Source organism: Populus alba, chromosome 5, assembly GCF_005239225.2.
Source record: "Populus alba chromosome 5, ASM523922v2, whole genome shotgun sequence".
NCBI lineage: Eukaryota > Viridiplantae > Streptophyta > Magnoliopsida > Malpighiales > Salicaceae > Populus > Populus alba.
This window is the reverse complement of record NC_133288.1, coordinates 21,698,532-21,768,976: the sequence shown is the minus strand read 5'-3', so window position 1 is coordinate 21,768,976 and position 70,445 is coordinate 21,698,532. Positions and strand designations below refer to the sequence as shown.

Sequence of the window (70,445 nt, the reverse complement as noted above, 5' to 3'; positions counted from 1 at the left end):
AGCTCGAGAATGTTTTTTTATATAATAATCGAGATATTATCGATAGAATCAGTTTAGTAAACTAAAATTTAAAATACTGAATATATATAAAAAAATCATTGAATTATTCTATGTATATAATTAAAAGCTTGATAACGTTGAATTTAAACAGGATGTACCAAATAAATCCCATGTTAGGATTATGATTAGGAGATTCTTCAATACTTGAAAAAATAAAAGCTTGGAAGTTGTGTTACGTATACTTTTAGAGTTTAAAAAAAGATGATCGTTTAGGTTAAGATGGATATATAGTCAAGATGACTTATTTGCTTTGAATTCATGCGAGCGTGTTCATACAAATAGCGTAATAATTAGTTTGTTTGTCATTTACAGTTCTGAACTACTCGATGAAACAAGTTCAGGGAGGCCATGTATTTTATGAGCGCTGTAATGTTGGTGACGATAACAAGACTGATTTTCAGAGAGAAAGCGATCAAGTAGCGTGTATTTATTGATTTAATACATGCATATTCTGTTTTTATAGACCCCACGAGACGTAATTATCAATTTTAAATTATGTTAATTGTGTGTTTAGAAATGTGATTGCTGTTATATTTTAAAATATATTTTATTTAAAAAAATATGTTAATATTTATTTTTAATTTTTAAAAATTATTTTTAAAATCAATACATTAAAATAATTTAAACAAATTAAATTTTTTTTTTTAAAAAAATATTTAATAATATTTTTAAAACATAATGCAATCACATTTCGGTGGCAAAAGTCGTTGGAATTATGAATCTTGTAAGACGTAAAAGTGTGAACGACTATAACATTTTTCGAGGAAAATTGATGTCCTCAGCTATTTAATGCATTTAATGCGTGCGTATTTTGTCCTTGGAGTCCCCACTTACGTTAATGGACGTTTCTATTATCAGTATCACGTGCAGATCTAATGGACATGTGTTTAATGGACATGTCTACGATCAGTATCAGGTCCAGATCTAACTAATTTTACAGCTCAAGTCCGCACTGGCCCAGAGAGAGGTTCTGTCCACTTAAATTGTATTTCTAATGGGAAGAAGGGTTTCTTGACAGTCTGGTGGCCTTAGATCTCCGACAACAGGCAACTTTGTCAATGCCTTATTCTCATTATTTTTAATAGAATATTTATTTTTGTTTTTTAAAAGTATTTTTAAAAAAATATTTATTTATTTTTTATTTTAAATTAATAATTTTTTTATATTTTTAGATCATTTTGATATGTTGATATCAAAAACACTTTTTCTTAAAAAAATTTAAAAATATTATTTTAATATATTTCAAAATAAAAAGCATTTTGAAAAAAAGTAATCATACTTCTAAACACAATATTTGCTTTTAAAAATGATTTTTACTTGAAAATATATGAAAATAATATATTTTTTTATCTTTAAAAAATTATTTTTGATAATTAAAACGTTAGAAAACATAATTAAATTAAAGATATGATGTTAATTGCTTGTTAAAGTGCTTTCCATTTAGGTATATATTAGTATAATATTTTTTTTATTTTTTAAAAATTATTTTTAATATCAATATATTAATAATATATAAATATATTAAAAATATATATTTAAAAAAAAAATTCAAAATTTTCATAAGTGTCTAGCGCTGTTACCAAAGTAAGGGGAAAAACTCCATCCATCCTCGAGAACTTGGACCAGATCACCGCTTAATTAACGATTCAGGCGTGCGACCTGACAATTCAATGATGGGGTTATCATGCTCAATGTTAATGCCGACAAAACCCCCCCCGGCCCCACGTCCTCTACCACACAGAGTTAGGCCCATGCGTGAAGCTTCGAAAATAGAACTGCCTGGCTAGAACAAACTCAACTGGTCAAGTCCAGTGGGCTACACATCTCCATGTTTATGGGCTGGGCTTTCAAGATTCTCTGAAATAGAAGAAAGGAAAAATGACAAGCCCCAAATCAGTAATTAGATGCATCCCTGGTTTTATAATGACTGCTCAACATGCCAAGTAGGCGTTAAATTTTCTATTTATTTTCTTAGCCAGGACCTTGGATGCTTTAATTAGGCTTATTTGAAGCCTGTCTCATTGTACAATCGCGAGTACCAGGAACAAAGGCCCAGCTGGTGTTTATATTGGGCTCAATCGAGTATTGTTTTCGGCCCAAGGGACAGGCCTCGTTAATCATTATCGGGAAAGAAATTCTCTAGTCGCTGCTCACTGGTTTTCAGTTGCCGTTTAACTCAGTGATTAGTGTTTGAAAACCAATACGTTAACCATTGACTTGTGTTCGATACTGTTCTCTTAAAACAGCAGCTGGGTTTTTCCAAATCCCAATTATACCATGTCGTGTTCTAAATTATTAAAAGAATTCGTAGTTTAGAGAAAAACCATTGATTTTTTCAGATTTCTCGGATTAACTAGTTTATTTAAGAATTTTATTGTTTTTTTTTTTTTTCCAGATTTCCTAGTTGACTTATGTTAATTTTAAATTTATTGAAAGTTTTTAACTTTTTATAGAGGCAATTACTTCAAAAAAAAAAAAAGAGTAATAAAATTTTAAATTAGAGATTTTATATGATGATTCTATTTAACAAAATTCTATGTTTCTCGTACTTTTTATTTTTTATGCTATTTTTACGTGCTAGTCCCTTTTTTGTAGTAAAAAAGCTATTATCATTTTTTTTTTTAAAAAAATCATCGTTTTAAAAAAAAAAAATAAAAGTAATCATATTCAAGACACAAGAACTAATCATAATTAACTCCTCATTATTCAAATCCACAAGATTACTAGGAGTTTCAATATGTACATGAAAGAAAAAAAAAAAGTAAAAAACAGTATTAATATAAAAACCCGTGTTTAATATTATAATAGTGATTATTTTTTAAATGTTTTTTTATTTTAAAATGTATTAATTATTTTTTAATATTAACATATTAAAATAATATAAAAATATCTAAAAAAATAATTTAAAATAAAAAAATAATTTTTTTTAAAAAAAACGTAAAAACAGACTAACTGTAAATGGTATTGAGAAATTTGTCTTCAGTTCATATTTCTGTCTCTTAATTATTTTAGGGTGCACAGAGACACAAGGAAACCTCTTCTTTTTCATGCACAATTAATATATCATTGATCAAATATCTACCTTACACGTTGTAATCATCACTTGAACCAACCATGTGAAACCATCCTCCTTTTAGAGCTGAAATGAAAGAAAATCTACCATAATCAGATTCTATTATCACTGGACAGTACCATAGCAGGGAACTCGACTCCATTTCGGCCACCACAAAGCAATAAAACCAAGCCCATTTATACTACAAATTGACCTCCATTTTCTCTCTTGAAAACACTCCAGGAAAGTGACGGCTCCCCACTACTCCAGGTTCTACTTCTTCGAGTACAAATCATCAAGCATCCCTTAAAGATCGCTGATAGTTAGACTTAAATGAGCTTAAGGTGAATGATCACCGATGAAGACAGCCACCACTTTGTAGGGGTCGGACACTACAAGCAGCTAGCTAGGGGATTTGTCTTGTTAATTGGTATTATTTCAATTGTCATTTTCAACGAAGTTAATTTGCCCTTTATCTGTGGTGCATCAGTTTAGTGTAGATGACTCGAATTCGTGATGCTCTTTCACATGCAAATGCAGCATGTAACAGGGAAAACAATGCTAAATGGATATTGACCAGATTAATTACTGGCTTGATCGCCCCACCTTAAGGTGGTGGATTTACTTGATTGAAAACTGACATCCCTCTAGTTTCTTAACCAGAGCCATATGGGTTGTGTTGGAAGAGGAGCCGAAGCCTCTTGGTACTGTGCATTCGCCCTTTGAAAGGAAGAAGACAGTCAAAGATCAACAAAGAAGAGTCATTTATAATTGTCTGGCAGCACAGTGGTTTGGCATTTTCCTTGACTGTCTTCTACGACTGTGAGTTTGGATGATAAATAAATACACCTTGTAATAAAATACAGCAACCAACTAATAATCAAGCAATGAATATAACAAGAAATGTCTTCTCTGCGTTCTCGTTTCTACTATTTCCAAACAGTAACCAGAGGAGCTTTCTAAAAGGAACTGTGGAAGAAAGACGAGCTGTTCCTGCCTGTGAGATAGGGATTCCTTCACAGCATGGGTTAATGGCCCTAACTTTTGACTCCAAAACAAATCAACAGAGAGATCCTTTCAAGTGCAGGCAGTGTTTTGGCCCATGGCAGTATCTTCCCACAGTGTCCTTCAAGGGACGTAGCGTGATGGTAAAAAACTTGAAATCTACATAGAGGTTTCGAGTTCTAGTTAGAATGTATATCTCTTATAAGAACTTGGAATAGCCAGAGTTTTACTCGCTTACCTGAATCCACAAAATACACTTTTCATGATAAAATTTACTCAAAAAAAAAAAAAAAGTATCTTCCCACAGAGAAGTCAAGCACAATAATTTGAAGGGTTAAGAAGACAAAATTGAATCAGGTGAAACAAAGCCAATGATGCGTTTTCTTTCACGTGGGTTGATGCCAATTATAACTCCCACGACAGTGCCTGCCATGATTGAAAAACCCTTTACAGAACAAATAAATATCCAAACATTCAACCCTTTTAAATTTTAATTAATATTTTCACCCATACAGTAAAAGTCTGCATTCGATTTTTTAAAAAAATATATATAGAAAATACTAAAGTAGCTAAGACTCATTAATAAATTTAAATTAGCTAACTATAGCCATTAGCAACTCAATTCTTTAATAAAGTAAATAGAAAAGGCATAAATAATAAAAGAAATGAAATTTATTCTTTAATAAAGTAAATAGAAAAGCAATTAGCAATTCAATTCTTCAACTAAAGCTTTTTTTCTTTTTCTTTTTTCTGCGCACTAGTTAAAAAGAAATGAAATTAATAATTCCATTATTGTGAAGATTAATACATAATAATCAAAGCATGTTGAAATTAATAAATTTTATCTCTACAATATTATTTCATTAATCAATCAATAAATAACAGAATTTACAAAAGTGGCGCAGTCAATAATCACTTCTTTTCTGTCTCCCTGTCTAATATTTCAAGAGTCTTCAGTACTTTCCTTAGTCTCCGATTCAGAACCCGGGACGACTCGGTGGCTGACTCACCCACCCCATCTTGCCATCTCCTTGCGTTCTCCGGAGTTTGACTCGGTAACTCTCCAACCAGTCCCAGTAATTTCTCAAGGAAAAAGAAAGAAAGAAAGAAAGAAAGAAAGAAAGAAATCCCAGCAAACTCACCTTTTTGTACACAGGTAAGCAAAGCCCAGCAGATCATGAAAACCTAACGAGTCAAAATGAATTTTTAACTCGGCAACTATATTCTATTTCCAAATTTACGGTGGAGAGCTTCCCAGGCTCGGACTGAGTCAACCCCGGGTCAGAATCAGAGGTTCTTTTCTCTCTTTATTTTTTTCTTGGCTTGCCCTTCTTTTCACCTTACCAGAATGTCTTGTCAGCATGAAGCAAAGGTCTTGAATCGGTCCAAAAATCAAGCTTGGCATTTTTAACACCAACGTGGCAGTATCTCTGCAAATCCTCAAGATTCACAAACCGGCCGGATTTTCCATTCTCCGACCGTGAAATGTATCGAATCACTTCCTCAAAAACGGCCTCATCGCATGGGATCACTAATGGGCCTTGGTTAGAGAAGCCAAACTCTTCCTCGGCTTGTACCAGGAGCTTTTTAAAGATGGGGTGGTTCAGGTACGTCGCCCGCACCACAAATCTCCGGCAACTAGTCCCTACACAGACTGCCACATGTCCTGCTGGAACGTCTGATGGTATGCGATTGGCTGAAATGCGTGCCTTGTTGCGCCAACGTCTTAGCATTTGGCGAAGCCTCACTATGTGGCGGATTTTGGTGCATTTTGCTTGCCCAGCTGCCATTTTCCTGGAAGATTTAGATTTTGACGGAAACCAAGAGGAAAATACAGTAGTTTCGGGCTTGGTGTGCTTTGAGTTGTTTCTTTAAGGGTTTAATTTTTGAAGGCGAGAGAGTATTTAGGGGTCTAAGACAGTTGGAGGGAGAAGGTTTTTTATAGATAGTTGAGTTTGAAAGTGCCCTTTGGTTTTGAGATAATTACTCGGTTGTGTCTGCTGTTGTTGCAGCAATTTTAACTGTACGTTTTGCAGTGCTGTGCGTATTTTGCCTCTATCGTTGTGTAGGTCGTGTTTGCTTACCTTCAATTATTTTTTAGGATATTGTTTATTTTTTGTATTTTAAAAATATTTTTATTTTATTTTTTAATTTTAAATTAATAAATTTTTTAAAAATTTTAGATTATTTTGATTTACTGAAAATAAAAAATAATTTTTAAAAAATTAAAAATATTAGTTTAATATATTTTTAAGTAAAAAATACTTTAAAAAATAATCTCAATTACACTTCTAAACAGGCTCTTAATAACACATTGTTTGTTTGTATGAGTTACATTAAAAATTTTAATTTAAAATATTGGTTATAAAATTATAATTTATAATTTTTTTAATTAATTTATTTAAATCATAGTACAAAAACTACCGTAAAATCAAATATACAATACTGTTTTTGGCATATTAAGGATTTAACAAGGAGATACAATGTATCGTGGCAAGGTAGTGAAACAACCAAAAAAAAAATATGTGTGGTGGTGTTTATCAAAATAACGACAAAAGACAGTATTTATTATTAGTGTAATTAGATTTTCTGAAATTTGATACATTGCATTCTGCCTAGTGGTTTGGAAAACTTTGTCACGTGAGATTGTAAACTTAAAAAAGAAAATATTTTTAGTGCTTCGTTTCTGTATATTTTCTTCATGAATCATTTATAATATGGTTGAGTGCTGTGTTGGAGATAATGTAGTTATTGTAATTATGCTTATTTGTATTATTTTTATTGTATCTAAACAGTAATATTAATAGATTCAATATTCATTAGAAATGCTCAACCCAAATTTTATAAATTTTTTATAGTATTTTATATTTTTCCAGGTTTGTATTGGTGTTTAAATTTATTTTTTCTTGTAGAAATTTTTTTATCCTAAAAATAAAATAGAAAGCAATACAATTTTTTTTTTAAAATGTAATATATTTATCTTTTTATCCATATCAAATTTGAGTTCTTAACTAGAATCGATTCTTGAAAGAAATATATCATGTCACTTAATCTTGTAATTTTATCAGGAAAAGGAATTAATTAAAATGTATACTATTATATCCGTGTATTTGGCAAAAAGAACCATTTATGTGTGTATTTTTTATATATCTAGCAAAATATTATTGGTTCAAATTGACACACGAGGAAATCATCTGTCACCTAAAATTATATACGTACCAATTATCATCGAATGGCCAAACTTCGCGCCTGATTTAATTTCCCTTATGTACACGGTATCATCAATATTGCCGCTGACAGAAGGAGGGAAAGTTAAACGAATCTACTAATTTTGTGTCAGTTCATGTGCAGCCTATAGCTGCTGGCCACAGCAAACGCGTTCCGTCCTCTGGGTGCCATGAGTCGTTGGTAATTTCGTCAAGACTTTCTTAATACCTCGACGCCAACCATAAACCAAACGCAGACTATACAGATTGATAAATTGATCATGATTAAGTTGTTTTTTAATTTATTTTTTATATTAATATATTAAAATGATTCAAGAATATAAAAAATAATTTTAAAAATATATATATTTTAAAATTTTTAAAAAACATGATTAGACCACACTCCTATGTACCATATATCTCTTATATATATTTGGTATTGTATAATTTTTGTAATTGAGGATTAAAAAAAATAAGTTTTATAAAAATCAATGTTTCAAAAGGGAATTTTCAATAAGATTTATATAAAAATAATAATTATATTGTGTAATAATTGTCTAAATATTTTTAAAATTATTATTGAGACATGTCGGCCACGTTCGCACCACAGTTTCGAACGAGACTCGCACCATATTGCTGCAAGAGGGTAGAACATTGGAGTCTGAAACAGTCTTTTTTCCTTAAATGACCATCTTTAAACATCAACACTTGTGCTTTTAAATTATTATTATTGTAATTATCAACATGGATATATAGATCAGTTTCTGTATCTTTACTAATTTTATAAATTTTAAAATTAATAATTATATAAATTTTTAATTATTATTATATATTAATAACACACATGATTCAAATATAAATATAAGATCACATAAGCCATTTAATAGATGGTTACTTGTGCTTTCAACTTGATCTTACACATGCAATTTATACGCATTTATTACCCTCCCAGGTTCACTTACTCATTGAAAAGAGATAAAAAAAACACTGCAGACCAGAAGATAAATGAACCAATGTAATACTCGATCAACAACAGTTGTATCTGGTAAGAGAAGCCGCTGAATTTAAGGTAAAAAGAGGGCTGAGAGGAAAAAAATAAGAGAGTTGATGCTTTGTCCGTGCGGGATGCTTTTGGCGCACGAAGTAGAAACTGAAACTGGAAACCCACCACATGCAAAGCTGGAGCGAAAAGGGTTGTCTCTCCCTAGCTGGTAGTTGAGCTTTGTAGCCATTGAAGATGCTTTTGTTTTGCACCCTAAAAAATACTTCTTTAAAATAATACGTAGCTCTCCTTCAAGTTATTTTGTATTCTTCATGACCTTACCCTTCTCCATGTGCAAGGATACCCCATCTTCCCCCCCCCCTTTTTTTAGTAATCCCATGACAAAATGCCAAAACTCCTCTTCCTGATCGCTATATTGCCCATATTTTAGCAACCTACCATTTACACAATCACAAATTAAATTCACTTTTTTGTAATCCATAATCATAACCCATATACAATATCAAAAAAAATATCAAATAACAACAAAATTATAGGTCAGCGGATAATACTTGATTGATAATGTATAATAATAAAAATAATAGTGATTGAAAAATATTTGTTGGACATTACCAACATTATTAGGGATGAAATATGTTTTATCAGTAATTATAGATAAAATTATTGATATGATAAAAATAATTAAATATTTTGTTGATAAGTAGTTTATTAGTGTAATAGGGATGTTATTATTGTTTCATAAGATTTTCGAGAAAAATATTTTATTATTAATTTCCATCAAATATTTATATGCCAACAAAACTATAGCTTAAACATAAATAAAATATTACATCAATGATGATCAATTTTCTAGTTGTGGCACCAGTTTTATGCATAGTTATTAAACCCGGCCCGGCGGGTCACCCGGGACACCAAATAAAAGACAAACCCGGGCGACCGGTGGGTCGACCTGGGACCCGGGTAAATATGGGATTTGGTTTAAATATTTCGATAACATAGTATCTTTTCAAAGTCCCTTTCATATATATACTCTATGTTTACATGAAAAAATCATGTTTTTCATGTGGGATAAAAAACCTTTTGGTTTAAATACTTTAACTTAAAGGGATAACATAGTATCTTTTCAAAGTGGGGTTTAAAGCCCTTTCATATATATACTCTTTGTTTACATGAAAAAAATCATGTTTTTTCAATGTGGGATTTGAAACCCATTGGTATATATAGAAGGAAAAAATCATGTTTTTTCAATGTGGGATAAAATTTTGGTTTAAATACTTCAACTTCAAGGGATAACATAGTATCTTTTCAAAGTGGGGTTTAAAGCCCTTTCATATATATACTCTATGTTTACATGAAAAAAATCATGTTTTTTCAATGTGGGATTTGAAACCCATTGGTATATATACTCTATGTTCCCATGAAAAAAGTTATGTTTTTTCAATGTGGGATAAAAAACATAGAGTACGAAAAGATAATATGTTATCCTTTTAAGTTGAAGTATTTAAACCAAAAGGTTTTTTATCCCACATTGAAAAAACATGATTTTTTCCTTGGGAACATAGAGTATATATACCAATGGGTTTCAAATCCCACATTGAAAAACATGATTTTTTTCATGTAAACATAGAGTATATATATGAAAGGCTTTAAACCCCACTTTGAAAAGATACTATGTTATCCCTTTAAGTTGAAGTATTTAAACCAAAAGGTTTTTTATCCCACATTGAAAAAACATGATTTTTTCCTTGGGAACATAGAGTATATATACTAATGGGTTTCAAATCCCACATTGAAAAACATGATTTTTCATGTAAACATAGAGTATATATATGAAAGGCTTTAAACCCCACTTTGAAAAGATACTATGTTATCATTTTAAGTTGAAATCAACCCGGATAACCCGGGTTGACCCGGGTTAACCCGGGTTGACCCATGAAACCCGAGACCCGGCCCCTTGGCCGGGTCAACCTCCGGGCCGGGTTTAATAACTATGGTTTTATGTCACCACACCAATATCAATAATTTTCGTTATTGTCACCTGTAGAGGAAATAAGAAAAAACAATTCAGTTCTATGAGTGGTCAAGAAGGGCCAATCAAGACTCTATGGGTCCACGAGCCATGTTACGTGAGGTTTGATGCATCCCCCCAAACGTTACATTAGCAGCTTAAATACCCCACTTGTTAGAATTTAAGGATCACACAATTTATAATTCCGTTGTTCAGTGTTTTAGCTCTATTAAAACATCTACAAACAAAATCAGAAGACAAGAAAATAAAATAAAACCACTTTGATTTCCCAACCCAATTAGATTTTGCATGACTCTATTATTTTTCTTGGCTTGTTTTCTTCTTATTTAAAATTTTCCCATTTTGTTTCTTATTTCAGACACAATTGTGGGAAGATTTGGGGAACATGTGCATGATTTAGGGAAGTGTATTCGAGACATTGAACAACTAGATAGCTACGAGGTCCAATTTTCATGTGAGAAATAAATTATTTTTCTGGCATTTTATCACATGTGCTTTGAGCCTGAAATATGTTGAACAAAGAAATAAAAACATAATATATATATATATATATATATAAAACAAATTTAAAATAAATTTTTATATTTTAAAATAATTAAGAATTATAGAGAAACATATCTTTTTTTTATTTTTTAAAATAACACTGTTTGGTAAATTTGAAGAATAACATTGATTGAAAATTTATTTAAAAATTAACATAGCTTGAACATAATTATTTTTTAAAATTTTTGTACACAAATAGCATTTTAATAGCCATCGTTTAGTCATGTTTCAAGATGTATATCTTTTACAAATTAGTTAACTTAATAAAAAGTCAATCTAAGATACCCTGGGGATTAAATGACCAAAAGATGATCAATGGCTAATAAAGATAAAGGAGTAAGGTGACAGGGTATAAGAAAACAATAAGAAATAAAAATAAAAATAAATAATAGGTTATCAAGAACACATGAAGACTTAATTTTTTATATTTTAGATATTATTAAATTTTTTTGATGAGATGATTCTAATTATATATTAAAATATCATCAAATTATATTATTTTTTAAAATATTTTTATAACATGACTTATTTTTCTGAAATTTTTTATAAAAAAAATATGTTTTAAAAGAAAAATATCTCGCTTTTTTTCACTCAATCCAACTCTTCTCTCCATAACTAAATATTATCTAAAATTCAAGCTCGACTTTCAAGGGAAAGGAAAATTATGGGTCCCGTTGAACAGTCCTTAATGGAGGTTCGTTTGTGAACAGCATTAAAGGAATACCGTTACCCCACGTCATTGTCAGAGGCTGATGTGGCACCGTCTTTCCAGCCTTAGAAGCAACCAATGGGAGAGGGTTAATTATAGGACCCACAAGATAATCCAATGGGCCAATAAAACCATAATTTAGATTCCACTGGACTTAAAAAAAACCACGAAGAAATCGGAAGTGAGAGAGATAATTGCGGAGAGCGGACGGTACTTTTTAAGGAGGGCGTCCAGGTTTGTAGCCGCTTAGTTGTACTCGACTGTGTCACGGGCTTCACGGACCCTATACTAGCTGTCTCCTCCTTGTACGGGCTGTTTTTTTTGTCTTCGAAAATCAAGAGCGAATAGTAGTCATTTTATTTTTTGTGCTATACCCTTTCACATCAACTTTGGGATTTTCTTTCTCATATTTTTATATTATTTTCCACACGGCAAAGTTATACTAAGATTTTATGTTACGGTAATTAAAACTTGCAGTATTTAAGATTTCAATTATGAATTTAATATGTTGACTTGAATTAATTAAAATAATATTAATTTAATTTTAATCAAATTAACATATCATTCAAGTTAGGCTTGGTAACTTTGTTTATACTTGAATGAGAATATCTATAAAAATGCATTTATATAACAAGTGTCAAACATTGTGGACAACTTGTTTTCCTCAGCGTGAAATTTATGTTATCTTAAGCTTTTGAGATATTTCTAGCATGAATTTGGATAATTTTTTTAAAAATAAATATCTCTTCATAAAATAAGATGTGCACGCTTTTTTGATGTAATACTAGGGAATAGTATAACACACATCAATTAAAGTTATGTTTGATTAATGTTTTGAAATAAAATGATATTAATAAAAGAAAAAAAATGTATTTAATTAAAAAAACTAAAAAAACAAAAACATAAAATAAATATATCTTTATAATAATTTTAGATTTATTTTTTACAATTTCAAAATTAAAAAATAAAAAATTCTTTGTTTTCACTGTCTTTTTCTACCCTACCCGTAACATTAATTAAATGCAAACAAGTAAAAGGATCGATTACAAATACAAACACGATACGTTTTTAATTATTTTTGGAAGGTGGAAAGAGGACGTGTGTTTGTCTTGCATTATCGTTACTAGCTAGGTTGTACAAGTGTTTGTCGTTTTTTTGGGAATCTAGATCTTTTAATCACCCTTTTTATCCCTTAATATAGTCTTAAACTTCTGCTAATAAGATGTGTTTAGGCCGACCTAGCTAGGCTGTTAGTTAATTTCATGGCATTTATCTAGCTGGGACATGCTAAGCCAGTTTAGAAGCACTTTAAGGGCCTGCGTATTACTTTAATTAAGAGCAGCAAGTTCATCGTATTGAATGCTTTGGAGTTTGGATTATAGAATTCACCACCTTTTGGCATATATAAGATGTCGCTGGGAGGGTGACACGTATGATCTTGTTGTGGTTAAGTGCAGACCATTGAGATAATGCAAACGTGAGGTTGTCTTTCAGTTCAAACTCGAGACAAATCACAGGCTAATGTGACAAGCTAAGAGTAGATATATACGACCGACAGTAGATAAACTGAAAGTGCTCCGCCCCCAGGTTTATTAATTCTCACAATCGAATTATCATGTCAGAAAGAAGATTGTATCCATGCGCATAAATTTTACTGCTAGTCTATGGTTAAAATTATTGTTCAAAATTAGCATATGATCTGGTTTTGAAATATTTACCAGACCTCATGTTCGTTAAGTAATTTACTGATCAAGCATCATGGGAGCCCTTGGTTCTGCGAGTTGAAATAATAATAAGGAATAAACGACAGGAATTTGTCTTAAAACAGTTTTAAAAACAAATCTATATATTTTATGCTTTTCTTTATCTATTTAATCAAATTAATATATATATATATAAGTGTTATAATTAATATACGAAACATATTGGTATTTATCCACGATGAATCCTTAAAAAATCTATGTTTATTTAGGTAATATTAGATATTATATAGTAATAATTAATTTCCAAAATAATTTTTATTTGTAAATATATTAAAATAATGTTTTTATTTTTTTAAAAAAATAATTTTTAATATCAACCCATCAAAACAATTTAAAAATATTAAAAAAAACAATGCACTGCATGACATCATAAACGAACACGCCCTAAGAAACAAACAGTCAAAACCCATATATAATCATTTATACAGAAATTTATTTTCATATTAGTTTAGCTAATAATTGTATGGTAAATACTCTCCTCCTGCAGCTGCTTTAAGAGAGCTAGCTGTATCTTGTTGGCATAAAAAAAAAGAAGACAACAGGCATGCAGTTGACCCTCAAGATAAGCTTCTTTTTAAAGGATGATATACACTGGCAATCAATCACAATACGAATGAAAACGACGTCCCTTCATTGTCTAATCCTAGTTTAGGATTGTTTGAGTAGTCGTTCTCAGTTAGAATGAAAAAAATATAGATAAATGAGAAACGTTAATTTTTCTAGTAGTCGTACGGCGAATTACTCCTTCCAAAATATTACCCATATCTTCAATTGACCAGTTCTTAAAAAAAACAAAAAACAATTATTTCTATGATTGCCCTTTTTTTTTATTTAGACAATTACTCTTAATAATTTTTCATGTGGACACGTTAACAGATGGTATATTATGTTTGATTTATATATAACATTTATTATTTTCTGCGTCTCTTGAATAATGAAAAAACACCATGCATTTATTGTATACCGACATTCTGTAGCTATCTATAAAGCAGCAAAGAAAACTATAATAAATATATCATTGTTTTTCCTTTTCTTTTTAGTTTATTCTATAATATTTCACAATAAAATATATGTTGATTAAGCATGTATTAGTAAATTTATTATCCATATTTTATATATATAAAATAAATCGCAAATCAATTAATAAACTAACTCATCATCATATTAGCTATTGACGCTATTTTTGTTCGAAGATAAACATATTTTTTGGGTTGGTTTGCACATTAATTGAGATCAAGTTTTTCTTTCAATGGGCTCATATCAATTTAATATATTTTGAAAAATAATAATATTTTTTTCTAGATTTTGGTTTCAATATTTATTTATTTTAAAAGGCAATCTTTCTTCACCAACAAAGCAACCTTTTGAAGATTGTGATTAATTGACGATATTGATGATGCATGGATTGCAAAAGGAGTAAGTCAGCAATATTTAAAAAAGTACGGAAGCCATGAATTATGCACCAAAATGAAATCTAAGATTGGCCTTGTATGTGTCCAGCAAGTGGAGGAGGTGTTTATGATGTGGATCATCGATATATCGAAGGACTGCTCGAATCACATTAAAGTATAGGTCAAAATTAACACTATAGTTGCAGAATCAGCTTGCACTTGTATGCTTAATTCCATCCGGTTTCACCTCATCAGCACTAAGTATATTGATATGGATCGTCATGATTAAGACATATTTATTAATAAATTCCTTCATCTATTATTATTTTTTCTTATCTTTCATGATAAATGAAATGGCACAATAATTTTAATTTCCCTTGTTCTTTTTCAATGAAGATTCATGAACTTTTCTACTATTAGAAACCTTTTGCTGATGCCTATTATCAATAGAAGTGTTTCTTTAAGTGTTTGTTTTTCTATTATAAAATACTTTTGAGAATTTTTGAAAAAAAAGTTTATTTTTTTTTAAATTTTTTTCATCGTTGATATGCTGATATAAAAAATAAATATTAAAAAATAAAAAAATAAAAATTATTTTAAAATAATTTTAAACAACAACCATTATAATAATTTTAAACACTAAAAAAAAAAAAAAAAAACATTTGGCATGCTGGGAGTAGACTTAGAGGGTTCATTATTTTGGTTCATTTATTGCATCTTTTGTGGCTCCATGATAAAATCATGATTTACAGGCAAGGTAAGCCCCCAACTCAAAACACGATTTACTCGCTGGTGTTAGTTTCACGCTACTTTCCCTTTCAAGACTACGAGATTCTTTTATTTTTTTTACTTATTACAAGGATGTTGACAAAACATGTTATCCCTTTTAACCTGCATATTAAAACTAAGTGTTGGGTTGTTCAATATTCATACATGTAGTAAAAATAATAAATTTAAAATAATATTTGAAAGTTTTTAAAATTTTAATAGATAAATTTAGAGTTGTTTAAAAATTTATTACTTAAAGATCTAATCTTCTTTGATTTTGAATAATTCTTTAAAGAATAGATTATTGAAACAAATAATTCATACAAATCACCAGTGAAAAATCTCATAATCCCTATTTAGAAAAGATGAATTGTTATGCCTAGAGTGTTAGTTCTTTATTTTATGACTTGAGTAGTTTTTTTTTGTCTAATAGATAATCTCTTAAAAAATAAAATGGCATAACTTTATATTTATAAGTAATCCTGAAAACTCTATAAAAAGACAAAATATCTATTTGCCCTTTAAATAATATATATATATATATATATATATATAATTCAAGGATAATTTTAGAAATTTAATCAATCAAGTCCCTACTTGATTATTTTAGGACTAAATTTATAATCCTGAATTAAATACATTCTAATGCTTAATTTTTAAAATTATTTTTTCAATCAAAATCACACTTATTTAATTATCTCAATTTAATTTTTGTCTAATGTTTCTTAATGTGACCAATTAGGTTCCTAATATGTTGGCCCAAATATAAATTATAATTATAAATAAATATAATTAAATAAATCAAATAATTTAATTTATTATCAATTTAATAATTGATTAATTTATATTTGAAGTTCATGTACACCGTTTAACAACATGTAATATCCCACATCAACGGGTGAGAGTTTAGTAACTGGCCTTATTAGTAGTGCTGGTTGCTAACATGTTGTACGCGTTTTGGGGCGTCAGACTCAAAAGTGAGCTCGCGTTCCTAAGAACAAAATCGTGAGAACAATAAGGCCCAAAGCAAATAATATACGACATGTTGGGCCCCGCTATTACAAAAATACTCATGCAAATATGTTGAATGATCTTAGGATATCTAACTAGTAATTCCTTGTGAACTTTTGATGTATTGTTAAGAAAAAAATACAAATACTCTGCCAAACATTGCTGAATTTAACGATGCTATTTTGATACCAATTATTAGATATGTGCCCATGCTTTTGCAACTTTTAAAAAATTTGATCAAGAACAAAGAAAAATTACTCATGCAAGCTTCTCTTGTTAACAACACAAGAATATACTTATCGTCCTCTAATAAAATATCAATTCAACATACTAAAATTTTTGTTGTTCTGTCCATTAATTTTTTGTTCAAACTTTTTGTTACCCATCTCTTATTCTCCTAACATTATTAAAAAAATAAACGACAAAAACATGTTATATTTTTAAAAAAGATCCCACCTTTGATTTTAGAACCTATAAAATCCACGACTTTTCCATAAAAATTTATGGGTTTAATGGTGAAATCAAGAATGTTCTCATTAGATACATCTATTTTGTTAAGAAAAGAACAATTAATCACATTAAACTCTTAAGAACAGACAAAAGCAAACCAAATAATTTTCTCACCATTAATATATCATACCATAAAATACCACACTCTCTTTGTTGTTTTCTTCTCGTCGTTAGGACTTTGTTCTTTTCTTTGTCAATTTGGTGTCCTTTTCTCTTTTTTTTTTTTCTACCGATTTGGCTGAGAAAATGATAAGGACTAAAAACAAGAAGCACCATCTTAATATGCCCTTTATAGTTTTTTCTCGTATGATTCATTTTCTTTCTTTTCGTGATCTGAGTTGTAAAAAATTAAAAGAAAAGGAGCAAGAAAAAGCAATGAATGAAAAGAGAAAGAAAACCAAATAAATGTTTTTTCTCTCATGAAAAGATAAGAAATTAAAATAAAATTACTATTATAATTTACAATAAAAAAAAATCTCTTGGCCCGCCGTGATTTTCCACACCATTTAATTCTTGGTGTAATATTTATCATAGCCTCGCTATATTACGAGATGTGTATATACACAAAGTTTCCGTTCCTATCCACGGATGCGTGATTGAAGAGTTGACTTCATGCGCACCATGCATACACAAGTAGTAGTCTCGAGAATTGCTTGGTGCAATTCCAACTTAATTTGCTAGCTAGCTGTCATATATATGGTAAGCATCCCAAGAAGCATCAATGGTTACCAATACCTCTTTATGACTTCAGCTGCACCACCAGCTCCGCCGAGCAACATCGTACGCACAACCTGTAACCCACCACAATATTAACGCGATAATGCCACTCCTATGCTACCAAAGGAGAAGACAGTACAGATAGAAGTGCACTAGCACGTGCATTTAATATTACTGTAGAACCAATGCTGCATCCCTTACAGAATTTCAACAAAAGAAACCTAATCTTACGTAACCAAACTCAACACTTGTATGGGTTTAGATTAATATTCCTTCCTTAGATTTTTGCCTTTATTATTATGTCCACGCACACGATAAAAGCAAAAGTGTTTCTTGTTCCAGCTCTTTCGTGCCATATATTGGACGGTGAATAGAGAATCTTAAGCTTCTAAAATGATTGACACAAAACCTATTGATTCTTGGGTATACGTGAAGCGAACTTTAAATTTATTAATGTTTCATCAAGATTTTTTTAAAAAAACAAAACAACATTAATATTTTGCATATTTTTAAATTAAATCAGATTTTAACTGGGCTGATCAACCTCATCAATTGGATCACAATAAATAACTTCATTCCAGTTTAATTTTAAAAACTATAGGGGGGGGGGGGGATTCACTTTCGAACATAAAGATCCCGACATGGGGGTGTTAATCTATGCAAATAACCAGCTAGCTCCAACATAGTTTATGAACGATAATCTTTACTTTTGTTTTTGCCCATTTCTGGATTGATCATTCCCAAGAAATCCGTACCGACATTCAGAGTGCCCTCCAAAATCCCGCAAACAGCCGTACCTTTATGTTCTATCATCATCACATCCATGCATCTTTTCTTCTTTTACTTGAAATAAAGCAGTCATGAAGAGAAGTGATTCATAAATTTGTAGTTGAAAACTTGAAAGGAAACCAAACTTTCTATCTCAGAATTTGTTTTAAGAAAAAGAAATCAGCATGAAAAAGCTGCCAGTAACTCGGAGTGTGTTGCTAGCTTGGATAATATTTTTTTATTTTTAATATTCATGTATTAAAAATATATAAAAAATATCAATTTATAGCTATCTCAAAACCCTAATAGACCCTCAAAACCATCATCCTTTTATATTTCTGCCACCATATATTTTATTTTTCATCTCTATTTTCAGCCTTAATTGCTATACATTTACGTGCAACCGCTCCACCATTATATTTGAATTTCCATCCATATATTTCACAGTGTATTAACACCCACTCCCCTAAACATAATTTTGTAGATCCTCCCTGCATTAATTAATACCCCATCTCAATTATGATGAATGTATAATGAATTTGAGGAGCAACCACTACTAATAGCAAATTTAGTCATCGATCTAAAAGGAATTGATTAGGGAACACAATGATAGACGTGAAAGACCATGGGTTATAATGGGTGGAGGATAGTGGGGTTGGATGTTGAAGTCAAAGTAATCTTAAGTGCTAATTAATAATTTCTTAACAATTTTAGTTTTTAATTACTACAAATGATTGATATTCTATCTTGATATTGTCAAGAATTAAGGTCGCAATAAGATGTTGATAGTAATTGGCCTAACAGGTGTGTATATATATATATATATATATATATATATTTTATAGTATGATCTAAATATAATAAGACTATAGCATATAATAAGCACAATCATACAGTGGAAAGGCATGGTATCTATTTCAATTCTCAAGCTAATATGGCAATGCGGTTCCAAATTAAGCAATCGAATGTTAGACAAGAGCCAGCCATCCACATCTGCTTATTCTAGTTTAAACTTCTGATGCCAGGTGATGTCGCAAATCTCCTTTGAAAGAACAAACAAATAAGTATGTATGGGTAATTTCTTATAATTATTTGCACTTGTATTTTACTTAAGTATTGTTTATTGGAATAGTTTTTTTTTTAATAAAAAATTAATTTAGTTTTTATTTTTTAATTTTATTATTTAACATTTAGTTTATTGGGGATTGAGCTTTATAATTTGATTTGATTTGCTTTTAATAGACTTATTCAAATATCATAACTCGAGTCATGAATTTTCGCATATTAACCTAGTTGGCTTGAGTTTTTTTTTTGTCTTCGAGTTGAATCAAGTCTTTTTATGTCAATTCACCTCCTTCCAGGGTGTTGTTCTTTAGAACAATTCTTTTTTAAAAAAACTAATTTAGTTTTTTTTTTCTAATTTTATATTTTAACATTTAGTTTATTGAGAATTGAAGTTTAATGGTTTATTTCAATTTGTTTTCAATAGGTGTTACCGCAGTCTTATTGAGTTACGGATTTTACAGGTTAACCGATGGACTCAGGTTTTTTTATCCTTTTTAAATTGACTTTCTTCAACATTTGATTGATTGGTAACTAAGATTTATAATTTGTTTCAGTTTACTTTCTATAAAATTATTCTAGTCTCATGACTCAGGTCACAAGTTTGGCAAGTCGATTCATGTTATTTTTTTGTTTAGATTTACTTTCTATAGGGTTTATTTGAGTGACTTGGGTTTATCAAGTTAACATGAATTATCTTTGATAATTTTTTTTAATTAATTTGTTTTTAATTTTATTTTTTAATATTAGATTGTTTGATAATTAGGCTAATATCTAATTGCATATCAAGGAAAAAAGTTTTAAAATTAGACGGCTATTCCCTTGTAGTTAATGACCAATATCATCTTCTTATCCATAAAAAATCTTTAGAACCATACTAACTACACAAAATTTCAAAGAGAGGAAATGCATGTCGAAGGTGAGTGAAATAATTAAGGTGATGTGAACCAAACAAAGATTCGAAGTTAACGACTACGTTTTTTTCTAAGACACATGCACTAGGCTGCTAAAGGTCACACAAGAAGAGATGGTAACATTCTCATCAAGAAGAAAGACGTAGACTTTATACTTTTGGTAAGCTAAGAGAGCACGTTACAAGAACGGGTTATAACGGAAAAGTTTGTCATGGTCTTCTCTGTATTCTTCTTCTGATTTAAATAAGCAGACTCTCACATGGGAGTTAGATGACAGTGAGAATCATTCACCAACCTGAAAAAACCCATCTCCTCTCACTCATCTTTCTAACCTTATACCCTCATATATATATATATATATATATATATATCAATGTTCAGATCTAATATATGCTTGAAATATGAGATATTTGGTTCTTTTATTCAAATGGGCCCATAATCGAATATGGGGTGTTGCATGAAAGAAACCCCATATCTTATGATGATTCTAAAATTGATCATGCTTCCACCAAGACGGATCTGTTTCTAATTTCTGTAGTTGTTTTATGGGAGCCGAAATGCAGATGCAGCTGCCATGCCAATCATAAATGCATGGTGCTAATGGAATGTGCTATTGCACACCCAAATCCTCGTAAAAATGATTGACAAACTAACACTAGATGTCCTCCAACTTTTATGTGATTAATTAAGAAAATAGATTGACGAAATCTCAAGTGCTGAGGCCTAGGTTTTCGACTCATGGCCATCTAGCTGTAGTGTACAGAGTGTTTGTAATCAAACATACTGGAGAATCACCAAAGGCGCACTTTTTGAGCGGCCTCCAGACTGGTTGATGAAGACCATCCAGCAGCAAGGTCGGTCACCACAATCCAAACCTACATTAATTCCATTCTTGGACACTGCGTGATCACACGACTCAATGAGCCTAGACTATATTTTTCACGCATGACACATCCATCCAATTCATTTACCTTTTGGTTTCTGCAATGTAACCTTAGCAGCCAATGTGACATGATGAATCTTGAATAAATCGAGTGCAACCTCGACAGAAATTTAAATTACTTCAAACATAATACATGTATTTACATCAAAAATGCATCCCAAGTGATGTCCTCGTGACAGATTAATGTCAATTAATGCTTGGGATTAAGAATGGATAAGGTATGCATGTAACAATTCAATCCCCCGGATACAAATAGATAGAAAAAATGCGGTGTTATACAACAGAGTTGGGACTAAAAATAGCAAAGAAACAAAGAGTATGGCAAACAACCAAGAAGCAACAACAGCCTTCATTGATCTGCTGCTCTTCTACGTTTCTTCGACTTCTTAATTTCGTGGTCATTAACAAAAGACAACGTCTCTCCGCCTACAGTAATCTGCTCTTGCATTTCCATTTCTTCCTCAGTCTTTGTTTCCTTATTACTGACAGGAAGTCAACTAAAAGTTAAAATTCACAAATTTGAAAACAAATTCATCCAAGGTTTGGAGAAGTAAGTTTGGTTGAAAACCTGTCAGTTGCAGCATCGACAAAATATTTATCTAACCAATGGACACTTCCAGTATTAGCTGGAATCAAGGATCCTGAAATGTGCAGTATTTCCTCATCCAAACTGCAAAAATTAACCAAATCCAAACACTTACAAGATCTTTATTGAGTCATGTACACTGGATGGTATACGAATAAACTAAAATCTACTTTATGCTGTGTAGGTCTCAGTAAAATTACTCAATCAACCCAATTTCATGACAGGGGAGCATAACCAATGGACACTTCCAGCATTAGCTGGAATCAAGGATCCTGAAATGTGCAGTATTTCCTCATCCAAACTGCAAAAATTAACCAAATCCAAACACTTACAGGATCTTTATCGAGTCATGTACAATGGATAGTATACGAATAAACTAAAATCTACTTTATGCTGTGTAGATCTCGGTAAAACTACTCAATTAATCCAATTTCATGACAGGGGAGCATGCAGCAGTGAGTTTGGCATGCCCCCCCTGCAGGAAAGAGAAGCATGATTCAATTGGATATGTTGAGACCCCAAACAATTTATCAAAGTCAGAGGAAGAATTACTCGTATCATAAATCCAGTATAACTAAAGGCATGGAAGAGAGAAACCAAATTTTCAAAATTATAAAACAAAAAAAATCCAAGCTTGATGAGATTTAAAATATCCACCAGCACCAAAGTATCAAATGTTGCCTCCACAATTTTCAGTCTGTCTATTAGACTGAGGACAGAAGTAAACTATGCATGTCTTGTCATAAAGCTTTTAAAATTAAAACCAAAAAGAAAAGTTACATGGTAATCCTGATCACCATTGTGATCCTCTTGCAATTCTTGCAAAGATAAAATATGATCAAGTAACTAGATTTAGCAAAAAGCACATATGTAATATGTTAATGCCTGAAACAGAAGTATTTGATTGTTGATACAGAATGCTTTGCACATTATAGTCGTTCTCTTCTTCTCTCTTTTTTTTTTTAAAAAAAATTGCTAGCACTAAACTAGGGCCTGACTGAACAACCAGTAGTCCTATCTATCTTTCTATCCACACACAATCTTCCAAGTAAATAAAATCTAAAGAATTGGGTGTCAAACTCTCCGCAATAAACATTCCAATGATTAAGCAGATGCACTACAAATGCCCATGGACAATTATGTTACTGAAAGTTGATTGGTTGATCTCTGTTCCATATTGATATCTTTTCTATTTAGATATTAATGTTAAAATGAAAGTTAGTTAAAGGGTCATGTATCTTTTTAGGAGCAAGACCATCCAAATTGAATTTAGAAACCTTTATGAAATCAGTTTAAAGTCCATGTTTATGTGTGTCATACTTGTGCATGCAAGTGATTGGGATGAGCAGATTATACCAGGAAGGAAAAGGACCACGTGTTTCACAGAGATCAAGCTATTCTAAAATATAACAATAAAAACAATAATATGTCACCTCTTGACTTCAAAACGTATCACAGCTCCAATCTTTATTACATGCCGCTTGTGATATCTGCTAACATATGCCCCCTCCCCATGTTTCTACAGCAAATATTAAGTGATAAGCAACAATATCAACTCTCTAGCTGCAGAAAGGAAAACAATATGAACTTCAAAGCACAAGAGTATGGATGTACATACAGCTTTATACTTTAACTCGTTGCGGATATTTTCATCTGTTATAATTGCAGATGAAAAACCAAGAACAATGCAATGAATAGATTCCCGAGTAATTTTCACCAGCTTTCCCTCTGAAAGTTGAATAAAACAATTATTAAAGCAAAACAATAACCTCACACTTCAACATCAATTCTAAATAAACTTCACAAACACCTTATGTTACTGAACCACAATAAATACACGCATTAAAATACTAATCCAATTATTATTATTGTATAGAAAAAACAACTTACAGTTACTGAAAAAAAAACATGAAGAAACAGAAGAAAAAACAACCTAAAAGCATTTTCGGCTTCGGAGAGAAGATTAGCAGGTTTGCTCGAAGTCTGACACCGAAATAAGGGTGAACCCCAGAGAGAATTCTCGCACATTTATCTTGAGGGTCAACACTATAAGCCAAGACAACTCCATCAAATGCTTGAGAATACCTGCAATAAAAAACCCAATATGAGAAAAATAACACAACAGTCTAGAATTCAAGAGAAAGTGAAACGGCAAAGGAACGAACTTGAAGAGCAAAGAGCTGAGTTCACGGAGGATTGCTTTATCAACATTCTTGCTCTGCGATGGATGCACGTAAACTATCAAATTAGCATCTGATTTACTCAATCCCTCCATCGGTGAAGGCTAGATATTTGGATTTGGAATTCAGCTGCAAAGGATTTGGGGATTTTACTGGAAGCGGCAAAACCCTAGATAAACCCTGCGAAAGCAAAGCATGGATTCTTGAATTGTTTTTTCACTGCTTGTTGAAGCTATTAATGAGGAGAGCTTGGGCCACAGTAATTGGGCCTTGAGGTTTTTGATCTGTTAAGAATAGGCATGGCTCAGAGTAAATGTCTTTTGACATTAATGGGCTAAATTTCAGCCCAGTAAATGCCTCGTGTCCGTGTTTTTCTTACACAAAAAGGGGATTTTTAAAAAAAAAATAACATGGTGCCCAGAATGATTTATAAAACATCAAACTTATTTAAAATAAAAATACTACATTTGAGTTTATTAATTGAGCCACAAGAAAAAAAATTAACTGGCATCGCCAGCGCTATTGCCACGACAACAATTGCAACATTAATATTATGCAATAAAAGTGCTTCTTTCTTCCTTGAAAAAAAAAAAAAAAAAAAAAAAACTCTTCACGATAAGGCCAGAAAAAAAAAAAAACATTTTATTCTACCCGTATTTTATGAAACATCCATCAAGCTTTCTTTTTAAAATTCCTCACAATAAAGTAAAGAATTAATGTATTATAAATTACTAAAGACTACACACACACACACACTCATGAGTAAATAGTTATTTTCAAGAGTCAGACCATAAAAAAAATCAGTCAACTCAAGATCTCTAACCAATCATACATTTATATATAAATTGGAAAATACATGTTGTTGAATTTAAACCATGAATATTTCTTTTTTTTAATTGGTTACTTGACACTTGACTATTGTCAAGAGGCTTACTTGCCACTAAAGGCTAGTTTTCATAATTATCATTGACCAGATTTGTTCAGGTTATTTAAATATTTTAAAACAAATTCGTAAAAATCCCAATAGTGGAGGTTAGAGAAAGGCAAGCAAGTTTTCCCTCAACATCACCCCTCGACCTTCATTGCATTTCACAGTTGATGGAAGATGACCATAATTGACTGTGTAATACTTGATTATCTTTACTGATCTAGATGTTAAATTTAAATTGCGTTGTGTAACAAGTTGATTGTCAATTTTTTTTTTTTTTAGCGAGGTAGAGATTAATGTTTTATTGCTTGAATTTCATACTAAACCTATATGCAATAAGTTTACCAAAACAACATTGATGTTAGTGTCTTAATTATGCCTGTTTGATATTGTAGTTTAATGATATTTTTAAAAATTTTAATTTTTTTTAACTTTAAATTATTTATCTTGGTGTTTTTTAATTATTTTACATATCAATATCAAAAATAAATTTCAAATAAAAAAATATTTTGAAAAATAATTTTTACCACACTACTGTTTACTAAACAGGTATTTACAAAAAAATCACGAGTTGCTTATTTAAGTTTCAATGAGTGGTTCTAAATCTAGGCACTTTAACCCTAAGTCCCGGCCTACCGGAGCAATGCCTCGCAGGCTTGGAGAAACAAATGATTTCCATCAGGCAACGAGGCTAAGGGGATTGATTTACCAACAAGCATCTTTTATCATCAGAACACACCATGCAAGTGTCCATCTGGATTAAAGTTGGAGGTGAATCACTAGAGAAGAGGAAACGTGGGGAAGAGAGGGCTCCTTTTCTCCTCCTTTATTGATGAAAATAGCCCGTAAAGTAACCTTGAATAATGAATATCGGCCCACATTCACAGAGACCAAAGAGAATATATCTAGAGGAGTAAAGTGACAATAAAATAGAGATGGTGGGAGAGGCTATAAAGACAAAATGGAGCTCCCTCTCATCAGAAGATTCAGAAGCAAATGTCCCCTTACATCCCAACAGCCCATCCTGCTTCCATGTTCCCCTTGCACCACGCTCGTTTATAGCTTCTTTCATTTTCAATTATCACCCGTGGAGCCCTCGATTCCCGTTGCTCATTCCCTTCATGTATCGTCTAGCTAAATCCAAGGAGAATTGCACTTGCTGTGATTTTGTTCTTTAATCTCCATTTAATGCTTTTGTTTTTACCCCAATGAAAAGCTCAGATCCTCCATCATAATCTTAATCATTTGCTTGCTCTGTAAAGCCTATCCAGTGATCGACATGCCCGTCTATTGTATGGCTGTGATCTTGCCATCAACTTGATGGATGGACCCACCTTGTAAAACACCAGAGAGGAAATTCCAGGCACAGGAACTACTTTCCCTGTAATCGAAGGGCTGGTCATTGCTGTGTCTGATCAGTGTTCCGAGATAAATAGAAAGAAAAGGACAGAGCTTGTTCTTGTAGAAAAAATAAAGATGGGATGCGAAATAAATTCATCTATAATAACTAAATACCATTTTTCTTGTCTTTGTTATCTTCATTTCTCATATCCCAATGTAATAACTAAATACTGTCTGAATTCTACTTATATCTTTAAGAAAATTTAAATTTAAACGTAAATGTACTAGATTAACTAAAGAGGGTCTATCTGCTATCTTTTTTCTTTTGAAAAAAAACACAAATTACTTTCCCTCGGACAGAATAATAAGCCTAACACAAACAACATTAGGGGATTTTATAGGATAAACATTGCATGCCGTGTCTTCCTTTTTCTTTATTTGAGGGAGATTACATCATGAGCCATTGACCCAGATACAATCATGAGTAGAAAATGAGGAAACCACTCTAGTGCCTCGAGGCATAATGTGCAAGGGTCCCAGCCCACAGGCACACTATCTTCTCCTTTTTACTGTGCTCTACCTATTATTGTACCGGGTCGGTTCGAGCCACCTGCACACACCTAAAGTCCATGTACTTACGCCATGAAAAATGGATGTCAAATTATGGAATTTCTTCCATGACTTGAACTCTTGAGACGTGGATCCGAAAATATATTTTGTGGGGCCACGAAATTACTTTGTGGAACACTGGAACTTGCTTGTTTCTATTGAACACCACTCCGTGGTCCCCACCCTTTGACAATGATAAGGCTCTATCCCTTGCAGGTGATGTCCCTTGCTTAAACAAGTGGGTAGGACCCACTGTTATAACAATCTAGGAGATTGGATTGGGTGGATGTTCATGGTAATACATGAGATTTAGGGTAGGTTTGTTTTTTAGGCCGTGTTTCACTTCAATCATATATTTTATTTTCTTTCATCAATCAATGTATATCTGGATTTATATTGATTTCATTGAAAATAGTTGCCTGATGCACATTAAAAAATTTATAATTTATGATTTTTTAAGCTGTAAATGTCAGCAAGGACTTGCATCTTCTTTCAATGCACATTAGAATATATTTGCTATAAAAAATTAAATTAATTTTTTTTTTTTTTTTAATGATTTTAATATGTTAATGTAAAAAATAAATATAAAAATATTATTTTTATATATTTATAAACAAATAACACTCTTGAAAAACACTGTGCGTTGCACTATATCATAAAAACAATTGATGATTAATTAAACTCAATAGAAAGTCAAGAATCAACACAGTAGCATTAAACACATGATCAGCTTGGTGGGCCCACATTCCTCAAATCATACGAAACCATTTCTATGATGGACACGTGGAACAAGATCGATGGTGCTTGGACATATCTAGCTGAGAATACGGCGAGTTTAAGTTCCAAAGCCATAGAATATTGTGCTGCTAGAGAAAGACTAGAGAGAGGAGAGAGTCCACAAATTGTCTAGTCCGCGTGCCACTCGATTTTAGCGTCACGTCTGGACCGTCCGATCATATTCCTCATCCACATAATGCGTGCTCGCATCACGTGGCGATACTTGGACTGTCAAATCCATACTAGAGGTGCCCCGAAATTCTACTGGGGAGCATGGCCCTGTGGTAGGACCTCAAAAGCAATATGCTGGGGACATTATTTTTTTTTACAAATAAAATCAAATTCAGAATACTCGCAGGATCTTCTTCTTCTTTTCTTTTTTTCGAAACAAGATTTTGGTTTACACACGGTAGCTAAGTGCGTGTTTGGGCATTTGGATTATGACTTAAAAAATTAATAATTAAAAGAGTTATAGATTGTATTTTTTTGTATTAAAAATTTTAATATAAAGTTTTTAATAGGACAGTTGTAAAATTATGCTGTATATTAATTAATTAAATATTTTTAAAATTATTATCTGAGCAAAATATATTTTCAACCATTCTCAAACAAATCCTAAACTTAATAATAATAATAATATTGAAGGTTGGAGTTACCTTTACTTCATTAAGTATTTTATATCATAGTGGTTTTAAAAAACGTTTTTTAATTTAAAAAAAACTGGTAATTTTCATTATTATAGGTTGTTTTAGCCCCCACAAAAGTAAAATTTGAAAGCAAATACGTATGAAGTCTAATAAAGAAAATTTATTTAACTAAACAAATATATTTTTCTTTATAATTAAGAAAAAATATATTTTTCAGTGCTGCAAACAAGGTGTAATTAGACCAGCGGTGATAAGGTCAGAGAGAAATAGGTGTAATTATTAGCTGTAAATTGAACTATTATGGTTGCCACTGTTTTAAAAGTAGTTACTTAGCATTTATATACTCCGCATTTGTTGGGATCAACGAAGATGTAATAAAACGTTATTCGGAGGATGAGGTTTTGTCTTTGCTCGGATTTGGCCTCGGTGCCACGCCAAGGAACTGTCCCCTCCCTCAATTTGGATCGAAGGCTGCAAGATCCTCTTGGCATGGTGTCTTCTGTCTAGCTAGATGACAAATTCAACAAAGTCGTCCTCAAGTTTTTTTTATGTTTTTTTGCTCAGGGCGACTCCTAGTGTCCCCACCATCGGAAAGGTTGTGCTCTTTATTCTCTCGGGATAGGGCCACCAATTGTGGTGGTAGGTTGGTCACGGTAAATAAAAAAATAATAATAAATGGAGATCCGTGCGTGACCCTCTTGCCCATGCAACAGTAGCGGCATGGACATCCCATTCCCTTTCCATACTTGTGGAAATTCACGAACATGGCATGAGCCATTTATTTTGGAAAGGTCTCCCCTCTCTCTTTTTTCTTTTTTTTTTTTTTTTTTCCTTCCTCCTTCGTGGATGCACTTTGGTGCTTTCAAATCTCAACCACCCAAATCTCACTCTTTCTGGCCAAAAATATATTATAATGCCAACTACGTATGCAATCGAGTGTTCCCTTTTGTTCTTTCATACAAGGAGTTTATAAAAGGAGCTCCTTCTACTTCCTTTTAGCCATTGGAGATTATGGGGTTGTTTTATCTACCATTTGAATTTGAACCCTCTTTGCATTTTAAGGCTATAAAAAACAATGCTAAAAACTTTATAAATAAACATAATTCTCACGATTTAGTCTGGAAAACAACTCTGATTTACAGAAGTGAACATGATCTATAATCAATCTGGTTTATCTTGTACTGTATATGTAAATAAAAAAAGATAATTTTTTTTCATTCCCAAAAAAATTCATCCTATCCATTATTGGATATTCCAGACATTGATATTTGATAGCTAAATATATACACAATCCTGAGGAATTCCATGATCACGTACAAGAAAGGACTGGCATGCAAAATACAAGGAGGGTATACACACCGGAACAAACATAGAAGACAAAATGGAGGCTAAATATAAACTTTGAAGTCTCCAACCATGCTGAGAAACGGCGCCGTGCACAGACAAGCACGGGGGCATGACACGTAATCGCTTCATGTTATCCTGTGCCTCCCCCAGTTGTTTTGTCGTGAACCGCACGCTTGAGGAACGGTCAAATAAATCAGGCCACAAAAGCGCATGGAGCTATATAAAACCCTTCCCTCTCTCCTTCTTTTTAATTTCCAAACAATCAAGATACCAAAAACACATAAACAAACCAGAATTTGCTGTGAGAGAGCAGGTGAAATGTACAGCACACCAAGATCCATGTCACAAAAGCCAAAAGCTAAAGCTTAGAAAAATGAGGAGAGACTTTGGAAATTAGCCACCAATTATTGATTATTTAAGTCTACAAACCAAAATGTTTATCAATTAAGTCACCCATCTCGTAGAATTGCTAAATTAGGGCTCGGTTGGGTTAGAAAAAGAAGTATATATATAGTGCAATTCAGTTTTTTTTATTGAAAAAAACCAAAGCAAAGCTTTTTATATGTATATTCATAACCGAATCTACCTAAAATTAGTTCAAGCCGACCATGTTCAATTTGAATTTTTTTTAAAAAAAAATTGTTTTTCATGGGTTTTTTAGGGGTTTTACGGGGTGGTTTTTTTTTCATGGCTAAATCCAATTGTTTTTTTTTATAGAATACTGGCATAGCTAAAAAAAAAAATCATAAAATAGATTAAAAAAAAATCATAAAAATAGAACGAAATAAAAAAGTTGAAGAAGATACAAAGTTGCCAAAAAAAAAAAAACATATACACGTGTAATTACAAATTTTTGTTGGAAGTAAAACCTTATCTAAATATCGAGCATGTTCTCTTTTATACATTAAAAGCAATACTAACTTCATGTTTTATTAGAATTATGCAAATCTTAAGGGTTTGGGACAAGAAAAAGTGTATTATCATCATGAATAAAAAACTTTTAAAATTTTGGGATATCTTTTATATCTATTCTCATCATTCCTGTGAAAACATATTATAAATAACATTTTTTAAATCGATTTTTTAAAAATTTTAAACCCGACTAGTTTTTTCTTGGTTTTTTAATTTTTTTTTTTCTTGATTGTGTTTTTCAATTTTTTATTTTTATGCTTGGCCGTAATTACATATATACATCAAGAATATTTAATAAGAAATCCAAAGAAAATAACAAATATAAAACACTTAAAAAACTAAGCTTTTCACTAAACATTATCAATTTTGATATCTCGGATAGAAACTTGTATGGAAATCATACGATCTCACATACAAACTTCTCCCAAACAAAGTAAGTTCGTCTTGATCGTTTCATAAATAAATAAAAAAACTGATGAATTGCTAGGCATGATCTTATCATTTCATATAATCGAGCTGCAAAATTATAAAATTTGTTTATATATTCTATTTTAAACACATTTAAAACTAACCCCTTTCGAAAAAAAGTTAGGGCTCCACGTTAAGAATAGGCGACGATCAATTAGTGGAGGATTCAATTGAGAGAAGGTTTAGTTCGAGGACTGTATCAAGAATCGATAAATAGTTGAGAGATTGAGTTCAAGGTTTCCCTAAAAAAGAGCACCCCCTCATAAATCCTCGTAATCCACGTGCTAAAATGCGCCACTCTCGCATTCTTTCATTTTCTCTCCCTCCCTTTTTAAAAACACACACACACACACACACACACACACACACAATTTCTATTATTACTTGTTGGAATCACTATCCTCTGTGCCTGATTTCGTGTTCTCCTTGTTTTACTTTGCTTTATTAATTTTATCTTATTTATTGCATCCATTACTTTTGTTTTAATTGGGATTTTGGACTGCCTTAAAACAGTTTAAAGCTGTAAAGAAATAGCCATTTCCGGAAAGTGTGAGTGCAGGTTAGCAGTGTGCCTACCCTTTCTAGTTTCAAGCAAGAACCAGCGTGTGACTGCTTCACATTTACAGAGACATATATCGATGAGATAGATAGAGGAAGATTTCTCTTTGTTTTTTGGATTTATTGATGATGATGATAGAGGGAGATCAGTGGTTTCATTGATTGAAAAGTCGGACGAATAGTAGCTACAAGAACACCACACTCATGCTTCGGTCCGCGTGCTTTGATGAAAAAAACTTTTGGTTTTTGTTGTGTCAATAAAAAAGCTCTCTCTTTCCTGCCCCACACCATAAAAGGATCTGTGTCTAGTCTAGTGAATACCTTTTTGCAGGTTTTGTTCCTTGATTTTGGATCATCAAGGACTCCTCAAAGGGGAGGGGGTGGTTTCTCTGTTGTGACCAATTGGATTGGTCTTTTGGGTGAACTTAAGATTCCTTGACATGGGTCTGTCCTAAAAAATTATCTTCTTTTGGAGGAATATAGGGTTGTGATTTTAATGCTCTAGTTTCTATTCTGTTTGACGGGGGGGTTTTGTAATCGAGGGGTTTGGTGTTGAAGAAGTAAAGATGACATTTTTCTATTGAGTTGCTTTTGTTGCGTGGTAGAGAGGATATACCAACACAAGTAGAAGCAGAATATGGGGTCTGTGGAAGAGAAAATCAGGACAGGAGGGCTTGTTAATGGAGCTCAAACAAATCTTCTCGAGGAAATGAAGTTGTTGAAAGAATTTCAAGATCAGTCTGGTTTGTTTCATGTCACTAAAATCTTCATTTCTTATAAAAGTTTGACCTTTTCTAATCGTTTTCGCCTATGGGCTGAAATGATCCGGTAAAAGGTTGAATCTCTTACATGAAGGCTTAACTTTCTAAAAAATTTAAAGTCCAAACGGTGTACTCTTTTGTCCAAGAGTATGTGTCTTATGTTTTTGAGCTTGCTGTGCATTATCTCAGGATTACGGAAGGCAATCAACTCGGAGCTGTGGTACGCTTGTGCAGGCCCACTAGTTTCCTTGCCTCAGGTTGGAAGTCTGGTGTATTATTTTCCTCAAGGACACAGTGAGCAGGTTTGAAGTTATATCTTTTAATCTTGACCCTTTCTCCCCTTCTGATTTTTATATCCACTCAGAGCAGATTCTTAGGAGATCTCTACTGTACCAAATTGCATTTTGGAGCTTGATCTCTCATCACTTGCATTTTCTTGTTAAGTGGGATGGTTTTTCATCAGTAGTGTAGTAAACTTACAATTCTAAAACATTAAATCTGATAGTAAGAATTAGGAATTCATTCTGGAAAGAGTAGATGCATCGCATGGTGTGTACTGTAATTGAACTTAGTTCGCGTTGGTTTTAACAGAAACTGCAGTTAAAAAATGTACTTATATCTATCTGTGCTTTTGAAGGTTCATTTCCAAATTAGGCACACATGATTCTAAGATTTTGGAAGCCCTGCCAAGATAAAATTTTGACAGCTTCTCTTTCAATATGCTGCTGATTGTTCCGGCTTGATTTATTGAACTGACGACCAGTTGATTTGCATGTGTAGGTGGCAGTTTCCACGAGAAGATCAGCTACTTCACAGATCCCCAACTACCCAAATCTGCCTTCTCAGCTATTGTGCCAAGTTCACAATGTCACCCTACATGTATGCCATTTTTTCCGATTCCACTTTGCGTTTCTTCATAGAGTGCACCACTGCTGTATACATCTCTTGTCAGAAGGGCAGTTTTTTTTTTTTTTTTTTTTACCTCTGATTTACCTTGATTTCATAGGCAGACAAAGATACAGATGAAATTTATGCTCAAATGAGTCTTCAACCAGTGAACACTGTAAGCTTAAATAATGTCAGATTATCTTAACTTCATCTCATTTGCTTATCCCTTCATCCAGACTAAAAGAATGAATCTACGGTTCATGTAGGAAAAAGATGTCTTCCCTATACCAGATTTTGGGCTAAGGCCCAGCAAGCATCCAAGTGAATTTTTCTGCAAAACTTTGACTGCTAGCGATACAAGTACACACGGTGGCTTCTCGGTGCCACGCAGGGCAGCAGAAAAGCTCTTCCCTCCACTGGTGAGCTAATCTTGCTAACTTGAAAATCCTTGAGGAAACAACGAGCCGTTGTATTAAATTTGCTTTTCTGTCCCAGGATTACACAATGCAACCGCCAACTCAGGAGCTTGTTGTAAGGGACTTGCATGATAATACCTGGACTTTTCGCCATATATACCGCGGTGAGCAACTATCTCAGTTGTAATTTATATGGCGAGGAACCATCTCGACTGTGGATTTCATCCCGCTTCTTTCCTCTTATGCAGGGCAGCCAAAACGACACCTTCTTACAACTGGGTGGAGTTTATTTGTGGGTTCAAAAAGGCTTAAAGCTGGTGATTCTGTTTTGTTCATCAGGTAAGCTATATACTTTGCATGCATTTTTTTTTCTCTGGATGCTACATAAACCTGCCCTCTCAATACCAAAAATTAATGATACATAAACCTCTATCTAAGAAATTCTCAATTGAAAAGGTAAATTCAGTTTTTCTGCAAAATTGCGAGATGCTTTGTTGTGCAGTTTGACCATATTTAATTGTCAAGAACATGTGTTAACAATGGGTAAACCTTCATGGATTTTGTAACTCACTATAGTAATCTTAAAGCTACCCATTCTCTGTAATCACCAGGGATGAAAAGTCACAGTTAATGGTGGGTGTGAGGCGTGCAAACCGTCAACAAACAACATTACCATCATCAGTTCTATCTGCTGATAGCATGCACATTGGTGTCCTTGCTGCTGCAGCTCATGCTACTGCCAATCGAAGCCCATTCACCATTTTTTACAATCCAAGGTTTGTTAAATTTACAATCAAATCTATTTGTCCTCTGCCCTTTTTATTTGGTATCCGACTTATTAGTGACTGCTGCTTTGTACAATTCATAGGGCATGCCCTTCAGACTTTGTCATTCCTTTGATTAAATTCCGGAAAGCTGTATTTGGAACTCAAGTCTCAGTCGGTATGAGGTTTGGAATGATGTTTGAGACAGAGGAGTCAGGAAAACGCAGGTAATATTCTGAGTTCTTTGAATCCTTTTACACCTTTAATCAGGCAGTGGCTATGGGTAAAACCTCTGCATAGATAGGAATCATGAATTAGCACTGTATAATAATCAACTGATTAAATCTTCATCTTAAGCGCACTGTGATAAGGATAAGAGTGTGCTTTGAACGCATTTATATTCTTATTGCATGCTTAAGGTTCTGAATTTTTACAAGTCTGAATATACAGTGCTTGATTAATTGCTTGTAATCTTTTTCCCAGATATATGGGCACAATAGTTGGTATCAGTGACTTGGATCCACTGAGGTGGCCTGGTTCTAAGTGGCGGAATCTTCAGGTAGATTAGGCTACTTGTGGATCTGACCAAATCCTTTTCTTTCACAGTGATGTTTGTTCTTATGTTGTCATTGGCGTTGTCTCTTTGATCTGCTAATTTGTAATTGACTTTCATTTTTTTCGTTTTACAAACAGGTGGAGTGGGATGAGCCAGGGTGTTCTGATAAGCAGAACAGGGTTAGTTCATGGGAAATCGAGACTCCTGAAAGTCTCTTTATTTTTCCTTCTCTGACTTCAGGTCTCAAACGACCCTTGCAGTCTGGATTTTTAGGTAAGGTTTATCTTGGTTCTCGGTTTTTGACTTCTTTTTTTGTGGGAAAATTCGTTGGAAATTCATTCTATGTTGTTTGTCCTGCCAGGAGATTCTGAGTGGGGGAGTTTGGTAAAAAAGCCCCTTTCATGGCTTCCTGGCAGTGGAAATGCAAATCTCCCATATGCTTCAATGTCAAACATAAGTTCTGAACAACTGATTAACATGCTAATGAAACCTCATCCTATTAACTATCCTGGAATCTGTGGAGCTGCACTACCAGAAGTTTCTGCCGCAAAGGTGGCTTCATTGGATGTTAAGAACATGCAGGCAACAATTAATCAGATGCCTCAGCTAAACCAGTCAGGAGTTACGTCTGTAGAAAACCAGAATTATTCACAGATCTGTCTAGACCAATCTGATGCCATAATCTCATCTTCATCAAAAATAAATGTAGCTGGGAAGTCATTTTCTTCAAGCGAAGTTGAAAATCAAGCATCGGTTGGAGTTGGTGAAAGAAAATTAAAGGCAGAAACTGAGCATTTGCCAGATCAGTTAAGCCAGCTAACCTCAACAGGTGAATGCATTGTGCAGAAACCATCATCGTGTCCTATGACCCAGCAGAATGCCACAAATCATCTAGCGTTCCAAAACCAGAATCAGGGCCACTCACAATTACAAACCAGCATCTGGCCTGCACAGGCATTTCCAGAATCATCGCTACTTAATTCCCAACAGATCCATTCACCTCTTGCTGATGCTACTGCACCTAACTGCTCACTACCGTTTCTAGATGCAGATGAATGGATATCACATCCCATGTCTCTTGCTGGGATGTATAGATCGGGGCCACTGTCCATGTTTGGATCACAGGACACATCAGTTGTGTTCCCGGAAGCAATTAATCCCTCCTTACCTTTTATGAATCAAGACGTGTGGGATCATCAGATGAGCAATTCAAGATTTCTATCCCAAGCAAACCAATTGGTTTCTTTGACTCAGCAAGAGCCTTGTAGCTTAAACTCAGGTGCAGTGAAGGATTTATCTGATGAGAGCAATGATCAAAGTGGGATTTATGGTTCTCTCAACTTTGACGCCAGCAATGGGGGTGGTTCTGTGGTCGATCCTTCTGTCTCAAGTGCTATACTAGATGAGTTCTGCACATTAAAGGATGCTGATTTGCAGAATGCTTCAGATTGTCTAGTCGGCAACCTCAGCTCAAGCCAGGATGTTCAGTCTCAGATTACCTCAGCAAGCCTAGCAGATTCCCAAGCTTTCTCACGGCAAGACTTTCCTGACAACTCTGGTGGTACATCTTCGAGCAATGTCGATTTTGATAATAGCAATATGCTCCAGAATAGCTCATGGCAGCAAGTAGCCCCACGTGTGCGCACATATACCAAGGTATGAATGATTGTCTTGTAAATAAAAGATATTTGTTAACTGTCTGCTTGGACCATACATCGGATTATTCACCTAACTTTTTGAATATGGAAGACTTTAGTCTAGTGAAGTTGTTCCTTAAATGTTAACCTTTGTCCAGGTTTTAAGCCCTGTGTGTTTGTGAGTGTGGCCGAGGGCTTTTGAATGTTTCAATTTTAGGTGCTAACAGTGTTTGGGTTTATTACAGGTTCAGAAAACAGGGTCTGTTGGCAGGTCAATTGATGTCTCGAGTTTTAAAAATTATGAAGAACTGTGCTCCGCTATTGAATGCATGTTTGGACTTGACGGGCATCTAAACAATCCTAAACGTTCTGGGTGGAAATTAGTATACGTGGACTACGAGAATGACGTTCTACTCATTGGTGACGATCCTTGGGAGTAAGTTCTATTTTTGCTGGCATGCTTCTGATTATTTTTTACCCGTGTGTAGATGTGTGTAGATGCTAATCGTTCTATATATTTTCATCTCCAAGCTGTCCTATTCTAGGCCTAAGTTTGATGTGCTTGTGTAGGGAATTTGTCGGCTGTGTCCGTTGCATAAGGATTCTGTCACCTTCAGAAGTTCAGCAGATGAGTGAAGAAGGAATGAAGCTTCTTAACAGCGCTAACATCCAAGGGACCAATGCACCCATCACCGAGGGTAGCCATGCTCGATAAAACCACTTCAACTAGGTGACGCCCCCTCGCAATTAACAGGACGTTTTCCCACGTGGTGGCAATGAATGTTCCCGGAATGGTTCTCTGCCTGTTCAAACCTAAAAGCATTCCCGGAGAACTTTATCCGAATCACCCACGGCAGAGAGGGTGAGTAATGTGGGCTCTTCCGATTTAGCCTCACGATGTATTCTGATATATGAATAGATATGTTATATTAGTTGATGTTATAATTAAAGGGGTGATGGATTATATATTATCCTTCCAAAGAAGCTCAAGACATCACTACTTAGCGTATAATATAGTAACATGCTAGTTAATAGATTTGTTTGTACTACTTGACCAGACAAGCTTGCTATTTGCTTGGACAAAGTTTCTTGTAATGGGATGATGGTATGATGCGACATGTCATTTATAGTGCCTTAGGGGCTCAGCGAAGTTTGGTTGTTCAATGATTTGGTTTAAAACCTGAGTCATAATGAATTAATGAGTTAATTTAAATTGGTTTATTTTATTTGTTTTTTAAAACAAAACTATTTTGAAAAATCAAAAAAGATTTTATTTGAATTACAGGGTGGTCTTCTGAATCAACCGAGTCAAATTCAAATTTTATCAGCTCCCGGGTGGTTTTATAACTATGCTTTTATAGTTATTTAAGAAGTGGATATCGGTCGGGTCTCAGCTTCATCCTACAAGCAAACATTTTAGGTAATCATAAGTTATGAGGTGGGCTTTAGAGGTGTTAAGATAATTTCCGAACCAGTTGGAAGTCGAATCGAAGACTTGTCCCATAAGTAGTCATGTAGGGGAACGGGCAGAAGCCCAGAACCTAAGTGTTCAATCTAGAAGACAGAAACATTAATATTTGGAAGGATAAGTTGTTAAAGGATTGAGTATAAAGAGTTCATCATTTAACTTGAAGTCAAGCACAATCTGAAAAATTAACGTTTGGTTACTATAGACGAGACAGATAATATATCTCCATGTATTTTCTGGTTTATTTTTATTGTTATTTTTTATCATATTATTCAACCCTTTTCTGAAAAAACATTTTCAAGTTGAAAAAAATTGGTATGGCCCACGCATAATGCTGGCTCCCAATCTAGTCCATAGCTAAAATCTATAACTAGTACTTGTTCCTACCATCATTACGTTCGTACGCCCTTGATTTCCCCAATGAACTAGAGGCACTCAAATATCAAGGGCCTGAAGCAGAGAAAAGTAGTAGCATGTAGAGGACAGACCAGAGAATATGTGATGACCGCCGGTCCCCTGCTATATCATTACCTAAGTTTCCAATTTAGATCCCTTGAATGTTGATGATAATATATAGCAAGTGTACACTATCAGGCATCCTTCAGAAACACATCAACCAAACAAATGATTCGTCATAGAGGTTTTGTATTTGATTCAAGATAAATCTCTGATTTGGACAAGAAAACAAAACATCAGAAAATTAACAGCAACCTTGCTGTTAAATTTGATTCTCTTTTGAAAAAAAGAAAGGCAATTAATTGTACATGCCACGTTCAAAGAAATCATTTATCTTGGCTGATAAGTTAACCAATACACAGTCTTGAAGCACACGGCTCGTCGAATGCTATATGGAAACAGATTTATTATACAAGGAAATCGAGGGAAGGGGGGAAAAGTCCATCACATCTAGCATTACTTGAGATGGACATGTATCAAACTCAAATTTGGAACCGAAGAATGAATGTGGAAGGAAAGAAGGCAGGTTTAAGATCTAGAACAAGCACCATGGGCACGAACTCGCACTTCAAAGATTCAAAAATACACTATGAATTTTCCATTTCCTAACATTTCTTTTAGCTTGGATAAATAATTCCCCTAAAATAGAGTAAAAGATAAAGCAGTTGATGGATTACAAAGCACAAATATCATCTTCTAATGCTGGTTTACAGTTGAGAGAAGTAATAATTGATGCACTTATTGCATGTTGGAATGAATTCATGAGGGTGTTTGAGGCACTGAACTCACACGAAATTCTGTGTGAACAAAGCTAGAAATAGAAGCAATATTTTCACCTCCTTCAGTTTCATGTGAAAACTCTAGTAATCATCACACTCTTGCTGGCTTTTGAAGTACGGCAGACAAATAAACTTCCGATTTCCCTGACCCAGCTGTGTCTACCTTCTCACCCACAACCCATTTCAGCTTCTTATACCCAAACCGCTCAATCAGTCGAGTCAAAGCTGTCTTCTTCACATCATTTGCACAATAGAAGTTATCTAACCAGAACAATCCACCAGCCCTCAGAATTCGATCGATATCAAACATTAAGAACTCTAATTTTTCAGGTTTGTCCCCTCCATCCAATCCACTAGAAGCATGGATTAAATCAAACACATTATCATAGAAAGGGAACCTATGATCTAAACTCAAATACAAAGGGAAAAGCCCTCTTGCTGCAATAAATTCACTAAATGGAGCATCCACATTCAAAGTATTAGTAATCACAGTCACATTTCTCTCTGCCATTCTAGCAGCAAAAGTTCCAGACCCACCACTAATATCAAATCCAATTCTAATTCCTCCACTTGCTAGAGCTAACACATCATCAATAAGAAAATCATTCCTGCCTCTAACTGTAACAAACTTTTGAGTCTCATAGCCACTAGTAATATTAAAGCAACCAACACAATCCCTACTCAATTTCTTTTTATTCAAGCACTCAAAATTCTTGCAACCAAGACCACTCCAAGTTAAAATCTTTTCACTAACAGGTTTCCAAAGTGAAACAGGAAAACGATAAAGACCCACCTTTGGAACAGACTTGGCAAAGCACCTCCTTCTGGGCAAAGGCTCACATCCACGCAAAATCAGCTTCTGGCCAAGGCTCCAATCATCAGGACAAGGCCCAGAAATCTTGTAAACCATATACTGAGACAACAAGTCTGGAGATTTCTCACAAGAATGACCCACAGAAGCCACCATCTCAGTGATCCCAGTTCTTGAATCTTTACCAAGAGGGAGTTGATGGTGTTGCAAGAACAATTTGAGCTCACTTGCAATATTGGGCCTTGAAATATCCATAGTTTCATAGCCCAAAAGCTCCTTTTCCATCCTGGCAAGCTTTTTCTGAGAAGAAGCGATCTCTCTTAGTATTAAAGAGACATGCTCGGAGATCAAAGAAATGTTTTTATGGGGATTGTGAACGAGGTGAGCTTGATGGTCTTTTGGAGAAGATGTGAAGGCATATAATGCAAAAAGATTTGTGGTTATAACAGAGAAGAGCATGAGAATGTTCACTGCTGACGAACAGAAACTTGCTCTCCTGAATCTGGCTGTTCCATCTCCAATTTTCAGGGACACTGATCCCATCTCGGTCTCTTCTTTTCACAGAGAGAGTGTGTGGGAGCGGGTGTGTGTATGTACTAGGCGAGTGAGATTTGTGAAGGGATGAAGCAAGTTGTGAAATTTCTTAAGCTTTGATTAGTTAAGATAAAAGTAGCTTTGGAAAGCAACTTGTCGGTTGCAGTTATGTCAAGCTGTTAGTTTTTTTTTTTTTTTTACTATTATTATCAACGCGGTCTTTATTATAAAGTAATTAATTGCATCTTGCTTCATGGCGAGATTTAATAACAAGTTGAGTTAATAAAAAACTTTTTTAGTTTAGGATTTTAAAAACTTTTTATTTTAAGTTTAATCTAATTTGAATCCGGAAATGTTTTTCAACAAAAAAGCAATCATCTCATACATCATTGGATGCTTTTTTGTGGTTGGTAAATGTTAAAATACATTATTGTTAAATGAATGGTGCAGTAAGAGGGGGAAAACCATGTTTGTGCTGGAAGGTGATATGGATCTGCATCAAGGGAAGGAGGGGGGCTGATCTGTAAAGAGATTCCTTTTCCACTGGGTAATCTGGGCCCTCCACGTGTGAAAATCAAAGGCTGGAATGCTCTCACCAAGGGGCTTGTCACGGTCCACAAAACAGCCTCGGTAAAGGAACTTGATAATCCCATGGCCATGGTCAAGGACATCGCACCCACTCTGTGTTTCCTCACCGAGCAAGAGTGCCGAAGTATTAGTGTACTTCTTATCATAGAACGACATGTCACCCCAGTTAATTTCATTTGATTTTGAGTCGTTGCAATTAGAACGGTAATAAAGGTACAAAACACTTTTAGTTGTGGTTTAAAAAAGAAAAGGTTAAAAAATATATTCGATTAAAATTATTGTGATATAAAATTTTTAATGTATAATAGATAAAAAACAGGTTTTTATGAATAAAAAATAAAATATTTTAGTTTTTACAAAACTAAAATTTAAAACACAATTATATATGGAATTTAATGTTAAAAAACAAGAGTTATTAGGCGAACAAAACAATTTTTTTTCCATGGTTGAACAATGAACCTATTAAAAACTCTTTTGAAACCTTAGTAAAGAAAAAGTTATAATTTCTAGCTTTTCTAAAACCTACCTTTTCAAACTGCAACCGTACTACCACGATACCATACAGATTAACTGCAGATATGATTCATCTTCTGGTCTTGACCACCGGAGAGATTTCACTCGAATTGCCGAACCCAAATTATGTAAGGGAAACGAGACTGCAATCAACATTGGAATTTCCAGGGCTGCTAAATATGGAGAGGTCTGATCAAGTTTCTCTACCCTGATTTTAGGTCAAGAATGAAGAGCACGAACAAAATGAAAAATTAAATTCCTTAGTCACGGGCATGGATAGTGATTGATGTTGTATCATGACAAATTAATCAGGAACAACCAAAGAATTTAAAAAAAAAAAAAAAATCACGGGGGAGAGAGCAGGCTGCAACCTGTCCCCAGGTAAAGAGGATACAAGAAAATAAAGTCTATGAACAAAAAGAACCATGACGGAGGATGTTCGAATTTTTGGGGGTGCATGTAAAGTAACAGAAGACAAAACAAGCCCAGCAATGCCAACTACATACAGCACAGAAAACAAGGGAAGACAAAAGAAGAGTTAGAGAACTGATTTGCATGTAGCAAAGCTTGCAAACATGTTTAACCATGAATGTGATTAGAAAATAATCAGAATAAATACATATAGTGAACAAAACCCATTCCCCTACCTGATTCAAGCTATGGACTTTCAGTACCAGGCAGTGAGCACTAAGCCAAATGAAAAGAAAATAACCATCACAATTTGACATCGTCAACTCCACCGAGCATCACAACCATAGTAAGCTAACATTTCTAAAGGGATATTTTTGGCAAATGTGAGAGTGCTGAATCATGAATGAGAAAGTTCCATTAACTAGAATCACCTAGATTATTGATAGACAACAAAATAATCAAAGGATCAATACCACCAGGCATCACAACCATACCGCACAAACATCATTTACATTTCTAATAGATTTCAAGCAAATTTTTCCTCAACTCCTGAGATGAAAATCCTGATTCATGAACATTGACGCCCACTTGATCAAGCATTGCATGGGTTATGAACAAATAGGTGATCAAGGGATCAACACTAAACATACAGGGATGGGCAGTATACACATAATCTTTAATCTTGTTATATGCCCTCCTGTAACCATTCAAAAAAAAAAAAAACATAAAAAGAAAAGAGGAAACCCCACACAAAAATTATTTCTGCAATTTACTAGGGCATCAACTGGTAGAACAAAACCTTGAAACAGCATAACCATACAACTAAAGACAATTACTCAACAATAATTATTTGCACGTATGAATCGCAATGCACAATCGCTTAGCATTCATAAAGAAGATCGTGAAATCCTAATGGTATAGTATATGAATGAATACCCAGAAATCCACAAAATAATTGTTCTTCCAAGTGTTCAATTTATAGAAAACTGTCTCACTTTCTCATAAATGTGGAAATTCACGTTCATGAACAAAAATTCAAAAAACTCATAATTCTCTAAACCAAGAGTCATCTTTTGCATAAGAGTAATCATATGGTAACCATTTGAATGATCGATGGTCATTTATTTCATCATCCTAAGACTAGCTCCTCAGTGATGCGCCTTAGCTTCTGCCTTCTTATGTGAATTTGCTTTCATCTAGCAAGCAAAAGAAATTGAGTATGCTTTCAATACATAAGATAAGATGATATAAATTCTATCAACGAAATCGATAAAATGTAACAACAAATTTAGCATCCATGTGTCAGGCATTCTAAAGATAACAACACCATTTTTAATTGTGAGTCGAATTTGTACTGCAACATGAAGAACATGCAAAAAAAGTTGCCAGACTAATAATAAGGTCAACTTAATCAAATTCTTAAGCATGATTAACTGATTGGTTTGTTGGTGATAAAATCTATTTATTTATAATTCCATAAAAAAATCAAATTGAAAAATATAAAATAAACCCATAACAGAAATAAATCTGGGTAATCAAGAAAGGTTAAACAAGTAAGAATTGGATTAGCTACCTTGAGAATCTTGAGCTTCACACTTCCATAAACCAAGCCAAAACTGAATGCTGATGCACGCGCCACCTACACACAAAAAAAATAAAAACTCCATTTTTTGAGGAAAGGACGAGAATGAAGATTCTTTGATAGTGGAAAGTGTAGAGAGAGTTGTTTACCAGAGCGAGAGCGCTGGCACCGGAGTAAGGACCTGGAGGTGGCGTCATTTGATTGGCTAGAGATCTGATCAAAAAGCCCTCCAACGAAACCCTAGATCAGAGTTCCGAGTAAGCTAAGTGAGGAGTTTTTCGAAATAAGAGTTGGAATTCTCGTGGTTTTTCTTCGTGCGCAATGCCAGTATCCAAATCTCCGTCCCGAATCGCTTTATTTTCGGGTCGGGTTGTCAAACCCCTCACGAGCATTAAACGCTGCGTTCCAATTCATTTTTATGGGTGCTATTATTTATTATTAATAAAGATATTTCAAGTATTTTGACTCCTCCTTCTAACATATTACTTATTTAGATTTATCTATTTACCGTAGTAAAATGTGTAGGACTAGAACGAATATACCTTTTTTTTTCTTTCTTATCCGTTAAATCATAAACCGAGAGAGAGAGAGAGAGTTTCACTGAATTTTCTAGGGAATCAAACGGAAAGTGACAAAATTCACTTAATTTTTAAGAAAAAAATAAATCTCAATTGTTGTTTGCTTGCCGCCAGAATGGGAGCATCGTCTTCTAAGGAGCAGAACGTATCAAGTGAACAGAGGGAGGTGGAAAGTCTAGCAGCTTCCACTGGATCAACCTCCTTGCTTCAAAATGCTTTCTCTAAGCTTGCCGATCCTCAAACAAATGCAATCCCTCTTCAGTCTCTTCAGGTACTTGCAAAACTACCAAAAATAAATCATGTTTTCTTAATTATCTTGTAAAAGAATCCAGCTTTTCACTCCAAAAGCTCTTTTTTTTTTTTCCTGTATTGCCATTACTTGTTCAATAGGTCAATCTCGAAGTTACTTGAGGTATAACTGTATGAGAGGAATAGAAATTAAATTTTTTTTGCAACTTTTAAGAATTTTTTTCATTTTATATTTAGATGTTGAATTTTGTTTTCTGAAATTGACTTGTAATTTTAATTGTTGCAGCAATGCTTCTCTTTGAATTATAAAAGCACAGAATGTGAAGCATTGAAAATGCCTGATTCCCTTTTGGGATTATTGGATCATCTGGGTCCATCAATGGTAGACCTATTTTTCATTACTGATAAAGGAGGGGTCAATTGGATTGAGTTTGTTAGAGGTTATTTGAAATGCTGCGGGAGGATGCCTGTTTCAGTATTGCTTAATACATTGTTGAGACTATTTTCTGCAACGGGAGTGAAAGCAGGAATTCCTTTGAAACTGGAGGTTGAAGCTATTGATGATGGTGAATATAAGATAAGCGGGTCGCTTCTGCCTATTGATGTGCTTATGTTTCTTTGGATGTGTTGGACTATGTTGTGGAATTCAAAAACTTGGAATTTTTTAAAAGAGAAAGAGTATCTGTATCTTCCAGATATTAGTCCTTTGGTGTTATCCGCAGTTGTTTCTTGTGCTGAAGGTGGTAGTGGATTGGAATTGTGGGATTGTGATGTCTCGGTTTTAGATGTTCAACTTCCTGCTGGAAAGTTTCTTACATGGATGCTGACAACAGTGACAAACCTCACAGAGTGTTTTACACAATTTGTCAATGCAAGACTGCAAAACTGCACTAGTTCGGAGGTATCCAATTCTAACAAAACCACAAAAATTGGTGCTTTGATGTCAGTTAAAGATTAAGGGTTAGCCATCCGCTTAGAATTTTTCCTGTTTTTGGTTATAAAACAGGATACCATGATCTTGCTTTCGGTCTTCACTACCTCTATCCCACTCGACTATGAAAAATGTATGACCAGTTATACGAGTTTGTATCTCACATGATTTTTCTTCTCAATCAACAGCAAGATACACTGGAATCTTCAAGCTCATCATTAAGACAAATCTCTTCAGAAAAGGCATGCAACTCTTGTCTTCTAACCTGTGGAAAAGCATGGGCAATTTCCCTTACAATCAGGAGTGCAATAAGTCAAGAAATTCTGAACCCATACTTTCCTAGTAACAGTGATGCTACAGATGAGAATCTTATTTATCGGTGTGTCATCTTCCCTTTTGATTTTTCTAGACCTATTTACTTGTACGTTATGCTGCTTGACCCTGATCGTGCCCTAAATAAATTTAGTGACCTCTAAAGTTGCTCATGATGCTTCAGTTGCTACTCCTAACCCCTCCCTCCCTCCCTCCCTCCCTCTTTCAGGGTTTATTGTGTAAGTTTAAGTTATTTGCTTGCTACTGCATCTAATTTTACCAAATTCTTGTTATCAGGTCATCTCTCCATGGGAAGGGCTTGAACAGATTCTGGTCTAACATCGAAGGTTATCTTGGTCCAATGCTGATTTTGATTTCTGCTACTTCTGGAGATGCAAGTGAGGATAGCACCAACTGTAGGAAATGGATTGTAGGTGCACTCACCCACCAGGGTTTCGAAAATAGGGATATGTTCTATGGAACCTCTGGAACCCTATATGCTATAAGTCCAGTCTTCCACGTGTACTCACCTTCTGGTATGTGATTCAAATGAGCGAGGAGAGAGAGAGAGAGAGTCACAAATTGTTTCTTGCTTGTTTTTGCTGCTCGTTTCTTTTATGAAAGTTGATGAGCCAAATTGAAACCGTGAGAAATGCTTCCTTTATGGGGCCTCTATGACAAATTGTGAAACCATTGGCAGGGAAGGAGAAAAACTTTGTTTACAGCCACTTGCATCCTACTGGTAGAGTTTATGAGGCACGTCCAAAGCCTGTGGGCATTGCATTTGGAGGAACCATTGGAAATGAGAGGGTTTATATGGATGGAGACTTTTCCAGAGTTACAGTTCGCCATCATGCAGTTGACAAAACTTACCAGCAAGGTTCACTTTTCCCGAATCAGGTACTAATATGTAATGGCTAACCGCATTACTGCTAATAGTGAGCTTTTGGCTCTCAAATCTTAGTTTTTGAAGAATCTAATTTGGTAGAGGGTAATGACGTTAGCTATTATAGTGAGTGAAAACCTTCCTTGATTTTTGTCTGGTCTTAGTTTGTGCACGCTTAGCGGTTTCTAATCATTTGTTCCTTCTTAATTTCTGTTTTAATAATTTGTCTTGGCCTTTATCTTGTTGCATGCATCAGTAAGTATTTTTTATCAATAATTTTGTTAACCTGACTTGTTTTTTTCACCATTGACTTTCTGAGATTTGTTTCTCACCGAAGGCAACCTCTGATCTTGTTCCTTGGTCACCTTTGTGGAAATGTTGTTGTCACTATGAGATTGCCTGTTAGACAATACATGGATTGAATTTTATGCGGCAATAGTATATGTTCACTTTGAAAGCTTGAACGACTTTGTTTTGTATTTTATAAAATCTGTGTTGCAGGGGTTTCTCCCAGCTGAAGCTTTGATTTTAGAGGTTGAGGTTTGGGGTTTAGGTGGGAGGAAAGCAAGGGAAATTCAATTTTCATATAAGAAGAGAGAGGATCTTTTCACTGCACAAAGACGCAAGGTAACCTGCCATGCAAAGTTCATAGTGAGGCATGTGTTGATATTCACGTGCAAGACTTGAATCTAAATACGAAAAAAAAACGCTGTACTTTTGGCAGGTTGACATGAAAACTTTTGCAAGCTGGGAGGATTCACCTGAGAAGATGATGACGGATATGATGGCTGACCCCAACAGAGTTCAGAGGGAAGACCGCTGAATAAATTGTACAGCATGCATGTTTCGATGGGAGTTGAAATAGTTGCAGTCATATAGAAATTAAACCAACTTAATTGCCGCCGATACGCTGTTAATTTCTATTTCAGTCAATAACTAGTGCTATTCAATTTTAAAAGCTTGTATTAAAAAACAAAAATTTGGTGTAAGTGCATAAGTTGATTTATTTAATTTATATAGAAATTTTATCACAATAAATGAAGGTCAAATTATGATTAAAATAAAGTAGGGAACAATGCGTTGTTTACCTGAATATTTTTTTTTAAGAAAACTCGATGGAATTGTGCTGAGAGAGCTTATATATACATGTATTTTCTAGTAATAGCATGGTTTTTTTAACAAATATTTATCATGATTTGAAAAGTATGTTCAAATTAAAAGAAAAAATACATGAGAATTACATAAAAACTTCACGATAGAAAAGTTAGATATTCCATTCTCATTTAATATTAATGGGACTTTTTTATATATATAAAAAAATGCATATTTGTTTCATATATCATCTTTTATAAAGTAATCATTAGTATTACCATTAAAAACTTTTAATTTTATTTGAAAAATATGGTATCATCGTATAATTTTTAAAATATCATTTTAATTGAGAAGGATTTTATTTTAGAATATATATATATATATATATATATATATATATATATATATATTCTAATTTTTTAGAATATCTTAGTTCCTAGAAAATGTGTGTAATCAATGAACCTTGGTTCAATACCGACAATTTTTTTTTTACTTTCTTTCTCCTTCCTAGAAATCTGTGTTTGGCCACTTCAAATATATATATATATCAACCTTTCAAGTTTTGTTTTCTTTGGATTTGGCCCCTCTTTTTTTTTTATTCCTAATTGTTTTATTTTAATTAATTTTTTTTTAATTTCATCATCCTTTAAATTTTTTTTTAATTTGTTAGATTTGGTTCTCATTCTTTTTATTATTTTTTTTTTTATTTTGAGATAGTTTTTTATTTTTTTTATTTTTACCGAACCTTCAATTTTTTTTTCTTTTCGATTTAATACTTATTTATTTATTTATTTATTTATTTGCTTTGATAAATTTTTTAGATTAAGATTTTTTTTATAATTTTATCCTTTAATATTAAATTGATTGAGAATGCAACCGTTTAATTGAATCCGGATCTATAATTTCACAAGCTGTTAATTTAAAAAATTAACCTCGGTTTAGAATATTTTTCCAAGTCAATTATTGTAGATTAAGACTAGATTTATTATTTTGTCCTTAAAAAATTTTACACTTACATTCCTTCAATTACCATGGATTATATGTTTTTGAGTTGATTTAGGTTACTCCTATCTTTTTACAACTTTTTTTGTACAACTAAATTACTAGAATACCTTTAAAAACAAAACAACACTTAACTGGGGTCTTGTTTTTTTTTTTTAAAAAAAAAAAAAACATTTTCAAAGCATAATGTTATTACTTTATTTCTCTTAGAGTCAAGATTTTTAAAGCTTGATTTTAGGAGCTTAATTGTAATCTTGTATTGGTTTTTTTTTGTTATAATCATTTGATTTTGTGAGAAATTTGTTCTTTTAATTAATATCAATAATAATTTAAAAAAATATTTGTCTGGGGTTGTTTTGGGTTCCTTTTTATTTTTTTACTTTTTCACTTTTAACCTTCAATATTTAAGGACTTTTTAATTTGTTTTAGTATGGATTCTATGGTTTTATCACGATCTCATACCCTATATTTGAAGTTTCGCAAGTTAATTATGGTTGATTCAAGGCAATCCAATGTGTCGTTGCTCAATATTATTTTAAAAAAAATGTTGTCTAATATATCACCATTTAAGTATTTAAATTTTTTTTTGGCTAATTCCTAACGTGTTTACATTTTTTTAAGGTTAAAAAAAATAGTCTGACACGATATGTAGCGCAAGTAAAAATAACTACCAGGTGTCATACATTGTTGGTTCATTTATAGATTTCTTTGTTTTTTTTTGTTTCTTAAATTAGAATTAAAACTAAAATTTATTTCCTTAGAATTGATTATTCAGATATAAATACTCACAAGACTTAGATATTCCATCAAGTAAATAAATTATTTGATGCAAAAATAAATTATAAATGAATAAATGAATAAATAGAGAAGCTATAAAACTAAAGATGGGATTTCTAACAATATGACATAAGGTGGAGTTGTAACAACATGACAAAATTATGTTTCATTGGAACATAGTTTCCTCCAACATTATATATATATATATATATATATATGACAAGTTTTATGGATTTATCTCTTTTTCTAGCATCTTAAGACATTTTCTTAATTTTGATGTTGTCACATAGGATGAGTTTTATTTTTCATTTTTTAATTAATAACATCAAGATTAGATAAATTAGTATTAGTATTTGATTAAAAATAAAATTAATTGTACAAGTACGGATTTTAAACAAATTTCTTAATATCAAAAGAATTATTTTATAATTCAAATTGGTCACCACAGAATATATTCGATTGACAAAATCTGGTGTTCAATTTTTTTTATACAAGTATTATTCTTAAAAAATATTTTAATAACACAAATTGGTCGTTATAACATGCCAAAGCAATCAGAATACCCTTACTGCCAAGTAGTGTCAAGATTTAAAAAAAAAAAAAAAACTGGTGAACTCTGCTACGAATTACAAAGCGGTGTGACCTTGATCACAGAGAACTAGATTTTGATGACAAAGATTGGTGTTGCAAAATATTTTCTCCCTTTAAAATCTCAAATTCTTAATTCAAATCCCTACCATTTTTTATGGGGACGTCTCAAAGTAGATCCTCAGAGATGCATAGCCCTCGACAATACCCACCTTGATCCTGTGGTAGCCACAAAAATGAAAATATATTAAACCTAAGATACAGGTTTTACGTTGACATGGGGTGGCAAGGTTCTACACTCATTTACACGTGGCATTCAAAAGCCTTGCACACAATTGCTCAAAGATCAACTCCCCACCAACTTCAATGTATACTCATAATAGATACAAGAGAATCCGCATCAACTTCTCAATGGTTTCAGCCCATAGATTTAAATCTTAATGTTCCACGCTATAGAGGAACTCTTTGCTGCAGGATAAACCCAAAAATGAAATAAAAAAAAGTACAAAAAGTAGAGCAGTAATAAGCTTAAGCTTTTTCTTCCCTTTTCAAATGAAAGCTTAATAAAACATTACACTAGCTACTGATCTCCCTATCCATTTTCATTCTCTTTGCGCTCTGCACCTCTGCTATGCTACTGCCTTTTTTCTGGGACGATGAATCATGTTGGTATGCACAATTGGCTCCATTCCGGCATCCTCTTGGAGTATTGAAGTAAATACAAGGCTTCATGATCTTGTGTTTTGATTCCCTCGACTTAGAATTAACTAAATCTTGGCTTGTACCAATTTGGTGATTGTAACGGCCACCAAACTGCTGAGGTGTTTCTTGTCTATCACCTCCATGCTGCTGAATCAAGTTCTTATAATAGCTCATGTCCTTTGCTTGTGTCGCTCCAATAGATGGTGAGGATGGAACTCCTGGTGGAAGAACCCGTGCACTAGGAAGAACCCCTATTCCTGTTCCATTTGGCTGCGTGTAGAATGATCCACTAGGAGTCGCAGTTAATGATGCTTGTGTAATGGATTCTGCTCTCGTCACTTGAATATGAGCAGGATTGGGCAGAGTTAGATGAGTAGGTTGAGGATCTGACAAAGGGGGATTAGGAATATTCTGTGCGTTGGCCACAGCTCCATAATCAGTAACCAACTTCTCAACCAATTTCGGGTTGCTGAGAATTTTAATGAGCAGGTCATGGTCTATCAAACTTCCCTGTTCGTTGCTTTTGACAGCAGCAAAGGCGGCAGATGCAGCAGCCACTGCACCAGGTTCAACACCAGGGAGCAATCCAGCAGTCGGTTTCTCATTTGGAATGCTGGGAATGCTGCTTTGAGAAGATGGAACTCCAGAAGCTAATAGTTGGGCTTGTGAACTCATTGGACCCATTGATGGTCCCATTACATCAGATGGTTCCTCTGCTGCATCTTCATCTTCAATGGGGGTAATAGGAATCAGAGGAATTTGATGATCATTATGCTGAGAGCTTTCCAAGTCCACAGAAAAAGCAGGGCTGCATATAGACAACTTTTCAGTTCAAGAAGCAGAACTCAGAAAGAGAGTGAAAGAGCAAAAAGAAAAGTAGCAAACTTTGGAGGAATGGCAGATGGTCGAGGATAAACTGCTTCAAGCACCCTCATCTCTCTCTGATTTTGAAACTCCATATCTTTACTTTCCTCCCCAGAGACCACTTGCCAAGTCAAGTTCAAGACAAGCTGTGATAGTTCAAAACTTTCAATGCCATAACTGATATTAAAAACCAATGGGATGGGCAATTAAAGACTGTAAGACTGTGACTTACCCTGGGCGGACATCTCCATTTTATCACAGGGATTTCTGACACCTTAATCTGCAATTGACTAGCAGGATGGCCTCCTTCAAAGCCAGGGGGCTGAAAGTCATCGGTTCCAGCTGAATGAGATGGCCATGACAACTTTGCTTGGAGGTGATCTTGAGCACCCGACCCAACTAGTGAAGGAGATTCCTCTGACAGGAACAACCTTACCTGGTAAAGGGAGAAGCAGAAGTCAAATTTCTGGGCCTTTATAGCTACTGTCTGAATCCTTTGTTACAGTTATACAACAGAAAGTCCATCTAGCAATTGAGAAAAAGGGAACTCACACACAGAAATGACAAGAAATATTGGTTTATACAGAACTAAGATCTGCTTAAGTGAAAATCAGCATCATTTTTATACTTCAGAAACTCCATGTTGCAATTGAAAACAAGGGAACTCATACAAAGAAATGACAACGCAAGTGTTAGTTTATACAGAAAAATCAGATCTTTTCAGGTGAAAAATAATACTGCGTTGAACAACACGCATTCATGCAATTCCTTTAAGCACATCCTGAACTGGCCATAATTGGTAAACTGATAATTAAGAGACCATTTTAAACAACCATTAAAGGTGAATGCATGATACTGGACCATATTAAACCAACAAATGGTCATTTTATATGAAGACTATAAATATGGGTGAATCATATAAGCAGCTGATGACTCAGCAGCAAGAGACAAAGAATAATGGACAATTTTTTGGTAGATGGGTTTAAAAACTTCAAATGGGAGCTGCAACCACAGTGGCTATGTTTAAGAGGATGCATATACTTCAATCTTGCTCTTTACATGAGCGTTTCTGAAATCAGCTTGAGTCTCTACCTCTGGCATGTAGAGATAAAAACTTATTGGTTTAATATTTGCTGAATCTCTAGGCAATTTTGGAGAGGAATCAATGTTCCTGAACACATTTTGATTCCTCCAGTACTAGGTATACAGAGAATCCAAATCCATGCAACAATCAGTTCAGATTTTTTATGTCCAATCATAGGATACAATGCTCAGCAGATTGATTCTTTTCTGGAAAGGTAATGGTTTGGAAAAAGAAAAAGGGACAAGGGCAGAATCAAAGCAGAGGAGAGAAGGATGAGCCCCAAGGAGCATCATTGAAAGATCAGGTAAAACCTACATTGCCAACATTTGTTTTTGAACTTTCATCTTTGTGATAATAGAGAAGACTGCTTCCTGGATCAGTGATCAGGGATCACTCAAATTATGGAAATAGATCTAATCTCTAAGGATGCTGTGTATTAAAATCTGTTGATAACTTAAATCAAGTCAGAGATTAGAGATGCATAATGTGCCACAATCTATAAGAACACAATGTTCATGGTTATTGGCTGTCAAGCCAAGAACACAGTTCCCTGATCCAGTCTGATCCTCTAGCATGCCTCTCCAGCGGTTCTGTGGAACTTAACAGTAAGGATACCATAATTGACTCCCTTCTTAAAAGGCAGCTCTAATCTTGGAGTCAGTCCCCCTTCCAGATGAAAGAGAAAATGAAAACAAATTTAGAAGGTAACCAGTTAAGAAAACACTGTTAAGCTGCACCTTTACTATACTACTATAGCATAGACATAAGCACACTTTCAGCACAAGTTCCAGCTAAACGCAAAACCCTCTTATCTCAATCATCCTAGGAACACATGCATGTGCATATATTCTGCCTCATGACAGGACCTCTTTTATCAATAATCTATCACAAAATTGTTACCACCAAAGCATAATAACAGCATCAATTAGAAGCACTTTAAATGATGCAGCCAGGAGCCCTTTATGTGTAAGTAGATTTTACCAAAACAACAAGTAGGTCAACAATCCATACATCCACATATGCAGCAAAGAGTTTTTAGGCAACTGTATTTCCAAAATTAAAGCGTAAAGAACTGAAAGAGGAACAAAACTGGTGATAATATTTTTTTTATTTCTCAAAACATAAAAATTCTTTACCCAGCAGAGATAACAATGATTTTTAGAAGTTAAATCAACACATGACACATTTTCCACCATACTGTGGTTAGCAGACACTTTGTGCAAAGTCATGAGAATTAGAAGATGCCAATATCATTTGATAACTCAATCCATGCAACATAGTCACTTTTCAAATTCAAGCTACATGCTGGATTAACAACTCTACCCTGCCTATAGGGCATTCAAATTCATCATTTGAATTATCAAAAATCCAAACACAAAAAGACATGGCTATTCCTGGAATTTGCTAAAACTTGATGGTTTGATCTTATAAGATAGCATATTTGAGACCATGTATGTTTCCACACCATATGCCCCCCCCCCCTGTATGTTCTCACTATTCTACCATACTCAGTTGGTTCTGTCCAAGCTCCACAAACACATGTAATTCTTATTTTCTTGTTTATAGTTGTCAAAATGACTTCAATGCATCTTTGAATTCGCTAAAATATTAAGGCAATTACATTCTACTACTGCTTTAGTTTTTATGGATTTATAAATTGTTGTTATCTCTATCAAGATTCTTTGGATGTGAACATGCAATGAAGGAAACACCAATTTTCAAAAATACTTCAAAGCTGAAATTTCATAAATCTCAGTCTCGAATCTAAGCAGCTTTCATAAAACTGCTTACTCGAATGTAATTAAAAATATTCAAATTGGAAAAAATTAATTTTTAGCCAAGAGAGCTTCTATGTATTCGTAAATTCATCATACCCCATATCTATCATACAAACTATAAGAAACCTCAAAGACAAACAAAAGCACTTTCAGTACTGCATTCTTCTAAATTCATTAATGCCTCTCAAACGAAAGAGATCATTTTTATGCAAAAGAACATAAAAAACACACAGATTTTCACTTTCAGTTCAAAAGGAAATTCAAAAAATAAAACAACTGGTGATTTTCCTAACACAAAAAGCTTCTGATTTTCTGATTTCAAATTACATGTAATGCAGTTAATAGTATTTGCCTCCTAAAACATGGAAATGCAATGAAACAATCAGAAAATCCATCATAAAATCGGATTCTTCACTATCAGAGTAGGTGAGACAAGCACAGACAACACCAGAAGCAAAGCTAAATGAGCGAACACAAACACATTTCTTTCCAGTAAAATAGCAAAGATTATTATCCAACTGCATGCATTCAAATTCATCATGATTCTAATTTGCTTTCTTGTTTAGTCAATGGATTCAACAAATTAAATCCTTTTGTTAAAATTTATAAACTTCTTCGAAAATCTGCAATTTTACCTGACAAAGATTAACATCTGATGCCCAACAAACTCTTTTTGATTTCCTCAACCCTCGCATTTTTACAAAAATTCTTCGATTCTTTCAATTTCCAATTTCCCTCGCCATAAAATTAATTTTCGATTAGAGTATAAACTCCACTCCCGAGTTCCAAGACCTAGAAAACTAGATATACAGCTGCATCGATATCTCTCCTTGTCAATTGCTTACCCATTCCACGATATTCAGCGATCGAAGAAGAGAGCGCAGAGAGATCCCAGGGAACCCTAGATCCTCTGTTTTTTTTTTCTTTCTTTCTTTTGCTTTGCCGTTTCTACGCCGTTTTCTATTTTTTTTTAATCTCTTGTTGTATCTATAGTTTGTAAAGTTGCTTGCAGGAGTGACGCGTGTTGTGGTTTTAACGCGTGAATCGAGATGTTTTTTTTATATATATATAGTTGAGCAAACTTCTTTTTTCATTTTTTGCCCTAGAAAATTATAGCTTAATCATTGTACTCTAACAAAATCACCTATTATGATTTTAAAAACTATTATATTATTTTTTTATATTTTTTAATTGTATAAAAACAAACAAATGAGTTTTATATAAATAAAAAATAAAATAAATCATATAATATTAGAATTCTCGTCATTGAATCTATTTGTATAAAACTTATTAACTTTGGTTCATGTAATATTGTCATTCAATTGATAACTTAATTTTCTAGTTAATTTTTTTTTTATTTATTTTTTTATTTTTTAGAAATATAAAAAAGAATAAAGAAGTAAATTTTAGTCTACTCTAATTTAAATTTATAAGTTTGTTTTACTTTTTTAAATGTTGTTCGAGTTATGGTTATTTTTCAAAATATTTTTTACTTGAAAATACATTAAAATAATATATTTTTAATTTTTTAATAATTATTTTTTATATTAGCACATCAAAATGATTTAAAAATACTAAAAAAATATTAATTTGAATGAAAAAAAATAAAAATAAAATAAAAAATTTTAAAAATATATTTTTAAAATATAAAAATAAATAGGGATGCTGGTGAATCTCTCATAAATGCTTGAGAAATTTACTAGCACAGACCTGGCGAGTGGAGGTGAGCAGCACGTTAGTTAAACGTGATTGGAGTTTGTTTTGACTAATTTTGTTTTAAGTGTTAAGATTTTCTGACCAGTCTTTTCTTCTTTCTTTTTTTCTTTTTTTGAGTTGGACGATGAAAGGACAGTTGGCTGAGGAAAGGTTAAGCTGTGGTCGCGTCAGCACATGCGTAGTTGAGAGATTTGGCCATGGACGACGGTTCGGTTTATTTTTTAAAACAAATCCATGGGCTGGGTTAGACGTACTTGAAACATATGGGCCTTCTATTCGTACAGAGTCATCTAATTAATGATTATTTTTTAAAAACAAATCCAACTATTATTCTTTTTTTATATATATAATAATGCTAAATTCACCAAAAACTCTTCAGCCGGTCGCGTGGACCAGGCTGATGGAAGGTCTCAAAAAAGGTCTCACGTGAGACCAATTACTAAGATGGCTGTCATTTTTTTTTTATTATGGATAAACATGGTATTTTGATATATTCATTATTTAATAAATTGAGAATAATTTTTTTATAAGTAGCTTTAAATATATAAATTGGTGATATATTCAAAGAAATTTAAGACATCATTTGTCTTTACTTGTGTTTGACAGTGTTTTTGACTTGAAAAAAACATTAAATTAATATTTTTTTAATAGTTTTAATATGTTAATATTAAAAATAAAAAAAATATTTTAAAAATAAAAAAATACTTTAAAAAAATACTTTACATCTCAATATCAAACACTTAATAAATTCTTCCAAGTGCTGGGTACCAGAACTTAAATCTAAAAATTTAAGGAGTCAACGTATTCTTCAACCACTAGATATAAAAAAACTTAATCTTACTACCACTAAATATATATATATATATATATAAAAAATTAACCAGTAGATGTATCATATAATTTTCATTATTAAAGTTGAGTACCTAACCTTAAATCTAAAAATTTAAAGAATAAACATACTTTTTCAACCACTAAATACATAAAAAAAAAAAACTTAATTAGTAGATGTATCATATAATTGTCATTATTAAAGTTGCATATTCGTTGAAAATTGTTTGGAAAATTTAGCAATTATTCATTTTTTTTATTATTAACGGAGCCTTTGAATTAATTTGTATACACTTCAACTAATTCTACGAGCCCTCAAATAATTTAGCAATTATTCCTTCTTCTTTTTATTTGGGGTTTCTGGGTCAAATAAATAGGTTGACAGACATACACATAGAGAGTCGAACTTGGAACGGCAGTAGGAGACAAGCCCCCACCCACCGCTTCAAACGTAGCAGTTATTCCTTTTCTTAACATTTACAGTGGTGGAGTTCACAAAAACACTGTATTAGCACATGATTAATTTTATAAAATTAAAGAAAAATGCTTAACAAACTCCATTTTTTATCCGTGAGATAATGTTCAAACACACACATTTTGTTCGAAAAAATATTAAATAAAAAAAAATCAGGACCATCAGATTGGCTAGCTACGACAGAACTAGGATTCTAGGATTGATGTTGTCAATATAAAATATATCATCATACATTTGAAAACAACAATGATCGTAGCATAATAAGATTTCAAAGACGGAGGGATTGGGTTAACCGTCGTGATTTAAAGTGAATTTTATTTAAAAATTTATTAAAATAAATTTTTTTATTTTTTAAAAATTATTTTTAATATTATTATATTAAAATAATTCAAAAACATATAAAAAAGATAATTTTTAATAAAAAAAAATTTAAAAGCAATTTACACCGTGCTTCCAAAGCAGTGCCTTAGAGACTAGGTGTAGATTTTCTTAATGAAAATAAACATTAAATTTAAGGGCAGATTTAAGTTTCAAACCTATCATGTAATCCCCACCCCCCAATGCCCTTCTCTTCAATGAAAAGTGCTTATCACTATTATTGTATTTAACTCATAGGGAGTTTCCCGAAATTTTTCTTTTATTCCAATATTTTTACTATTTTTTTTTTACCATGCTATTACAACTTTGAATGTTTTGGACCTATGACTATTTTTTTCCTCCAACAATCTCATACATAGTTTTGAAATTCAGCCCAGTTGATAAGTCGACCTGAAACCAGCTGATCTGAAATTAAAACCAGACCGGGTTAAAGAAAAACGAAGAAAAAAAAACCTAATATAACCCTCCTAACCCAATTATAATTTCATTAATTTTTTTTTTTACTAAAATGATATTGTTCTAATATTTTTTTTTTTAAAAAAAAAAACATAAATTCAAAAGCTTGCGTTCTGATAAAGTTAAATCTGCCCAGGCCTTTTATATACAGCGACCCAGCAAAGTGTTATCGAGCAAAGCATGCACGTTCTTATCGATGCACTCTGCGCATGAGAGCCAGACGATTCTCTTTTCTGTCTCATCTGTGTTAGTAATATACAAGATTTATTATTTTTAAAAATATTTATTATTTAAAAATATATTAAAATCATTTTTTTAAAAAAAAATTATTTTTATCATTAACACATCAAAATCATAAAAAAAATATATAAAAAATAATTTAAAACAAAAAAAAATAAAAAAAATTTAAAAAACACTTGCGGAAAAACAAAAAACTCTAAAAAATGACAGAACTCAGAAGCACGTCTTGAAAGTGAATTGATGCCCTCCCGTCAGGACTCTGCGAGCCTTCCATGAAGGGAATTTGCAGACCTGCAGGACTCCTTTTGTAATGATGGAGAGAACCAACAAAAATTCTACCCTAGGTCTCAAACTGAAAGAAATAAAGAATTTATTGAAAAAACCAGTGGGGGCCTTTGGAAAGCTCAGACTTCACTGTTAATGTCTCAAACTCCAGATACATATCCCACAACATGTTTAACAAGCCTCAACAATATCACACAAAATAATGTTGAACAAAACACACGACCATACCTCCACAGTGGAGAGTTTGAGAAAATAATATATAAATTTTTTTGGGTTCCAGTAATATACAAGAAATCCTTACTCAGTTCTATATATATACCCCCTCTCCTACCAAACTCCAAGTGTGCATATAACTAAGGCGACATCCAAGTGCAGAAAAATTGAAGTATAAAACATGATATCAAGCCGTCTTGTGGACCAGCAATCAACTCCAGGTTTCCCATGGCAGGTAAAATACTGTGTCGTGCACATTATTATTTCCGTTTTTTCACCTCTGCCACTTTTTCTCTGTAACAAGCATAATTTGAGCAGTTAAGCACAGTAATGATCATTTTCAAGATGATTGTCCCCGGGCGAGGACAAATGCATGCCCAGATTACCAAATTCCCCACCATATTAGCATCACATCAGCAAATGCCATGATGGTTAACTCAAGTGGCATTGACTAATTTCACTAAATAATTAGGCACTACAGCCTCATTGGCAAAAATATACTAGACCTGTATTTGACGTGAATTGCTTACCAAAATGAACCATCCGACAACAAACTGTTAAGTTTCATGATGCATGATGGCCACCAGCCGTTACACCATACAGAATGGACTCTTAAGCAATTTATGGTAATAACAGCTAAGATCCTCCAATAATAATAATAGTACACAATTGAACAATATCCTTTTAAGTCTTTTAAAAAATGCAATTGGAGCTTCCAAAATCCTATATCTAGTGATCCCATCAGATAAAGAAGACAACAGCAAGGTAAACTAAATAAAATCCCCAATACGAGCAATATCTGTTAAATGAAAATGAAAACCTTTTCAAACACAGTGCAACAGAGAATATAAATGAGTGAGAAAAAGGTCAGAGCATACCATGAACAACATGGCTACCATTTCCCTTTGCACTGTGCTGTGCTTGAGGTGTTGACCGCTGGATGTGTGGAGAACCATGCCTTCCATTTGCACCAGGTAAGGACTGCCTCTTCTTGATGAAATCTCTGTCCTGCACATCTGGGCTGGATCTTGGTGAGCTAATTGCATTCACTTTGGCTCTTGCTGATTCTGTGGCTTTCATGAAACGAGGGAGAGAAGGACTGCTGCTGCTGCTGCTATCTCTTGGCTCTTGATCAGTGCTGTCGGGTTTTGGAGAACCAAATGAGTTGTGCCTTTTCCCATTCTTTTGATCTTTGGACAATTGTTCCACACTACTTCTCGCACCAGAATCATGATTTGGGTTCGATGGAGATCTCTTGCTTGCTGATGAAGACTTATGTTTTTGGCTAGAACTGCTTCTGTCAGCTCTGCTCTTTTTAGCTTTCACAGATAACTGACTTGAAGGTGTTCCTTGGGAGTCTGGAACAGTTAAAAGACTTCTGGGAGAAGCTTCTGGGGATGTTCTATATGCTGGACCACCAGTCTCAGAGTTCAGCTCTCTCTGGACATCGGATACACTTCTCTCTGGATTCATCTCCTCCTGTGTGGAATCAGCAACAACAATTGCATTTGCTGATTCACCTTTGACGACCTCAAGTTTTTCAGGCTGATTCACGTGAGACAAATTAGAAACTGGATCCTTGGATGAATCCTTGTCTTTGATGTCCTGGTCTTTTGCTCTGTTAGGATTACAAGTTTCTTCCTCTGAAACTTTGGCTTCATGCTCAAGTTCTGCAGCTCCAACTTCAAAAGCATCAGGTGAATCAAGAGTGGAAGTAACAGAAAGTTCAGTACCACATTCAGAGCCACCATATTGCACCCTTGAAATGTGGGAGACTGAGTTTTCTGTCATGTCAAGCTCCTTTGTCCTTAATTCAGTATCTATCCCAGATATGTCTGTGTTTGATTCAATTCCACTATCTTGATGCGAAGAACTAGATGATCTATTCAAACTGGCTGTTGAACTCAGCCCCTCGAATTTTGTCTGGGAAGCAATGAAAGCAGGATTGCTTGCCTTCATTGATCCATACACAAACTCCTTTTCTTCAGTATCCAATTGTTCAGCCGCTTCCCTTTTCATAGATTGTTTGGGTTGATCAGGTTGTTCACCTTCTAATTCTTGCTTACAAGGAAGAGAATCAGTCACTGTTTTATAATTCACTTCAGATTCAACAGTTTGATTCAGAAGCGAATTTATAGTTATTGAGGTTTCTTCTGCGTCAGATTTACCAATCATCTCAGGTTGAGGCTGCTCCAAAATATCTCCTGCTAAAGGGGAGTTTGGATGGCACACCTGAAACTTGAAGTCAGACGCATCAGATTTTATCATATTCTCTTCACTTTCAGATGGCAAAACAATTTCCTCCATATTAGATTTTGAATCTCCCAACTCGCAGAATCCTTCAGGTGGGGCTCTAGTTTGCATTGGAGAGGTAACATTCTCACTCTTCTCTATTTCTAGTTGTTCAGTTATTAAATCTGGTCTGGGTGTTGGTTCTGCTGATGAAACAGACATCCACCTCTCCAACCATTTCCAGCCAGAGTTAGGTTTAGAAGAATCACACTTGATGCGGATAGGCTTCCTCTTCGGTGTTGACTCCATCAGCTTTAATTCAAAGCAAAAGGTCGGTATTTTTGGATAAGCGACATAAACTCAGTTGCAAAATACACAGCAAAAGGCATCCATTTTTCCATACCTGATGAGCGAAACTATTTCTAAGCAGCTTCTCAATGGAAATGTATGTTGTGGTTGGTTTGCTTACCGAGCTTTCCTTCTGCTGAAAGCAAAAGGGAAAGAATAATTGTATGAGACTGATGATTCAGGAAGAGAATTGCAGTCCATGAAGTGTATAAACAGATTCTTTTACCAAAAGCATTAGAATATATGTTGATCTTCCTCCTTAACAACAGGAGGGCAGAAAATTCTCCTACATGTAGATTTTACGATAGCTATCACTTATAGTGGGAATAATGCAATAACTAGAATTGAAAAGAAAAGTTTCTGGAGATCCTAAGGTAACTCATTAACCTCCAAGTAAACACCTTGAAACATTGGTTTAGGATGTCAATTCATACTTGCCTTTGAAGAATTCACGATTTTCTATTATATTCCAAAGATGTCTTTAGAACCAAAGCAATACTATCCGAGTGAGAACATTGATATGGAATGCAAGATTTAGGATCAGGAAGAAAGTTTTGAAGACCTAGCTATTTCATTTGGCCAGGGGGTTGTGCCAGATTATTGTCAACGAGAACCCTTAAGCAGAAACCTTTGTGAAAGCAGAGACATTTTCTTAAAACAAACTTATTTGAGTTGAGTAGCATTACCAAGGTATTGGATATAGGATTGCCATGCTTCCCACCAACCTGCTCGTCCCACAAACGAGCACGACGAGAACGGACAAGAGCTTGCATTTTAACAATGGCCTGAACACAACGTAGGGTTCCAATGGCATGCTGCCTGACAAGGTGACCGCGTACAGCCGCTTGCAACTTAACAACATATTTAAGCTTGAGGAGTTCTTTTTGAGCCTGGAAGACAGTTGTGAAGAAGTGTGAATAAGAAAAATTACCAACAAGCATGCTCCATTATCAAACATTTCCTTAACCACAATAAAATTACCAAAAAACCCCTGACAGCAGCCTGTATGACAATAACAACAGACTCATCCACATGGTCATCAACTTCATTTTCATCCTTGGTTACAACAATGGTCTCTGGTAATTCCTGTTCTGTTGAAGCAGATAACTGTGACTTCTCTGACAGCTGTGGTTTCTCAGACAGCTGTGGTTTCTCTGACAGCTGTGGTTTCTCATCAGTGCATTGTATCACAGCAATTTTATCTGGAGCAGGAGGAATGCCTGGTTGTTGGAAGTTTAGATTTGTGGATTCTGGACTCTCCTTGTCCACCGAAGAAGGGGTGGTTTCTGAAATGATAGTGTTGCTGAGAACTCGATGACGGGCAGATTTCTTCCGGAAACTCCATCCACGCTTGTCACTTGAACCCTTGCTCTGAAATGAAATTTAAATAACATCATCTAACTGATACTACATTAAGACAGACTTCCTTTTACTCCAACCTGTATCTGTAACTCCTGATGGTGAATCACTTCTCAAAAAGCCTTGTAGGCTTAGAAACCAATAGAATTCATATAAAATAGACATTTTTCAACCAAGGAAAATCTTATAATGCCTGATCGACACCGGCAATTGCAAATTGCAACCCATGATCCACAGAATTTCCTTGAGTCATCCATGATTTCAGTCATCCATATCCATGGATCTTACGTGTGTCCATCCTAGTTCAAACTTGAATCAGTCAAAAATCATCATGCCATACTACATTTACTAGTTACAAATTAAATTAGCTTGAATATACCTTAACTGAATCAAATATAAAAGATTTAATAATCGTGATTAAGAACAAACAGCGGCAACAAATTTCTGCAACATTCTATGATTTTAATAGACACAGTAATTAAGATTTCATGACCGTTACACATCAAACTTCATGGAACGAAAATTCAAAGTTTATAGGATCTTTGACACGCTCACACATTACTTACTATTTCCAACAATTTCTCAGCACCAAACAAAAACAGAACGAAATTAGCAACAACCACCATCTCATAGCTACAAATCCACGAATTTAGCTCAAAAATCACCACTCAAACTCACAACAAGTGACAGGTATAATACAGAAGTAGCCGAACATAGAAACAAAACAGTAGAAGGACAAAGAAAGTGATCATGGTTGACCAGTCAGATACCTCAGGGAGTTGAAGATCATCTCTCCCAGCAGAATCGCTGCCGCAGGAGATTATTTTGAAACAGGAAGTGGATCTTCCCATTTGTATGTTTTTTTCCTGTTTTCTCTCTCTAAAAAAACTTACTCGCTCGCCCGCTCGCCCACTCTCTCTCTCTCTCTCTCTCTCTCTCTTTTAAGACTATCCTGTAACCCACCTATATTCGAGGTGTCTTTTTGGGAATTGTAGCAGAGAGAAACACGGACATCAACATCTTCCTTAAATTTAACTCGTTCTTATTTTGAAATCCGCCAATTTATCGTCGTGTCCGTTTGCTCTCTTTGCCTGTGCGTTCGAGAGCGAGAGAGAAAAAGCGTTAAAAAGGATGTCAGGTACTACGCTTTTTTTTTTTTTTTTTAGAGATTTCTTATTTTTATGTTTAAAAATTACTTTTTAAGTTTTTTTTGTTTTAAATTAATTTTTTTATATAATTTTAAATTATTTAAATTTATTAATATTAAGAGTAAATTTAAAAATATAAAAAATACATATTAATTTAATGTATTAAAACAAAAATATTTGAAAAAACATTTTGTATGACAATATCAAATATTATCTTAGTATGGTTGTAAAACTCTGATTATAAAATTAACTTAAAACTTGAGTAATAGATATGAGGTTGAATTTTTTTTTTTTGTTAATTTGGTAAATAATTTGGAATGAATTTGTATCTTAATCAAAACTTAAACTCATTTACTTAAAAAAAATAATTAAAATAATATTATTTTAATTTTAAAAAAATAAATTGACACTTCTTATCTGCAATATAGTTATTGTCTCCGGTAATCCCAATCGATTTTTAGAAGTATGTTGTATGGCAGTATTTTTTTTCTTAATCCTTTTTTCTAATTTTTAAATGCTAATCAATTTATCTAGCCGTTCGATCACAAGACTCGCGAGAAGTTGCTTAAATTTACAAGAGAATTTTCTTGTTAGTTGGACCGTAGTTAATTTGAAGGTTGCCGTTTTATTTACTTTCTCCCTGTCTTTCATTGGTATTTTGCTACGATCATTTGTCGTATTTGGTTTATAAGGCTACATGTTTTAGCCCGATCTGGGAAATCTTAGCTGTCTTTGACTTTGTCTCGCAGTCACATCTACATTAATTATTTTCAGATTTGTAATAATAGTGCCAATAAGAGGACGTAATTATTAAGTCTATCACTTGGTTTAGTATCTTTCTTTGTATGGATTTATGCCAGTGTTCATGGATTCATGAAATCGCAGCTTGAAGGAGATGGAGATTCCAGTGTAGCTATGATTTGATTTTGATGATGATGATGAGATAGTTGGTTGGACCGATGGTCGACTCCTGGTTGAGCCGCGACCCAGTTAAGTTCCTTTTCTTCTCTCTTTTCTTTAAACAACATATTTTGAATATATAAAACAACTCTACTTTGAGAGGTAGCAGAGAAGGAGGACTGTTACCTTAGGGTGCTTTTTCTTTTTTCAATCACAAGTTACCGGTACATGACAACTCTACTCGTACTCGGAGAGATAGCAGATAACTAGGGCTGTCATCTCAGGTTGAAAGATTTTCTAGATTTTTTTATTTTTATATTTTTTTACGGATATAAAATGCAGGTTTTAGCATGGTGGAGGGGATTCTAGCTAGGACAAGTGTCATCATACCAAAGACCATTCCATTATTGTCCTGGTTTTTCCTCTTTCTTCTTCTTCTAATTCAAGCCTGTGTGTGGAAGAAACTTTCGATCTCCTTCTTTGAGGAAACTTTTTCTGTACCTCTGCTTCCACATTGAAAAAATCTCTCCTACTCCTTACTAGATGATGTTTCTTTTCCGCTATTTTTCATATTAGTGGTGAAATAAACACAGCAGTTTATTTTGTATAATATAAAACTGAGTTATATCCTACGGGACTTACTAGAAAATTAAATTTAAAATACAAGTTTTGTATTATAGTTTTACATATTTTTTTAGTTGAGTTTCATAAATATTTTTTACTCGTTTTTTTATTCATAATTTTTATTATATATAAACTGCAATTATATTTTTTATCAAATATGTATCTAAATCCAACTAACTACAATTAAAAATATTTTTTTAAAATTTATACTTTATCAAACCACAACCATAAAAATTACCTATAAAACAAACAACCCTTGATTTTTTTTCATTATCACTCATGAGAATGTTAAACTAATTTTGGTTTCAAGAGATTTTTGACAAGTAATAGTTGTCATCCATGCAGTAATTATTTTTTAAGGAAGATCAGATTCAGTGCACTGAAATTTAAGCTTCATCGGATTTCTTGGTGCGAAAGTATGTTCAATCATAGTGTTTTTTATTAGTTTAAACTAACAATTAAAAAAAAATACTTGGCTAGTATTTAATTGGTGTTATCGCAATAAAGATGTAAATTTTATTTAATTTAAAAAATTGAGATCCCTTCTTAATTAAAAATAAAATAGTATATATATCATTGTTTAAACGATGAAAATCTCATTAATTAATTTGAACTTGAAAATAAGTAATATTATGTCATTAGTAATTAACATGGATATAATAAAAAGAGTCAAATCACCATAGATAATGACATGGCTAAAATATCTAGCACGACTAGCAACATGTCTCAACAAGAACACCAAATTTATGGGATATTGAAAAAAAATTAAAATTTCTCTCCAGATGAAAAATAATTACTGTGAGTTGTGTTACAAATATATATAACCTGAAAGCATATCATACCATAGCACAATTAAATGCCTTTGACCATCTCTTATACCGGTGCATAGATATACAGACATTGTGGGAGTTAATATTTGCACTTTTTCTGTGTGTGTGAATTTTTTAAAAGTATTTTTTAGTTAAAAATTTATTAAAATAATAATGTTTTATAGGTTTTTATTATTGATATCAACACATCAAAATAAATAAAAAATATTTTAAAAAACATTAATTTAAACTATTTTCATATATAAAAATAATTTTTAAAAAATTAAAAAAAAGCTGAAGTTAGATAATAATACAGCCACACTCTCAACCCAAAATAAATCACTCAACCAATCACCACTCGCTCATCATGATCCAATTATCTGCTGAGTTTAGGTGTTGACAGTGCATTGATAACTAAGAATGCAAGATTCCTTTTCCACGCTGCCCCTCCCTCAAGACTTGATCCTTGTAGTACAATACTTTCGATGAAATTCAGCAAAAATACAGCTTCGGATAAAACAAAAGAAGAAGAAAACATGGAGAGGATATTTTTATGCAAGGGTGTAGACTTGTTGTTATCCAAGATTATCTGGAAGGAAAAAAAAAAAAAAAAAAAAGAGCCAATGAGAGTGTGATTATCAGGATGAGGAGTGCGCATATCACCTCTCGGACGCCACGGCCTGCGAGCATGAGCAGCTGCCAGAAATGTTATTAGTAAAAGAAAAAATTATCCTTTATACATCGATATTTCAAGTTTATAAAATTCGGTTTAAAAATTTAATTAATTTAAATTTTGTATTAACTTAAAGTTAATTTAAAAAAAACAGGTTAATTTTGTTGAATATTTAGGTTGAACCAATTAAAATTCAATCCTCAACTTATTTTAAAAAATTATCAATAAAATATTTTATTTTTTAAAAAAAAAATAAAATCAACAATTCTGACAAATAACCCGAGTTTTATGCATGTTAGAGTGTGTTTGTTTTTTTAGGTAGTTTTTATGGTTATTATTTTTTTTAAAATAAGATTTTAAAAAAAAATGTGGTCAACTGCGGTTAGTTGGATTAGATATGTTTTTGGTAAAAATTATGATTGAAGTTTATGTGTAGCAAAAAACATATATAAAATGTTTGATAGAAGTGTGTTTACGATTGCTTTTCAAAATGTTTTTTACTTGGAAATACATCAAAATATTTTTTTTATTTTTAAAAATTATTTTTAATATCAGGATATTAAAATGATATAAAAACACCAAAAATATATAAATTTGAAGCAAAGAAAAAAATAAAAAAAAATTATTTTTTTTAAAAAATATTTTTTAAATACAAAAACAAACAAGATTTTACAAAACTTAATTAAAAAATATGTAAAAAATACTTTACAAAAATTATATTTTAAACTTAATTTTTAAATAAATCTTGTAGCATAAAATACAATTTAATTTATTATCAAATACCTTACTTAGTTTATTTCACCACAAACACAAAAATAGGTAAAAAACAAAAACAGCCTTAGGCCAGCTCTACCACCATGGACAGAAGAGAATGTACGAATAGGGGTATGGCACCCACTCCTTAGTCATTAATGCAAGTTGTCGTGACTCGGGAGATGAATAACGTTGTTGAGAAATTGACACCTGTGTTATAAGAACAACACAAGGTTTTAAGATTTTTAGAAGCTGGGAGGCAAAGGGTTGTTTGGAGCGAAAGGAATAGAATCTAAAAACGGTGCCTTGAAACAAGGAAACGGGATTGTCTCACTGTGTGCGAGTTGTCTCATTACAATCTGACATCATTTTCAGTGCGCTTAGATGGGATATATACATATACAAACACACACACCAATTAAAAGCGTGTTTGACAGTGTGGTATCAATTATTTTTCAAATAGTTTTTCGTGCCGAAATACATGTAAATGATATTTTTTCATTTTTTAAAAATCATTTTTGACATCAGCACATCAAAACAATCCAAAAAGTACAACCGCAACTCAATTTTAGTAAAAAAATTTAAAATTTGCCAAAACGCAGTTACAAACGCAAAAACAAACACTTCCTAAAAGATGAAAAAAAAAAAAGCAATTAATTATGAAATCTTAATAATAGCTTTCACAATGAAAGGAAGTTATTTTTAATTTTAGATTAGAAATATTTAAATTATTTAATTCATTCACCTAACTTCAAATTTAACATATTAAAATTATCACTTATTTAAGTATCTAAATTATTCGAGATTTAATTATTTTCTCAATTATTAGTAAGATCCAAAGCAAACATAATAATGTGCACCAGTTATGCTTTTTTTTTTTTCATTTTAGTTTCAATTTGAATTAAAAAAAATAAATTACAAATAGTTATTTTTTCTTGGTCCCATAGTAGTACAATATCCAACAGTTAATTAAAAGGACAAATAATTTTTAGCCACAAAGCCATCCAAGGTTCTAAACGGGTAACCAAACTATATTGGCAACTGATTAGTCTTCATCCGCCACGTGGAAGACTGCCTGGATGACATGTACGACCACATGGTAAGCCACCCACCATGATGATCTGCAATGGGCATGCGATGTCTAGCAGCTGCAAGTGGGATACCATGAGACAAATTATCAATGTGGGGACCTTATAAAATAAGATTCTATGGATCCGGCTAGTGCTGTATTTTAAAAAGTTTTTTATTTGAAAAATATATTAAAATAATATTATTTTAAATTTTAATTTTACATCATCATTTCCAAATCAAAAAAATATTAATTCAGGTAAAAAAATTAAAAAATGTTTTAAAAATCAAGATGTGATGTCAAAATAAATACTATCTTTTAATTAAGGATTAGTTGACAATCATTAGTTTCTTGTACTATAATTAAATAATCAGCATATAATCAAGACAATAATTAATTGTTATGACAAGGTTTAGACATGGCCACTTACATCTTTTTCTATAAAACCAACTATTCAAGAAACAACAAACTAAACAACGAGTAGTTGATAATACATTCATGATGAAGTCTCTTCGTGGTTTAAAGGGTTGAAAGTCTTGCTCACATGCTAAGAGGATGAAGTTATGTATTGTATTATTGTTTTACTCATGGGGCAAATGATGACTGAAATTTTATATTGTTGTTTTGATTTCATAAAAGCTAGTTTTGAAAACCTTTTATCTTATGGACGATGAAAAGGAAGTTGTACTAGGGAGCTAGTGCTAAGGAGGGAACCCAATCATATAACTCATATCTAGTTGGAAGATTTCTCATGGATAGAGAGATTAATTTCAATGCAACGAGGAACAAGATAACAAGTTTCTGAAGGCGAAAAGGAGATATGAGTATCAAGGAACTGAATTCAAGACTTTATCTATTTCAGTTCTTTCATCAAAATGATTTGAATTGTGTAATAGAGGGTGCACCATGGACATTTGATAACCATATGTTAATTACGCATCGGTTATAAGAATGAGAGGTTCCAACACAAGTCCTATTTAATCACTTGGGATTTTATGTTTAAATTAACAACCCACCAATCGATTATATGTCAAAAAGTATTAGTAAACAAATTGGGGATTTTATTGGTGTGTGGAGTATAACAACAACAACAACAATGATGCGTGGAGTTGTATATATATATAT

The 70,445-nt window shown here is 33.2% G+C and overlaps 8 protein-coding genes across 12 annotated transcripts; 2 read left to right on the top strand and 6 right to left on the bottom strand.

Annotated features, from left to right (window-relative positions):
• Nucleotides 1–4,942: 4,942 nt before the first annotated feature.
• LOC118062057 (auxin-induced protein 6B-like) lies at nt 4,943–6,053 on the bottom strand. The gene has a single exon (XM_035075733.2). It carries the CDS (start codon nt 5,905–5,907, stop codon nt 5,458–5,460), a length of 450 nt encoding a protein of 149 aa, XP_034931624.1. The 5' UTR covers nt 5,908–6,053; the 3' UTR covers nt 4,943–5,457.
• Nucleotides 6,054–21,546: 15,493 nt separating this feature from the next.
• LOC118062058 (uncharacterized) lies at nt 21,547–24,413 on the bottom strand. Of its 4 annotated transcripts, XR_012169842.1 has the most exons (7): nt 24,206–24,413; nt 23,974–24,125; nt 23,659–23,768; nt 23,474–23,559; nt 22,241–22,341; nt 22,023–22,124; nt 21,921–21,936 (listed from the first exon to the last, which is right to left on the bottom strand). XR_012169842.1 is itself a non-coding variant. In XM_035075734.2 (6 exons), the coding sequence occupies exons 1-6, from the start codon at nt 24,313–24,315 to the stop codon at nt 21,804–21,806; spliced, it is 693 nt and encodes a 230-aa protein (XP_034931625.1). In that variant the 5' UTR covers nt 24,316–24,413; the 3' UTR covers nt 21,547–21,803. The 4 variants fall into 4 exon arrangements, 2 of the variants coding, with proteins under 2 accessions (XP_034931625.1, XP_034931627.1); XM_035075734.2 differs by lacking the exon at nt 22,241–22,341 and having other exon boundaries at nt 21,547–21,936; XR_012169841.1 differs by having other exon boundaries at nt 21,889–21,936; nt 22,023–22,341.
• A 7,227-nt stretch (nt 24,414–31,640) lies between these two features.
• On the top strand, nt 31,641–37,993 carry LOC118062059 (auxin response factor 5). The gene is made up of 14 exons (XM_035075737.2): nt 31,641–32,550; nt 32,758–32,870; nt 33,349–33,447; nt 33,575–33,631; nt 33,723–33,875; nt 33,952–34,036; nt 34,121–34,211; nt 34,484–34,648; nt 34,741–34,863; nt 35,120–35,195; nt 35,330–35,465; nt 35,554–36,848; nt 37,075–37,265; nt 37,400–37,993. Exons 1-14 carry the CDS (start codon nt 32,445–32,447, stop codon nt 37,542–37,544), a joined length of 2,835 nt encoding a protein of 944 aa, XP_034931628.1. The 5' UTR covers nt 31,641–32,444; the 3' UTR covers nt 37,545–37,993.
• A 1,287-nt stretch (nt 37,994–39,280) lies between these two features.
• On the bottom strand, nt 39,281–40,994 carry LOC118062060 (probable methyltransferase At1g29790). Its single transcript, XM_035075738.2, has one exon. It carries the CDS (start codon nt 40,884–40,886, stop codon nt 39,624–39,626), a length of 1,263 nt encoding a protein of 420 aa, XP_034931629.1. The 5' UTR covers nt 40,887–40,994; the 3' UTR covers nt 39,281–39,623.
• Nucleotides 40,995–43,364: 2,370 nt separating this feature from the next.
• LOC118062062 (uncharacterized) lies at nt 43,365–44,357 on the bottom strand. Its single transcript, XM_035075739.2, has 3 exons — nt 44,121–44,357; nt 43,963–44,028; nt 43,365–43,585 (listed from the first exon to the last, which is right to left on the bottom strand). The coding sequence occupies exons 1-3, from the start codon at nt 44,166–44,168 to the stop codon at nt 43,538–43,540; spliced, it is 162 nt and encodes a 53-aa protein (XP_034931630.1). The 5' UTR covers nt 44,169–44,357; the 3' UTR covers nt 43,365–43,537.
• Nucleotides 44,358–44,504: 147 nt separating this feature from the next.
• Nucleotides 44,505–47,965, top strand: LOC118062063 (uncharacterized). Its single transcript, XM_035075740.2, has 7 exons — nt 44,505–44,820; nt 45,085–45,699; nt 45,918–46,108; nt 46,339–46,577; nt 46,742–46,941; nt 47,429–47,554; nt 47,652–47,965. Exons 1-7 carry the CDS (start codon nt 44,665–44,667, stop codon nt 47,748–47,750), a joined length of 1,626 nt encoding a protein of 541 aa, XP_034931631.1. The 5' UTR covers nt 44,505–44,664; the 3' UTR covers nt 47,751–47,965.
• A 2,756-nt stretch (nt 47,966–50,721) lies between these two features.
• Nucleotides 50,722–55,796, bottom strand: LOC118062064 (zinc finger CCCH domain-containing protein 6). The gene is made up of 4 exons (XM_035075741.2): nt 55,450–55,796; nt 52,185–52,388; nt 51,974–52,098; nt 50,722–51,896 (listed from the first exon to the last, which is right to left on the bottom strand). The coding sequence occupies exons 1-4, from the start codon at nt 55,507–55,509 to the stop codon at nt 50,963–50,965; spliced, it is 1,323 nt and encodes a 440-aa protein (XP_034931632.1). The 5' UTR covers nt 55,510–55,796; the 3' UTR covers nt 50,722–50,962.
• Nucleotides 55,797–59,260: 3,464 nt separating this feature from the next.
• On the bottom strand, nt 59,261–64,448 carry LOC118062065 (protein IQ-DOMAIN 32). 2 transcript variants are annotated; one of them, XM_035075743.2, is made up of 6 exons: nt 64,115–64,448; nt 62,967–63,356; nt 62,672–62,875; nt 62,041–62,121; nt 60,284–61,949; nt 59,261–59,699 (listed from the first exon to the last, which is right to left on the bottom strand). In XM_035075743.2, the coding sequence occupies exons 1-6, from the start codon at nt 64,193–64,195 to the stop codon at nt 59,680–59,682; spliced, it is 2,442 nt and encodes an 813-aa protein (XP_034931634.1). In that variant the 5' UTR covers nt 64,196–64,448; the 3' UTR covers nt 59,261–59,679. The 2 variants fall into 2 exon arrangements, with proteins under 2 accessions (XP_034931634.1, XP_034931635.1); XM_035075744.2 differs by having other exon boundaries at nt 62,041–62,118.
• Between the last annotated feature and the right edge of the window lie 5,997 nt (nt 64,449–70,445).

Bases quoted from the DNA above. Each gene is read 5' to 3' on its own strand.
- LOC118062059 (XM_035075737.2), top strand. From the start codon at position 32,445: ATGGGGTCTGTGGAAGAGAAAATCAGGACAGGAGGGCTTGTTAATGGA. The intron at 33,632-33,722 runs GTAAGCTTAAAT...CGGTTCATGTAG, and splicing joins GTCTTCAACCAGTGAACACT to GAAAAAGATGTCTTCCCTAT. The intron at 35,466-35,553 runs GTAAGGTTTATC...TTGTCCTGCCAG, and splicing joins CTTGCAGTCTGGATTTTTAG to GAGATTCTGAGTGGGGGAGT.
- LOC118062057 (XM_035075733.2), bottom strand. From the start codon at position 5,907: ATGGCAGCTGGGCAAGCAAAATGCACCAAAATCCGCCACATAGTGAGG.
- LOC118062062 (XM_035075739.2), bottom strand. From the start codon at position 44,168: ATGACGCCACCTCCAGGTCCTTACTCCGGTGCCAGCGCTCTCGCTCTG. The intron at 44,029-44,120 runs GTAAACAACTCT...TTTTGTGTGTAG, and splicing joins GTGCCAGCGCTCTCGCTCTG to GTGGCGCGTGCATCAGCATT. The intron at 43,586-43,962 runs GTAGCTAATCCA...TTTGCTTGCTAG, and splicing joins TGAAGCTCAAGATTCTCAAG to ATGAAAGCAAATTCACATAA.
- LOC118062060 (XM_035075738.2), bottom strand. From the start codon at position 40,886: ATGGGATCAGTGTCCCTGAAAATTGGAGATGGAACAGCCAGATTCAGG.
- LOC118062058 (XM_035075734.2), bottom strand. From the start codon at position 24,315: ATGGAGGGATTGAGTAAATCAGATGCTAATTTGATAGTTTACGTGCAT. The intron at 24,126-24,205 runs GTTCGTTCCTTT...TTTTTATTGCAG, and splicing joins CTCAGCTCTTTGCTCTTCAA to GTATTCTCAAGCATTTGATG. The intron at 23,769-23,973 runs GTTGTTTTTTCT...TTCAACTTTCAG, and splicing joins GAAGCCGAAAATGCTTTTAG to AGGGAAAGCTGGTGAAAATT.
- LOC118062063 (XM_035075740.2), top strand. From the start codon at position 44,665: ATGGGAGCATCGTCTTCTAAGGAGCAGAACGTATCAAGTGAACAGAGG. The intron at 46,942-47,428 runs GTACTAATATGT...TCTGTGTTGCAG, and splicing joins GTTCACTTTTCCCGAATCAG to GGGTTTCTCCCAGCTGAAGC. The intron at 47,555-47,651 runs GTAACCTGCCAT...TACTTTTGGCAG, and splicing joins TCACTGCACAAAGACGCAAG to GTTGACATGAAAACTTTTGC.
- LOC118062064 (XM_035075741.2), bottom strand. From the start codon at position 55,509: ATGCGAGGGTTGAGGAAATCAAAAAGAGTTTGTTGGGCATCAGATGTT. The intron at 52,389-55,449 runs GTAAAATTGCAG...TCCCTTTACCAG, and splicing joins CAGATGTTAATCTTTGTCAG to GTAAGGTTGTTCCTGTCAGA. The intron at 51,897-51,973 runs GTTTGCTACTTT...GTCTATATGCAG, and splicing joins CCATCTGCCATTCCTCCAAA to CCCTGCTTTTTCTGTGGACT.
- LOC118062065 (XM_035075743.2), bottom strand. From the start codon at position 64,195: ATGGGAAGATCCACTTCCTGTTTCAAAATAATCTCCTGCGGCAGCGAT. The intron at 62,122-62,671 runs GTAATGCTACTC...TTTTGCTTTCAG, and splicing joins ATCCTATATCCAATACCTTG to CAGAAGGAAAGCTCGGTAAG. The intron at 61,950-62,040 runs GTATGGAAAAAT...TTTGAATTAAAG, and splicing joins GAAATAGTTTCGCTCATCAG to CTGATGGAGTCAACACCGAA.